Below are 59,829 nucleotides of genomic sequence, written 5' to 3'. Positions count from 1 at the left end.
ATACCCCCTTTACTGCAATGTAGATCTCTTAGTCTAAAGTAATGTAATGTGAGCCCTATGTTGATGGATCAAGTATCCTGTAAATCCTCGGACATTGGTACTAACTGAGACCCTATGGGCAGGAAAGGTGAACCTATACAGGCATATTTCAGAGATATTGTGGGTTCAGTTCCAGATCATTGCAATAAAGCAAGTATTTCAGTAAAGGGAGGAGTAATCTTTTTGCTGGTCTTGCCTTCAATTTGTTAAAAAAAAAGCAATATTGGTGAAGCACAAAAAAGTGAAGTGCAATAACATGAAGTATGCCTATACTCAGAATATGTGTCAATCTCAGTCAAAAGTGATGGAATCTAGTGTCCTCAACTTGCCCCTAAGTGGTCAGTTACTTCCCTCAAGGAATAGCACCATATCCAGGGCTTAGTGTTGTTATTTATTAATGGCAGTTTGGACATGGGCAGCAGCAGTAGCTAATTGAACCCAGGGGAGTCAGAGTTCATGCGTTGGGCCCATGCGTGGCCTCTGTTCCTATCACTAGTTACTCAGCTGAGTGTACCTATTGTTTGAAGATGCAGTGGCTGATGACAAATAGTGGCTGACTCATCCTGCTACCTGGTTGTTCAGTGCCTGATCTGATGAATGCTTTCTGGTGGGCATTAACGTCTGATACAGAGACCTTCACACTTCAAGACTGTTCCCATGGTCTACTGACATCTCATCCTTGGACCTTCTTGTCTTTGATTTTCCGCTCTATGTTTTCAAGCTCCTGACCAACAAACAAATCAGGGCATTTGTCACTGCTCTCATGACTGTGTATATTCTCACCTTTTCTTTCCACACAAAGTAGATGACTACATGTATTGTGAAATCTATCTACTAGGAGAATTTCCCCTTACCACTGTCTTTTAGGGTCACTCCTGACTGTGGTCGTGATATAGCAGTAATGCAGTGTCTGGCTCGTACCTGCATACCATGCCAACTCATCTGTGAACCAAGCTCAGACTTTTTCCTTCTCTGGTCACTCCTCACAAGGGATCCTTGCTGTAGACTGTGTCTCTCTCCCTGAATTCATATGTTGAAACCTAATCCCCAGTGTGATGGTACTTTGAAGTGGGGCCTTTGGGAGGTGATTAGGTCATGAGGACAGAGGCCACTTGGCTCAGATTTGTTCCCTGATGAAAGAGATGGCAGAGAGCTCTCTTGCCCCTTCTGCCATGTGGGAACGCAGTGAGAAGATGGCTGTATGTGAACTAGGAAGTGGGTCCCCACCAGACACTAAATCTGCTTGCACTTTGATCTTGGTCTTCCCAACCTACAGAGCTGTGAGAGATCAATTTCTGTTTTTATAAACTGTTTTTCAGTTCATAGCATTTTGTTATAGCAGTTGGAAGGGATTAAGACAATCCCCAAAAAGGTCATAGGTGTGAGCAAAGAAAGAGATACCAGTGCAAGACATAAATGATATGAGAGTCTGGGCCACTTGCTTTTCAGCTTTTCTTGTGCCCTCTGACCCTTCTTATGCCAGATCCCAAAGATACCACTACCACAACAGAATGTGTTCTTTCTCGGCCCAGCCTTCCCAATGACACGAAGGATCTGACAGTTCAGTGTGTGGTGGGCAGTTCTGGCTACTTGGTCGCTTGATGAACTGTTGTCAGTTGCCCTCTCTCTATTGGAGTCCAGTAGCACTCCAACAGCTGCTTTTCAAATGGTGCGTATTTCTTCACTACAGCCGGCACGGCTTTGCTTCAGAGCTCTAGGGGGTCTACACTGTGATTCTCCTGTTAGAGCTTGCCAAACCACACACAGCATCTTTTCCTTCCACAGATATCCTAGTTTCATAGGGTCTGCCAGGTCACATGGCTGCAGAAGTCTCTTTTACTTTTGGTCTCACTCAAAGTTGTTAGTCTTTAGTGTCAGCTGGTTAAGTTGGTGACAGTTGTATTTTCAAGTGTGAAATATATTGCAATAGAATCCTAAGAAATTGGTATTTTACTTCTTTCTTAGTTGTGGATGGTGTGAGATACAATAATTGGTTCTTTACCTTGAAGAAGTCCAGACCACTGGACCTCTAAAAATTTCACCAGTGTGGCAGTTTCCTGAATCTTTGTAGGGTTATTTTTCATTCTCAGAATACATGTATTTTTCCAGGACCTCCAGTGTACTGCCACTTCTTGCTCTTCTGGTCTGATAAGCATGACGCTATAGACACGGGCATAGCTTGTTTTATTGCACCTTGCTTTATTGCACTTCACAGATGTGTGTGTGTTTCGTTTTGTTTCGTTTTGTTTACAAACTGAAGGCTAGACCCTCCACCAGCAAAAATATTTTGACTCACTTTACTGCAGTGGTCTATAACTGAACCCACAATATCTCCATGGTACACCTGTACGTTAAGTCCTCACTTAATATTGGTGACAGGTTCTGCAACCTCAAGGGAAACAAGGTTTAATGAAACCATTTAGCATAGGCTAATTGATATACTCGTAAATAAGAATTAAGTTCCTATGGCATCTCATCAACGGCATAGCAAAATGATATTGAATAAAATATTTGAGGACCTGCTATATAGTGGACCAATATCATGTTCTTCCAAATGAACCAACAGTCGTGGCTCTTTCCAATGGGCTGCTGACAGGAGTCCTGGGGAAAGACTATAAGTTTATGTTTTGTCTTTCCCATATGGATGCAAACTTCTTCCGATCCGCCTTTCTGATCTAATCCGGATAGAAAACGACCTATTTGCTAGATTGATGGCTACACAACACCAACCACAGGCTATATGAAGCTGCTCTACAAAGTTGCCATATAGGAAACAGCAACTGCAATTGGAGTGACTATTCGCTTAAGTTTATGGTAGATCACTGCCACCTGCTGTGATCTGTTCAGGTTTTGTAGAAGCCAAACTGGTGGTTTACCAGGGGCCACCTCTCCTGTGTTCTTTAAGTCTTTGAGGGTGGCACTAACCTCTTCCATTTTCCCTAGGGTACAGTAGTTTCTTTAGTTTATTATTTTGGTGTGGGGCAGTTGCAGACCTCCGCTTGGCCTTCATTGTTCACTTGTTGGGTCCAGAAACAAAAGTGAGTATTGTGCAATATCGAGGATGTCCATTTCAATTATATGATGTAGGTACACATGGGGAACTGACCACTGGGCGGACCCATGGCCTCGGTCAGTGAATGTAACGTGAACCGGACCTGAGCTGGGACCCCAGTTATTATCCGAACCCCATATGCTCCTACTCTAACAGGGGGCTGTGGTATAACTTTGGGTTGTCAACTATCAATGTTAATTCAGATCTTTTATCCAAAAAATCTTCAAAAAGTCTCAGTATTCTCCCTTTTTTCAATAATGGTCATCAACATAAATGATTTGTGTTGGCATTTTTATCTTTCTTAGTATGGGCCATCATTTACCCCGAGCCTCCTAGGACTATCCCAGAGGTGCATTTGCCCTGTATCCCAGGGGTCCTGTCAGGATTTAAATCCTACATCACAGGAGAGTGCTCCTATATCAATAAATTCTTCCACACCTAACTTTATGTCCCCCTGCCCTTGATCCAGCACTCTGAGTATCCAGTTCCATGTATAATGTTACCAAATCCTGCAGGTACATATATATATTAGCCAGATCTTGAAACTCCTTTAGTGTATATTCCTTTTCTCTCTCTTTTTTTAGAGGGTCAGGCATCCTCTTTGGAACTTTGCTAGAGTTTGATTCTTATTTTTGGTCCTATTGCCAGGAAAGTAGGTGGAAATAAATCCTTTAGAGGGTGAGTATTGTCTTGTAAAGCATCTGCCTCCTTTGAAGCCTTTGTGTGATTTTTATGTAAACCAGAAATGGGCCAATTCTGTAGGCTCAGAGAGTTCAGAGAAATCTAGAGATTCAAGATTCTCAGCTGCATCTGCCCACATGTGCCTATCTCAAGTGTCAGGATTTTACCCCCTTTTTAAAGAACCCTAACCCGGGCATAGGAAATCTACTGGGGCTGAGAATTCAACCTTTTCTAAAGCTCTGCTACTCATGTAATTAACATTAGTCCTCCACTCTGATGCCCACTGGATGCAGAGATTAAGATTTCCTTAAATGCTTTCAAGAGCTCTGGGTGGCTTTTTCAGTCTGTCTTGACTTGGTGATCAATTCCATGGAACTTATAGTTACCATTTCCCTCACACCTCTCAAGTGCCAGAGATACTGCAGGCGTGCCTATCTTCTCAACCAACAACCCCTTCCAGTGGACCTCTGCTGGCGGTTTCAGTCACTGCATCACTTCAGCACGTTAGACTATCCATATCCACCTAACACCATAAGAGTTCCTTTTGTCAGCCAACAGGTGAAAAATTTATCACCCAAATCCCCTTTTAGAGTTTACTTGCTAGAGCCACTCCTGACACAAACTGTCTTAAATTGGATCTCTTGGAAAAAGACCAAGATGAAGAGACCCGTGAACAAGGTTTATTGGGGAGAGCGAGCATGCACTCTCAGGAGATGCAAATGTAAGGTAGTGAGGAAGGCAAGGTTTGGCAGAGGGGGAAACTGACCCACAATGAAAATATAACAGAAGCTTCAGCTGATCCAGTGGGGAATGTAGGAGCTAGAATGGCCCTTCGAAGTTGTCCAAAATTGAGGCAAAGAGGCCAGATCTTTGCACTCCTGCATAAACCAGAAATTGCCTCACCCAAGGTTACATGAGGTTAACCTACCCTGTGGGAGGTCGTGTAACCTTGGGTGAGGCAATTTCCTGCCACACAAAGCACTGCCCTGAGGGAAGCAGCTGTGCTATCAGCATCTGATATTCCCACCAGCTGGAGAATGGACTCAGTGGCCCCAAAGGGGACATGGGTGGAGCACTATAGTATTAAATGCATTTAAAAAAGTATTATTGCACACAGATGTGCCCAGAACTGTGCTAGAGCCCATGGAATCACATGGCCTGGCTATCAAGAACCTCATAAACTACACACAGTATTTTTAAAAATGTGTATGTTGTCTGTTTCCATGTCCTAGGACATAAGTTCTGGGGGGGCAGGAACTGTGTTTTATTACTTTCCCCCAGGTGTCTAGAACTTGATTTGTAGTTGAATTAATCTAATTGGAGGCTTGAGATACGAAGGAGGAGGAAGTGGCTACGTGTTATGCAGAATAGTAGTGGCAAGCATCCAGAGAAAGAGAGGTGAGGCTCAGCGTGGGTGTGAGGACCTCATCTGGAATCATGGCGCCAAGCTAGAGCATTCTCTACTCAAGGGTGGGACTCTGCATGAAGGAAGTTCACGCGTTCATCATGTGCGATTTGTTTATTTATTTATGAGCAAATATTTTAGTTAAACATTAAGAGAGAAAAAAACACTTTGGAAAGCATACAGAAAAGGTAGTTGATGTTGAATCACTTATGAAATGAAACCTTAAGGAGTCCGACAAAAATAAACCTTTGGCCCTGGCTGGTGTAGCTCAGTGGGTTGAGTGAGGACTCCGAACCAAGGGTCGTAGGTTTGATTCCTAATCAGGGCACATGCTTGGGTTGTGGGCCAGGTCCCCCGTAGGGGGCATGCAAAAGGCATGACACATTGATATTTCTCTCCCTTTCTCCTTCTCTTCCCCCTCTCTCTAAAAATAAATAAATAAAACCTTAAAAAAGGAGGCGAGTGGTAGGGAGAAAATGCAGACAACTGTAACTGAACAACAATAAAGTAATTTAAAAAAGAATAAGACAACTGTAATTGAACAACGATAAAGTAATTTTTTAAAAGAATAATACAATATAAATAAAAAGAAAAGGTTAAATAAAAATAAAGGCAAAATTAAAAAGCTAGACAAAAAAAAGAAAAGTTACTTTTTAAAAAATGTACCTTTGGTCAACTTTTGCTTGTTTAAATTCCTTTTGACCTCCTGTCCCAGTGCAGGTGAAAATGACAGCTGCCGCGAGAGGTATGGAGTTGGAGACTCTGGGACAATCGGAGGGCATGGGGGTTACATACTCAGGCAGTGCCTTTCTTTTCTTTCTTTTTTCCTTCCTTCCTTCCTTCCTTCCTTCCTTCCTTCCTTCCTTCCTTCCTTCCTTCCTTCCTTCCTTCCTTCCCTTCTTCCTTCCTTCCTTCCTTCCCTTCTTCCTTCCTTCTTTCCTTCCCTCCCTCCCTTTTCCTCCCTCCCTCCTTCACCTCTGGACATTTTTTCATTGCCTTCGAGAGAGAGGAAGGTAGAAAGAAAAATATCGATGCAAGAGTGAAGCACTGAGTGGCCGTCTCCTGTTTGCACCAGGACCAGGGATCCTACAACAGCTACCAGGCCATGCTCCAACCAACTGGGCCATACTGGTCAGGATTTCTCTGGCAGTGTTTTCATTTCCTTCGCAGCCTCACTTTCACCTCTGTTATCACCAAGTAGTGCAAGCAACCATGGCAACCTGCTCTGTGAAAATGTCTTCGCCTCTTGAGCTGCAGTAGAAGGCCTGGGCTTGTGGTCCACATGGTCCAGTTCCCCGAAAGTCAGTGAAGACCACTCTTGTCTGCAGTCACAGGGATGCTGCTCTTCCCACAAGCCAGGCTGTGGATTCTCCAGAGGTCCTGCATGGCCTTTGGATACATAGTAGATTCACAGGACATGTTGGCGGCCCCCAGAAAAACAGACCACCCACTTCAATGACAGCAAAGGAGCAGGTGTAGCCAGTGTAGATCTGGGATACCTCACACCCAGGGAAGCTGAACAGCTCCACCAGGCAGGGGGCCGTCTCCTCCTTCTGCTCTGCATGGCCCCAGCCAGCTGTAGCCACTGAAGGCCCAGAAGAAGATACTCTTCTGGGAGTCAAGGATCACCATATGGTTAGCACCACAGGCCACATCTCATACGACCACATTGGAGACTGGCAGAATCTGCCCATCTTTTGTCTTTTTTATGAAGATGACCACTTGACAGGATGCCAGCTTGCAGTCGTACTCTATGCGCTGAGCCCCAACTTTGAACTTCCCGTCTGAGTTGTGTCTCAGCTGATCATATTCAAGGCACCCAAAGGAATAGAGGTTCCTTTGCAATCCATTATCATACTGAGCTCAGCCCCACAGACCATTTTGGTAATTGGATGGCCAATGTACATGATCCGTGCAAGGCTTAAGACATGTTGTCCATCTGGTTGCCAAGGCCCAGCTGCCCCATCTTGTTCTCTCCAGATGCAAACACAGAGCTCGTGTTTGCACGAGCCGGGGTGTGGTTCCTCCCACAGGCCACTGACACGATCACTCCGTGGCTGAGACCCTCAATGATTCTGGGGGATTCAACTCTCTTGGTGTTGCCGTATCCTAGCTGCCTCAGCTCCATAGCTTCCCTTTCATGTTGATAAGGAGGACACTGCATGCAGTGTGTGGTCCTGAAACCACTATCCACACCTGGACCCCTGACAGGTACTGATATCTGTGGGCCCCCCACAAATTCTGACCAAGATCGTGGTAGGCAACTTGTTGTTTAGGTACTTCTTTTTTTTAAAAGATTTTGTTTAGCCCTGGCTGGTGTGGCTCAGTGGGTTGAGTGTGGGCCTATGAACCAAAGGGTTGCAAGTTTGATTTCCAGTCAGGGCACATGCCTGGGTTGTGGGCCAGGTCCCAAGTTGGGGGCACTCAAGAGGCAACTACACATTGATATTTCTCTCCCTCTTTCTCTCTCCCTTCCCTTCTCTCTAAAATAAATTAAAAAAAAATTTTTAAAGACCTTATTTATTTTTAGAGAGAGGGGACAAGAGAGAGAGACATTGATTGGTTGCCTCTCTCATATGTGTGTCCCAACTGAGGACCCCACCCACAACCTAGGGATGCACCCTGACTCGGAATTCAACCAGCAACCTTTTACTTGGTGGAATGATGCCCAACCAACTGAGCTACACCAGTCAGGTCTAGGCACTTCTTTTTTGACCAATCAAGTCCCAGTTGGTTGCCCCCCAAATCAAAAGTTGCATTTTGCACTTAGACCCTTCAAGTATGACACTCCTAGTGCGTTCAGTGCTCGGGCTTGGTGATGACCGCTGCTTCACTGGGCGCTTGCCCCTACCAGGTGCCCTGTGGAACTCCAGGCTGCCCTCCTCACCGCTGCTGTCATCCATCACATGGGTTTTATTTCTGCAGTCTGTGGTCTTCAGCACAGTCTCTGGATGCCTACCTGCTGAGTTTTCCAAGCATCCAAATGGTGTGAGGAAAGTCTTCACATTCCACATGAGATGCATTGTGGCATAATAGATGGGGAGTCATAAAATCTGGATTTGAATTCAGACTTACCCATTAACTAGCTGTGTGGACTCGGGGAATTAGAAGGCTTTCTCAATATCCTCATTTAGAGAACGGGAGCAATAGTTCTACTATATACACAGCTGTTTTGAGGACCAAGAGAACTGATGTACATGAAGCAGGGTATTTCCCTTCAATCTTTCAGCAAAGGAGGCTGCTACTGGGAGGAAAGTCAGAGAAGAGGGCACCTGGGCAAATTCCAGGCTTGGTGGTGCCCTGAGCCCTGTCCACATGCACATTCTCTTGATATCTCTAGACACCCTCCACAGGTGCACGTGCACTAGCTACTGAGCTGGCTAATTGGTTTTAAAGTCTTTTCCTTATCTTTTCCCCTGGGAGGCCTCTTTTTGTAGCAGCAGTGTGCCTGTGCAGACAGACCGAGCCGTGACCAGAGACAGAGAATCTTCGCTATGGCCCACATGCAGCTCCCGACAAAAGCCAAGGGCTGGCTCCGGATCCGCAGCCTCCTGGTCCGACAATGCATGGCAGAGTTTCTGGGTGTGTTTGTGCTCATGGTAGGCAGGGTAACTGGGGGAGGGTGACGGGAGGTGGGCAAAAGCTTTTGGCACCTCCTGGTGTTCTTTCTCTGGAGTCCTGCTTCCTTTCAACTACCCACTCTTTCTCTCTCCGCTCCCCTCGTGTCTCTTATATGCCTCTTCTACTTCCTCATTTTTATTCCTGTCCCTTTCTCTCATCCTCCTTCTCTTTCTTTACTTCTTTTCACTTCTCCTATTTCTTTTCCCTTCCCTCTTTCTGCTTTTCTCCCTTCCTTGCTGATTCCTCACATTTGTTCATCAGTTCAACTCTTCCGGCTGGTCCCCTCACCTTCCCAGTCACTTTCCCCCGTAGATTTACCAGGCTCCCTATTCCTGGTTCCTTGCTCCTCATCTTCCCTCTCCTCACCAGGTCTTCACCCAGAGCGCTGTGGCCCAGGCTGTCACCAGTGGAGAAAGGAAAGGCAACTCTCTCACCATGTTTCTGGCTGGCTCTTTTGCTGTTGTGATAGCCGTCTACGTGAGTGGTAATGTCTCAGGTGAGGAGAGGGTGCCTGGTCACTAGACATGCTGGGATATGTGAGTGTGGGTGTATGGTGATGGTGAAAAGGTGACTCATGGACATTATCTCCTTGAGCTTGATCGTGCCCTGGACTGAGATATGCCTTTAGCCCAGTCCAGCTCCTCCCCTTTCCATATCTCTCCATCCCCCTTCCTCACGTTAATCCTCTGCTCACCTAGACAGAGATCTACAGCAAGGTATTAAGGGTAGGTGCTATCCTCTTGTGTCCCCTCACTGAAGCCCTCTGGGGTTCATCTTTGCTCAGGACCTCATCTGCTGTCCCCCAGAAACACACAGCATCAGTATGCCTGGCTGGAACCTTGAGACACAGGCACTGTAGTGGAAAGAGCTGACCTTGGCTTCATTGTGTGACCTTGACAAGTTGCTTAACCTTGAAATTCAACTTCCTAATTTATATGATGGGAATAGTAACATCTGCCTTAAGAATTGTGGGGAGTGACCTCGCTGGTGTGGCTCATTTGATTGAGTGCCAACCTGCAAACCAAAGGGCTGCAGGTTCGATTCCCAGTCAGAGCTCATGCCTGGATTGTGGGCCAGGTCCCCAGTTGGGGATGCCCAAGAGGCAGCCACACATTTATGTTTCTCTCTCTCTCTTTCTCCCTCCCTTCCCTTCTCTAGAAATAAATAAATAAATAATCTTAATTTAAAAAAAAAGAATTATGGGGACGAATAGCAATGGTACCTGGTGGTGCCTGTCAGTGACACTTTAACAGATTTTTTTTTCCCCTCTCGATCCTCAAAGGGGCTCACCTGAATCCAGCCTTTTCCCTGGCCATGTGCCTCCTGGGACGCTTCCCCTGGGCCAAGCTTCCCATTTACTCCTTGGTGCACCTAGTGTCTGCTTTCTGTGCCTCCGGAGCCACCTATGCTCTCTACTATGGTAACAGGGGGAACAACATTGGGGCATCTGTGTGTGGGCAGGGCTGCCTTGGAATGGTTTTGAATGAGAAAGATGAAAATCCTAGGTGTTCGCCTCTCCAACAGATGCCCTGCAGAACTATACAGGAGGGAACCTGACAGTGACTGGCCCTAAGGAGACAGCTTCCATCTTTGCCACCTACCCTGCTTCCTATCTGTCCCTGAATAATGGCTTCCTGGATCAGGTAGATGTGGGGGGAAGACCTGGGAGAACCCTGACCTTTGTCCCTGCCCTCTGCGACCTGGGCCTATTGTTAAGCTTCTGGGTGGGATGGGATGTGGAGTTAGGTCTATCTTGCCCCACTCCCCAACCCAGCTGCCTGTATTGACAAAGTCAGATGACACAGTGGTGGCCTGGACTGTTTGGGTGAGAGAGGGAAGATGGAGCACCTGGCAGCTGTTGGGAACCCCTCTGCCTCTGTCCACTCCAAGGTCCTGGGCACCGGGATCCTGCTTGTGGGGGTCTTGGCCATCCTGGACACACGGAATAAGGGAGTACCAGCAGGTCTGGAGCCTGTAGTGGTGGGGCTGCTGATCCTGACCATCGGGCTGTCCATGGGTGTCAACTGTGGATGCCCACTCAACCCTGCCAGGGACTTGGGCCCACGACTTTTCACCTACATGGCTGGCTGGGGCCCTGAAGTCTTCAGGTATGAGACAACCTCCCCTGGTACTCTCCCTCCACTCACCTTCCTCTGCTAAAGGCTCTGTTCCTGGGTTTCCAGCTTTCTCCCTTAAACAGTTCTCTTGGTCTCTTAGGACAGTGCCCCAGTTCCCCCTTTGCCCTCCCCCTGCCACCCTTTTCACTGAAACGGTAAGATTTAGAGTTTGTATTCTGCGACACATATTACCTCTTTGGGCATTAGTGACCTCATCACCAAAACAGGTATATTCAGATAATTACCTAAGGCAAGATGCTGGACTAAGCTTTCCTGGGGACTCCTCCTAAGTGCTGGGCTTTCATGCCAAGACACCTTCTTCCTGGTGTCCATCACCCCAGAAACTGCTTAGGGAGTTCTCTTGCTACTGCCCCCAGTCCTTTGGGGGAAGGCTAGGTGAGTCACCGCTGATATCTTTATTTTGTCCTCTTGCAGTGCTGGTAATGGCTGGTGGTGGGTGCCTGTGGTGGCCCCTATGGTGGGGGCCACCCTTGGCACAGCCACATACCAGCTGCTGGTGGCTCTGCACCACCCTGAGGATTCAGAGCCAGCTCAGGATCTAGAGTTGGTTCAACACAAAGCCTCAAATTTGGGAAACAACTGACTCTGACTGGATGCCACAGTGTAAGCTATGATTCTGACACAACAGTCCTACCTCCCTCATGGACACTAAAGAGGGCCAGAGACCCAGACCTGGCGACAGCAGGCCCTGGGAAGCTTCTCTGTTTACTCACCTAGGCTTCCTCCTAAACTGGGGAGGATGCCTGGACAGGGAGACCAGTAGATAAGGTCCAGTCTTCATCCTCTCCTCCCCCAAGCCTGTTTTGGTATCCTGCGGGCTTCCAAGAACGCAGTTCCTCAAAGTGGCCGCCAGAGGGTGCGCATCCTAGGAGCCGGATCGGGAAAGCTGCGGGAATCTGCAGGGTGATGGGGGCCGACTGTCCGGTGGAGGGGCATAACCCTGGGGACTTCTTCCCAAGCTTAGTCCCCACTGCCTGACTCCCAGGTCTCATAACCGCAGCGCCTCTGCCCCTAGGTTCAGCCAGCCCCCAGATAACAGGTACAGGTGGGGACACTGTTTCCACCAAGGGGGCGTGGTGAGGTCCGGGCAGGGGGAGGGTGGCGAAGAAGACCCGATGGGCGGTGGAACACAGCCATTCCAGCGCCTAGAGACCTGTAGAGCAAAGCGTAGAAACTGCGGCACACGCAATACGTAGACATTCTGGGCAGGGTGCAGTACAACGAGACGAGCTGGGGGAGGAAAGAAGGCGAAGACACAGAAGGATTCGAGGGGAATGAATAAAGGGTTAAGGGAAGGCTGGTGCTAAGAAAAATTCTCTCTGTCCATTGCTTCTCCAGCTCTCGTGCCCCTCCCCGAAGAAGATTCCTTTTCAGCAAAGAAGACAGTTTTCTCCAGTTGCCTTTTTTTTATTAAAACAAATCTCAGAACTGTCTCGCCTCTTGCTTGGTTCTTGGATGCTTTGGAGGCGGGATGGAGTCGGCAGTGGGTGGGCGGAGGACGCGACCGGGTCTTCTTGGTTTGCTTAAGAATTAAGACCCTCCCCCATGCCCCGCACAAAGATGGCGGCTCCTGCCTCGCCTTCTTCTCCCCAAAACCCCCTCCTGCCCCCCGCCCTCTCCCGCCACCTCCGTCACTTCCGCCCCGCCGTGGCCGAAACTGACACAAAGTAGCGGGCCGAGGCCCTGGGGGGAGCGGGGCTGCAGCTGGGGGGCGGGAGCCCGCGGGGAGCCGAGCCGAGCGCCCCCCGCCCCAGCCCCCGGCATGGGCAGGACGGGGCCGCCGGGGCGGGCGCCGAGCGCTGAGCGCTGAGGTGAGGCCAGGAGAGGCGGGTCAGCCCCGGAGCGCAGGGCGGAGGGCAGAGGCAGATGCGGCTGCGGACGGGGACTCGGGGCCGTAGGCGCCGGCGGGGGGTGTGGGAGGACGGGGTCAGGTAGTCGGGAGCCAGTGAGACGGAGAAGAGGGTGTCAGGGTGCCCGGGGATGGGGAGATGGGAAGGCTTCCTGTAGGACTGGCGGATGGGTGCTGAGGGGTGCGTGGAGGCCAGGCAAGGGGCGCAGGAGTGCCAAGGAGAAGCAGCTCATGGAGCAGCGGAGGGAGGAGAGGGGTAACCGGGGTCCCAGGGTTTGGGTGCCTGGAGAAGGGAGTCGGGGACTGGCAGGCTTTGTCTCTGTGCATGAGGAAAAGCAAGGGTGCAGGAGAGGTGGTCGCTCTGGGAGCTCAAAGCTCTACGGAGTTGAGTCCTGGGTTCTGTCCTTGGGTATGGAAAGTGGCCAGGGGTGATGTTGGAGGCAAGGGAGCTGGGGGTGTTGGATTCCATTTCCTGCTGTTTCCTGACCTGCCCACAAATATCCCTGCCAGCCTTCTCTGAAAGAAGGGGGTCAGTCTTCCTCGGGACAGCAGGGGCCGGGTCTAGAAGCAGAGCCGTTTTCCTCCATGGAGCGTTGCCTTCTTCCCAGAGCTGGCTATTTTTATCCTAAATGTGGCTGCAGATGAGGCTGGGGCTAGGGCTACTGCAGGGCGGGGGTGCAGGGCGTCCTGGCTAATGGCCCCGACAGACTGTGAGAGACTGGGAAGAAGTGAGAAGAGTCCCTGTTCCCAGGTCTCCCCTGCCCTTTCCCTTCCTAGTACAGCCCCCAGAGCGGGTGAGGTCTGGGGCCAAGCCAGCTTTCAGTCCCCCAGGGTCCTGGAGGTCAGCAGCTCCCTCACGAACTCTTTGGTAGGACCGAGACCCAGATCCGTGGGCCGGCGGTGCTTCCTGACAGCCTCCTGGAAAGGGCTGGGCTGGCTGTGGGACTCGAGATGCCCACCCATACATCCTATCCTTGGATTTCTCCCTCCACACCCCACCCTCCCGTGACTCACGCTCTAGACTGGGTGGAGACCCTGGCTGGGGGCCCTGGAGGAGGGCTTGGCATCTCTAAAATGTGGATGAGGTTTTTCTTCCTGAGCCAGGCACCCTTGGCTGCCAGAGTTGGGGAGGGTCACAGAGGAAGAGGTCTTCTGGTGTTCAGTATTGCCTGGTCTGGGGTTTGGAAGGGAGTCTGGGTTTGTGAAGAGGACTGGTGTGGGTGACAGGGCTGTGGCCAGAGTCTGTAATTATGGAGGATGGGCAGACAGGCAATTAGTATCTCTTGGGGCTGACAGGCTGGCGGGGTGTGCCCAGTAGGCTGGATACAGGGGAACTGAGGAGGAGGAAGGCTTTCCACCCAGACAAAGAAAGAGGAGGTGACAAGGGGACCCAGGACCTGGCAGTTTCCTTGTGGGCCAGGCTGGGGCATAGGGTGAGGCTCTGTGACTCTGTCTTGTAAGCCAGAACTTTTACCTTTTTAGGTGAAAGGAAGGACATGGGAAGATGGAAGGAAGCAGAGGTCCATCTGACTGATGCTCCCTGAACCTGTGCCCAGTGTCCTACTGACTGGACTAGGTTTGGGGTGGGAGAGAGAGGGATAACTCCCCAGGGGTTGGGAAGATCCCTTTGCTAGTCCAGAAAGGTGGCTGACCAGACTTAGAGGAAGTGATCTGGTGACTGGGCAGGAAGTGAAGGCCATACTTCTAGTGTGAGTTCCCCTGGAGGAGGTGATAATGGGCAGGAGGGTGGAATGGGAGGGTTATAAACTTTTTGAGAAGAGTGGAGCCTGCCCACCCTGTTTCCTGAAGCTCTGCCAGGTGTTTCCTGGCTGGTGTTCCCTCAGCTGCACCCTTTGGTGGAAATTCTGCTTTCCAGTAAACACGGGCACCACTCATTGCCACTAGGAGGGCCCATGGGTGCCTCTGTTGTTCCTGAGATGGGTACCTGGAGCACTGTGCCCTCCTCTCTGCCCCCTTCCTTTCCCTGCAGGTCTTGGTTTTTGTAAACCGTCAGTCCCCTCCGTGTTGTCCAAGGCAGAGGCATGGGGGGATGTGGTGGGGAAGCCTCCTCTCTCAGGGACCCATCAGAGCAGTAAGCAGAGCGTTGGTGGGGAGTTGCTGAGGACAGAGGGACAAGGTCAGAACTGGGGAAGAGAACCTTCAGGAGGAGTCTGAAGAGGGGAATGAAGGGTCGCCCTCAGGTTCTTGACTTCATGCACGTGTCACCTTCCTTCAGGGTCTCCCATGGGATTGCTGGGACCTTGCTGGGTGAGATGGCATTGTGTGCAAAAAAGCGCCCCCCAGGTAAGACAGGCAGGAGTTGGGTGGGGGGCCTGTTGCCGTGGCTGTCACGAGTGGGTGTTATGGCTCAGGGAGCAAAGGGGAGAGGGACACCTGGCAATGACTCTGAAGGAGGGTAGTTTGGTACTCCTACCCATCCCGGCAGGATCCTAGGAAACCGAATTCTTTCCTTGATCCCTGAGCTAGATTCTCTGGGAGGGTGCTGAGTACCTGCCCCTCACCCCTAGACGCACAGATCATTGTTATCTGTGGGCACCTGGCGCTCCTGTTCCCTGGCCTGTAGAGGCTGGGGAGCTGTTCCCATCTACTCTCCTCCGTCCTCACACCTCCAGGTCTCCCTCCTTTCTCCCCTCCCTTTTCCATCCACTCGGGTCCTTCTCCTTTTCCTGTGGGCGGGGTGGGTGGGACGAAAGCGGTTGCCCCCGACAACGTCTTCCCCTCGCCCGCATTGGCCGGGCGGGGAGGCGGGGCTGGGCGAGAGCTTTCGCCTACGCGGCGCTGGCAGGCCGCGGCCCTGCGGAGGGGAGCGGGTGGGGGCGGAGCCCGGGTGCACGCGAGCCGGCTCGGCTCTGGACGGACGCTAACGGGGTCGCGGGCCCATCCGGACCTGCGGCCGCGGCGCAGTTGACAGCGTGGCGTCCCCGGGTGAGGGAGGCCGAGAGAATGGCCGGGGCGGCAGGTGGGGTGCGCGCCCGACGGCCCGAGCTCCCCTCTGAGTGGCCACAGCTCCTGCGCCTTCCCGGGGGGCCGCCCCATCGGCGCCGCTGAGCCCAAGGACCGACCGACAAACAGGCCGCCCTTCCCTGCTCTAACCGGGATCATGACGGTCCCCAAGGAGATGCCAGAGAAGTGGGCCCGGGCCGGGGCGCCCCCCTCCTGGAGCCGAAAGAAGCCCTCTTGGGGGACAGGTAACGGGAGGCAGCGACTGGCCGTTTACCCGAGTCCATAATTTTTCCTCTCCTAATCTTCACATTTGCTTGTCCTCAACCTTCCCCAACTTTCCCCGTTCCGCTCCTTTCTAGACCTAGAGGTACTGGTTCCGAAGGGTCCGGTCCCTGCCTGTCCTTTTGCATGGTATTTGGTGACTTCAGAGAGGGCTCAGCCAGAGGGTCCCCTCTGGGGAAATTTCTGAGAGTAAAGTGACGATGCAGGGTGGGAGCACGCTGGGTAGGCAGGGGTGCTGTGGTCTAAGGTTTTGCTGCTGCAGCATGCTCTGCAGGGGTCTTGGGAGGGGATGAGGGAAGGGGTCTGGGATGCTGCTTTTGGCTTCTGGACGGGATTGAGGCATTATGTTTACTGTCTAACCAGATGCCCCCCTTTTCAGCCTGTGATAGTCGTGACCCTGGGAGATGGGCTGGAGAACCCTTCATAAGACACCCCATGTTCTGTACCTGAACTCGGTGCCTGCAGTCCCGGGTCTGCGGAGGTTTAGGATAGGTGTAGGTCATTTGTCACTCAGTCAGTGGCAAATGTGTTATTTAGGGGAAATGTGTGCAGATGGCACAAGAAGGGTTACCGTTCCAGAGCATTGTTTCCAGTATCCCCACTCCTGCCTCCTTCATGTCTGTCTCAGTCTGCGTGACCCATATCCCTGACCCCCCTTCTACTTGAAGATGAGCTTTAAAATAAGGTGATGTCATTGTAGGCCAGTCAGAAGCTGCTGCTGGTGACATGTGACAAGCAGAGGCTCCTTTAGGGGGGACTGCACGTGGGGCTGGGATACTGCCGCAAAGCAGTTCCAGGGCACCGTGACCCTCTGTCTCGTCACCCGCCCCACCCCCAGGTCAGAGGGGGACAGGACCACGGCCAGATCCACCGGGGTTCCCAGGGGAAGGAAGCTGTATGTCTCCAGTTTGCTGTTCCTCTGGGAATTCCCAAGACATTCATACCTAAGATGTTAATTAAAGGGATGGGGAGAGGACCTGAGTGCCCCCAGTGGAAGACCTTGACGGTTCCTGGGAAGAGGAGAAGGCATCCTGTCTTGTGAATGTAATGCCCACAGAGCCCAGCAGTCAGGCTAGCGAAACGTGGACTAGAGGAAAGAATTTAGTGACACCTCAGGAGTGGCGCTAACTCTTTAAGACTCCATACTGTGGAATCAACCAAGCACCCTCGGTGGAAGCCCCACAAAGTGGGGTGGGCCTGACGAGTTGTTGGGCCTGGCCTCATTCCGCTCCTCCTGACTGCAGCATCATTCTGTTGCAGAAGAAGAAAGGAGGGCGCGGGCCAACGACCGAGAGTACAATGAGAAATTCCAGTATGCGGTGAGTGGCTCCAGACCACCTATTCAGACCCGGCTAGGTTGAGGCTGACTGGGAGAGTGCGTAGGGGCGGGGAAGGCAGCCTCCTCACCGCTCTCCATCTGCTGCTGTGCTGCATTTTTCATGCCTTCACCTGTCATTGAAGTGGTTACATTGACCCCTTGAGACTTTCTTCTCATCTTTTTTTTGCCCTTCCTACACCTGTGGTTGCTGGCTTTTGGGGGCTGAGGTTTGGGGCAGTGGAGGAGGCAGCCTCAGTCTGGTTCTGGACTGGGGCTGGAGGCCCTCTCATTGTCCTCTCTCCCACTGCCACAGAGTAACTGCATCAAGACCTCCAAGTACAATATTCTCACCTTCCTGCCTGTCAACCTCTTTGAGCAGTTCCAGGAAGTTGCCAATACCTACTTCCTGTTCCTTCTCATTCTGCAGGTAAGTGACCTGCCGCAGACCCTTTGCAACTCACAAAGCCACATGCAGTCAAGGAAAAGAAAGGTCGAGGGGCAAAGAGAGCATGGAATGGGGCCTCAGAGGCATGCCTTCTCTTTCCTCTTTTCAGTTGATCCCCCAGATCTCGTCCCTGTCCTGGTTCACCACCATCGTGCCTTTGGTTCTTGTCCTCACCATCACAGCTGTTAAAGATGCCACCGATGACTATGTGAGTTGTTTTCATTGCCATCCCTTACCTGGTCCAGCTGGATTCATGATATCTTAGCCCAGAGTAGGGAGGGGGAGGCAGAGAGAGAGTAGATCTGTGAACAGGTGTGAACCGGTGGTACCCAGCATGCTCTGCATTCCACTAATCATCTAAACCCTTGGAGCAGGAGAAGGTGTCTTACCTTTCTTAGTTTCCTCTTTTCAGTTCCGCCACAAGAGTGATAACCAGGTGAATAACCGTCAGTCTCAGGTGCTGATCAATGGAATGTGAGTGCCTGTTGGAGACTGAGGGCCTTGGGAGGAAAGGGGTTCCTGGGAACGTCTGTAGCCACTGACAGCCTCCTCCTGGCCTTTTCATTGCCTCAGCCTCCAGCAGGAGCAGTGGATGAACGTCTGCGTTGGTGACATCATCAAGCTAGAAAATAATCAGTTCGTGGCGGTAAGGGAACAGGCGCTCCTCTAGGCCTGCAGCACACTTTCCTATCTGTGGCAGAAAGGATGAGTCTCTCTTGGCTTACTGCTGCCTCTTAACCACCTTCGGAAGGAAACTTTTTTGAATGGGAAGCTTCTGTGTCATTTTGGGAGTGACTCCTTTCTGGCCATCCACATACTTGGGGCTGAGCAAGCCGAGAATGCTTGGTGGAAGGAGGGGTCATCAGAGAGTCCACTGGGGGGTGGAGGATTGGGTCTTCGGGTTTCTCATTAGCTTTTCTCTGTAGGCGGATCTCCTCCTCCTTTCCAGCAGTGAGCCTCATGGGCTGTGTTACATAGAGACAGCAGAGCTCGATGGGTGAGTAGCATGCTCAGTGTCACACTTCTCCTTCTGCCTCCGTAGGGGTAAAAAGCATTTTTGAAAGAGTTTCCGCCCTGGCTGGTGTAGTTCAGTGGATTGAGTGCGGGCTGCGAACCAAAGTGTTGCAGGTTCGATTCCCAGCCAGGGTACATGCTTGGGTTGCAGGCCATAACCCCCAACAACTGCACATTGATGTTTCTCTCTCCCTCTCTCCCTCTCTCCCTCTCTCTCTCTTTCTCTTTCTCTCTCTCTCTCTCTCTCGTGAATAAATAAAAAAAAAAGAAAAAAAAGAAAGGGTTTCCCAGGGTTGGGATGTGTTCCTTTTGGAAAACTTTGGGGAAGCAAGACTTCGGATGGATAGAAGTATTGCCCACCCCGTAATGCGTGGGGCGGGATGCCCTGTGGTCAGGTGCCCCTGGGTGGGACCTAGGGGAAGGGAAGGAGCCAGGACTCAGGTGCACTGTCCTTCCAGAGAGACCAACATGAAAGTGCGTCAGGCGATTCCAGTCACCTCGGAGCTGGGAGACATCAGTAAACTTGCCAAGTTTGACGGTGAGTAATTTTGGAGAAGTAGCTTTCAGGAAGAGGAGGTGGTTGGGTTTTGGGGTGTAAATTGCATTTTCTTCTTTTGACTTTTGCTGTGATTACACACCTCCCTTTTTGTGTGTGGGGGGTGGGGGCAGTGGTGGTGTCAGGAATGCCAGGTGGCTACCACTTATTTTTGAATCGATGGTCATTTCAAGAGAACTTAACAGGTGATAACTCCTCCTTGCTGTGCATATTGAGAGAATTTCAGCTTATTCTTATTCAGCTTAGAATAGTGATATATGCTCCTTTTAATAAGGTAATTGTGCAGTGTATATAGGAAAAAGCTCTTCTGCCCTCCAGTTCTACCTTTCTTAGGGTAGCCAGGTTAGCTGGCAGTTGAGTGTGTTTTTATCCATACTTTTTTCTATGTTTATACAAACATTTGAACAGAAATCAATGGGGTTATACTGTACCAAGTTCTCTGCCACCTGCTTTTCTTTACCAATTAAATTCACCCTCATAATCTTATATTACCATAAAAGGAAATTTACCTGTTTTTTTTTAAAGATTTTATTTATTTTTAGAGAGGGCAAGAAAGGGAGAGAGAGGGGAACATCCATGTGTGGTTGCCTCCTACATGCCCCTTACTGGGGACCTGGCCTGAAACCCAGGCATGTGCCCTGACTAGGAATTGAACCCGTGACCCTTTGGTTTGCAGGCTGGCACTCAATCCACTGAGGCACATCAGACAGGGCCTACCCACTACTTACTTTTTAAAAATATATTTATTGAGGGAGGGCTGGAGTGGTAGGGAGGGGAGGGGGGAAAAGGCAGAAAACTGTACTTAAACAACAATAAAATTCAAAAGTATTTAATTAAAAATATATATTTATTGATTATGCTGTTACAGTTGTCCCATTTTTTTCCTCCCCTTTATTCCCCTCTGCCCTGCACCCACAATCCCATCAGCATTCCCCCACCTTAGTTTGTGTCCATGGATTGTGTGTATAAGTTCTTTGGTTCTCTATTTCCTATGTTATTCTTAACTTCCCCTTATTTTGTACCAACCAATTATACTTCTAATTCCCTATACCTTTTCTATCATTCTCCTCCCTCGCCATAACCCTCCATGTGATCTCCTTTCTGTGATTCTGTTCCTGTTCTAGTTGTTTGCTTAGTTTGTTTTTGTATTTTGAGGTTCAGTTGTTGATAGTTATGAGTTTATTGTCATTTTACTGTTCATATTTTTAATCTTTTTCTTAGTTAGATAAGTCCCTTTAACCTCTCGTATAGTAAAGACTTAGTGATGATGAACTCCTTTAATTTGACCTTATCTGGGAAGCACTTTGTCTGCCCTTCCATTGTAAAGGGTAGCTTTGCTGGATAGAGTAATCTTGGATGTAGGTCCTTGCCTTTCATGACTTGGAATACTTCTTTCCAGCCCCTTCTTGCTTGCAAGGTCTCTTTTGAGAAATCAGCTGACAGTCTGATGGGAACTCCTTTGTAGGTAACTGTCTCCTTTTCTTTTGCTGCTTCTAAGATTCTCTCCTTATCTTTAATCTTGGGTAATGTAGGTATGATGTGCCTTGGTGTGTGCTTCCTTGGGTCCAAATTCTTAGGGACTCTCTAAGCTTACTGGACTTCCTGGAAGTCTATTTCCTTTGCCAGATTAGAGAAACTTTCCTTCATTATGTTTCCAAATAAATTTTCAATTTCTTGCTCTTCCTCTTCTCCTTCTGGTATCCCTATGATTTGGATGTTGGAATGTTTAAAGATGTCCTGGAGGTTCCTAAGCCTCTCCTCATTTTTTTGAATTCTTGTTTCTTTATTCTGTTCTGGTTGATTGTCTATTTCTTCCCTCTGCTCCAAACTGTTGATTTGAGTCCCAGTTTCCTTCCCGTCACTGTTGGTTCCCTGTATATTTTCCTTTATTTCACTTTTCCATAGCCTTCATTTTTTCTTCTAATTTGCGACCATGTTCAACAATTCTGTGAGCATCCTGATTACCAGTGTTTTGAACTGTGCATCTGATAGGTTGGCTATCTGTTTGCCGCTTAGTTGTATTTTTTCTAGAACTTTGATTGTTCTTTCATTTGTGCCATACTTTTTGTCTCACTGTGCCTGTTACGTGCAAGGGGCAGGGCCTTAGGTGTTCACCAGGGCGGGGCAACCCACCTCCCTGCGTTGTGACGCAGAATGTGGAGGAGGGGTCTGAGAGGGAACAGTGCCGCTTGCTGTGCTGTCTGCTGGTTTTCAGTCACTTTCCCCAATACCCACAAGCAAATTGAGCCCTTCTGGTGCTGATTCCTGGGTGGGTGGGTTTGTGAACATTCTAGGACCCTGTGGGTCTCTCCAGTGGACTCTCCTGTGAGGCTGGGAGTTTCTCCCACTGCCGCCTCAACCCCCACAGGTGTTTTCAGTCAGAGGCTTTGAGGCTTTATTTCCCCACACTGGAGCCCTGGGTGTTGAGGTCTGGCTCGCTCCAAGTTGTTCCTCCCAGTTTATCTGTATGTGAATGTGGGACCACCCAGTCCACGGCCAACAGCTTGCTGCAAGTCCTCTCCGCCCGGCTGCCCACCTCCACACCTCCTATGAGTCTGGATGGATGTTTCTTCTTTAACTCCTTGGTTGTTGGACTTCCATACAGTTTGATTTTCTGCAAGTTCTGGCTATTTTTTGTTTTTAAATTTGTTGTTGTCCTTCTTTTGGTTGTGTGAGGAAGCAAAGTATATCTGCCTATGCCTCCATCTTGGCTGGAAGTCTCTACCCATTCTTTTTAATAGCTGTATATTGTTTCACAGAAGTGACGTATCATAATTTATTCCACTATTCCCTGACTCTGCAGTTGTTTCCAGTCTTTTCCTATTCAAATAATACTTGGATAAAAATTTTTTGACCTCAGCTATTGTTTCTGTAGAATAGAGTACTCAAAATAGAATTCCTGGGCCCAAGGGTACGTGTACTCTTAACATTAGTTCATATTGCCTCATTCCTCCCCATCAGCTCACAGTCCCAGCAGCAGTGTTTGGATGGGTCCGTGTGCTAACACCCTCTCCCTCAGCCCCCTTTTCTGTTTTGTTGTCTGATGGTCAAGCCTGCACCTTGAGCAGTGGCACTCTTGTCTTCCATGCAGGTGAAGTGATCTGCGAACCTCCCAACAACAAGCTGGACAAGTTCAGTGGAACTCTCTACTGGAAGGAGAACAAGTTCCCCCTGAGCAACCAGAACATGCTGCTGCGGGGCTGTGTGCTGCGAAACACCGAGTGGTGCTTCGGGCTGGTCATCTTCGCAGGTGAGCCTCCTAGGATCCAAAGAGAGAAGGGGAAGAGTTGGTTCCTCACCCCTTCCTCAGGGACATGGGAGGAGGCTGAGTGGACCGGTGCCATGCTAAAGCTAAAACACCTCCAGCCCCGAATCCAAGCCTCCTATGCAGCCTGATGTCCTGTCGTCTGGGGACTGGGGTAGAAGCCCAGAGGCAGTTTCCTTATTTGGCTTTCCTGGCCCTCCCCTTTCCTTCGTAGGTCCCGACACTAAGCTGATGCAGAACAGCGGCCGAACAAAATTCAAGAGAACAAGTATTGATCGCCTAATGAATACCCTGGTGCTCTGGGTAGGGCTTCCCACACGTGGTTCCCTGCCCTGCCCTTCTGGTTCTCTCTGGGTCGTTCCCCTGCTCGCGTCTCCTCCCTGATCAGTAGCCAAGCTTCAGGTTTTGGCTGTAAAAGCCACTGGCAGGTTAGCCACTCAAAGGCAGTGTTTATTTCAGGCTCCTTTTAGACTTGAAAGATATTTAAAAAAACCTTTGGAACATGTGTGAATCAACAACTTAAAGCTAAAACAAGTCTTCCCTTCTCTGGATTCTAGTTATGATGATGACTTTCTGTGTGCTGTAACATGTGACCTTCTGTTTGCTTTTGCCTGAGACAAGGCGGCCTTCATGGGGATGGAGGAGGAATCAAAGGAAAAATTTCCGTTTGGAGGATGGAGAATGGGGTCTAATGGGGTCTTTTCCCCCAACTTCTAAGAGTGAAGGGATCCCAAAGGAAAAGTTTCTGTTTTCGTTTTTGGCGATTCCTGAATCCCTCTCTTGTTTGGCTAGAAATCTGAGCTCCTTGTTGGGTTCTTCTTCCCTTCTCCCCTCCTCTTCTTGCGTCCCCACTGCTTGCTGCCTGCCCTCCACAGGCCAGCTTGCGGAAGGCTGGGGCCAGCCTCTGGTGAGACAGTTTCCACCCTGGCCTTAAAGTTCTTGTGGAAACCCCGCCTGCGGGAGAGTGGTCAAGTCAATCATGAAGTGGCTCACATCATCCCCTGGTGGTGCTTGGGTACCAGGACGGTTCCTGTTTTGTTCCAAAGCATCAAGAGCCGAGCTGGCGCCCTGGCCAGGTAGCTCGATTGGTTAGAGTGTCATTCAGATACACCAAGGTTGCGGGTTCCATCCCTAGTCAGGGCACATAAAAGAAGCAACCAAGGAATGCGTAAATAAGCATAACAACAAATTGATGTTTCTCTACCCCCTCCCACCTCTCTCTCTCTCAAATGAAAAAAAATAAAATAAAAAAGTAGAGGCAACTTGGCAAATAGATATCTGGAATCAGACAGTGGTCTCAATTTTTTTCTTTTAACCTCCAAAATTTTCTTAGGATTTTTCTTCAAGTACTCTAAGCTTTATAAAATTTTTGGCTATCAAGAAACCCACATTTATGAAAATACATTCCCCCCCTCCCTGTTTCAAGAAGGTAGGGGGCAGTCTATATGAGGTAATAAACACGTCAGAAATGTCGTGGTGGTGGTGTGTTGTTGACTCATGGAGGCTTAGCTCAGGTGAACGGGGGACTCCCAGCGAGCGTTTTTGGTGTGTTGAAAGCAGCTTGCCGCCACTTCTACCACTGTGGGGGCCTCGTCAGGGTTCCAGGATGTCAGATGGGAGCTGCACAACTATTTCAGCTTCCCCATCACACAGATGGGGAAACGTTCAGAGAGAAGGCCACAACGGTCAGCGGCAGACGAGAACCTGTCACCAGTCTGGGCTCTTCCCACTAGAGCATGCCACCATTTTTAAAGCTGCCTGAACTTTTTTTTCCCCCCCAAATATTCACCCAAGGACAAGCTTATTGATTTTAAAGAGAGGGGAAGAGAGGGAGAAAGGGAGAGGAACATTAATACAAGAGAGAAACATTGACCTATTGCCTCTTGTACTCGTCCCAACCAGGGACCAAACTCACAATCCAGTCATGTGCCCTGACCAGGAATCGAACCCATGACCCTTTGGTTTGCGGAATGGCGCCCAACCAGTTGAGCCACACAGGCTAGGGTGATGTGTGAGCTTTTGAGGGTTCAGGTATGAGTGATGACCTTCAGGGATACACTGGGTTCTGAGGGCTTCCTACGTGGCAACCTTACCTTTGCCTCTCATTCCTCCCCAGATTTTTGGATTTCTGGTCTGCATGGGGGTGATCCTGGCCATCGGCAATGCCATTTGGGAACACGAGGTGGGGATGCGCTTCCAGGTCTACCTGCCCTGGGATGAGGCGGTGGACAGTGCCTTTTTCTCTGGCTTCCTCTCCTTCTGGTCCTACATCATCATCCTCAACACCGTTGTGCCCATATCACTGTATGTCAGGTATGTGCTTTCCATGCCTGGAGTCTCTCCAGGGAGCTCAGGTGGTCCCTTGCAAACTTCTCTTGTCTGTGAAGGTGAAACCCTCGAGAGGGAACGTGCATCCTCTTCTTCCTGTGCTGTGAACATTTCATGTTACCTGTTTATCTTTGCGTGCAGAGCTAACTTCACCACAGTTTCCTGGCACTTTGGACTGTGCAGAATGAAAACCATGTCCCTGTATTGGGCACATGTTTGCTGCATGCCGGCTTTGTGCACAGAAGCATGTTAGGTGTGTGGCGCTGACAAAGACGTATTAGCAATGGAACTCCTTCCCCCCAGGCACTTCAGTCTAGTAGAGGGACATTATAAAATAAAATGGGGGCGAGTACAGAAGCGATGCTACCTGCAGTCGGATGTGCACAGCAAGGGGCACAGAGAAGTGGGACACGGCCTCGGCCTTCGAGAGTGGCAGACTGGTGGAGGAAGGAGGTGCAGACAGCGTCAGGCACTGAGACACCGTGTGGGCAGTGCAAAGTGCCATGAGAGGTGGAAGAGCATCGCTCCCCATGCAGTTAATCCCAGAGGACTCTCTGAAGAGGTGGCCATTGAACTAAGCTTTGAGTGGTTGCTGGGCTGGGTGAAAGTACAGCCTGGGGAAGAGCCTAGAAACACAGGCTCAGCAATGGGGACTGAGGAATGGTCACAGGACAGTTCGGCTGTGGGCCAGAGGGCTGGGAATGTAAGTTTGATCCCAGCTGTGGGGGGCTTGAATCTTCACCTCTGGCCTTCGTACTTAGTAAACCATTAAACAATTCTTTAAGAAGAAACTCTAAAGAGTCCTTTAGGAAGTATTGGCAGGCAGTGGTGCGTGTGGATCAGGGGCATCTGGGACGCTTGAGGTGAGAGGTGCGAACGACCTGGAGAATGAACAGGATTGAACAGGAGGAGGGGGTGCAAGAGGAGGAAGGAAGAGTGGCCGAAGAAATTGTCTTTTGTATGGAGTTCCTTGCACTTGAGATAAGTGAACCTGCAGCATTTTTAAGGAGATGCTTCATGAAGTCTGAGAACTCTTCCCTTACGCCACTGTTTGTTCACGGTTACCCCAGTGAGTCCCCAAACCTGCCCACCAGCCCCCTAGCCCCAGGGCTGATGACACTGACAGGAGACAGGTTCCTGTGCCGAGGGCTTTTCTAGAACATTAAGAGGAGACTCAGAGGTGCGTGGTCAGGCCCTGCCTTCTCGTTAGTCATGTGACCTCAGGTAAACCCAGTCACTGGAGACCTCAGTTTTCTTGTGTCAGATGGAAGTAATAGTAAAGGTCCACCTTTTTCATAGGGATGTCTTGATGTAAGATACTAGATTGGGAAATCGTTTAAAAATTAAATTACCCGCCCTGGCTGGTGTAGCTCAGTGGATTGAGCGCGGGCTGGGAACCAAAGTGTCCCAGGTTTGATTCCCATCTAGGGTACATTACTGGGTTGCAGGCCATAACCCCCAGCAACCGCACATTGATGTTTCTCTCTCTCTCTCTCTCTCTCTCCCCCACACACACACTCCCTTCCCTCCCTAAAAATAAATAAATAAAAATCTTAAAATATTAAAAAAAAAATTAAATTACCCTACAAATGTTGGGTGGTAACATGTCCATCATCATCGTAACTCCGATTCTTCAGCACTGTTGAAATGTTTTCTTGTTTCTAATCTAATTTTTTTTTAAAAGATTTTATTTATGTTTGGAGAGGGAAGGGAGGGAGATAGAGAGAGAGAGAGAAATATCAATGTGCGGTTGCTGGGGGTTATGGCCTGCAACCCAGGCATGTACCCTGGCTGGGAATCGAACCTGAGACACTTTGGTTCACAAGCCTGTCCTCAATTCACTGAGCTACGCCAGCCAGGGCGCTTCTAACCTAATTTTTTCCCTGCCTTTGGGCTTTGCTGTCCGTGTTTTATATCCAAGCCTAGAGAAGTTTTCCTTCTAAGTCTCATCAAACTGTGTGTGTGTGTGTTTGGGGGAGGTGGGGGTGGGTAGGGAAGTGGTGCTTGGTCAGCTGAGTGGGGAGAAGGCCATGAAGATATTTCCAGCCAGCTCATTTTTTGCCCAGTGACTGGGTCCTGACAGCAGCCCCAGATCAGATGCAGGGTTCCACATGTGGCCCCACTGTTCGGCTATATTGGGCCTAAACAAAGGGCTGTCTCTGAAGCACACTGACAGTCCCTGTTCCAGAGGAAACACCTAGCAAAGAGGAGGGTGTGAGCACACCCGGGCTTGTTGAAAGCATCGTGCCATTGTGAACTGGTATTATTTCCCAGCTTTTTGAGGCCCCACTCCCTTCCTGAGTTGGCCTTTCAGGTGGTCTCGTGTTCTCTCGGAAAGCCACAGGCCGGAGCGTCGGGGCTGCAGAGCCCTGAGCCAGGTGGAAGGCGAGCGTCAGCTGTGTTCGCGCAGTGAGGAGGGGCCGAGCCTTCTTGGCTTCCTCTCCCCACTGTGGCCCCTTTTTTGAGGTGGCACCTGTGTTGCTGTGGCATGCGCAGCGCCCTCATTATTTTTCTCTTTTTTTCTCTCCCTTCCTTCTCGCACTTTCTCTTGTTTTCTCTGCATGGTTTCTGTATTATTAGCCCTGAGGTAAGCACTGGTTGAGCGCCTTGTCTCCGGCCCCTCTTCCTCCTCTGCCTGTGCTGTCCGCCCCGCCTGCCCAGACCCTTTGCACCTTTTCGTCTGGAGAGCGTCAGAGGGTCGGGTCGGGGGTTTCTGTGCTGGCTGTATGTGGCTGGCTCCACCTTCAGGCTCTCCTTGCCCTTCCCCACCCAGGTTCCCATGTCCGGGTGTCACCGTGTCACCGTTTCTCCCCAGCCGGAGCACCTGCAGCAGAGGCCTGCATGGGTGGGGCACCCCCTTTCCTTCCCACCAAGCCTTACCCCCTGTCCCTTGTGCAGTGTGGAGGTCATTCGCCTGGGCCACAGCTACTTCATCAACTGGGACAAGAAGATGTTCTGCATGAAGAAGCGGACACCTGCGGAGGCCCGCACCACCACCCTGAACGAGGAGCTGGGCCAGGTGGAGTACATCTTCTCCGACAAGACGGGCACCCTGACCCAGAACATCATGGTCTTCAGCAAGTGCTCCATCAACGGCCGTAGCTATGGTAGGTGGCGCCACCGGGCACGGGGGCTCGCGTCTTTCCTGGAAGGAGAGTGAGTGGTCCTGGGGCTCCCACAGTTGTCTTGACGTTTGGGTTTTGCTTCTTTTCTGTTGGGGTCTCTGGGGCCTCGAAAGGGCCTGCTCTGTGCCCCATGTCAGGAAGCAGACAGCGGCGGCGCTTCCCGCCCTGTGTTGACGCTCTCACCCATTCCCAGCTCCAGGCAGTCGGGGAGCTCCTTGGCTGTTTGAAGTGAAGCCCGAGACACTGGCCTCTGGGTGTCCTGGCCAGGTTGGATCTTGGCTGCCTCGGTGGAGTGCTAGATTCACCTTGTGTTGCTGTTCAGGGGCCTTGTGAGTCTCTGGAATGTGATGATGGTCTTTCTAGTGTGGCCCCGAGACAGGGGCCTTGTGGCTGAGCTGCTGGGATGGCTTGGGGCAGGGCGTGTGGTGTCTGACTTCTGTGAAGTAGGAGCCCTTTCTATTACTGCTTTCTATACTAACCCAGGTCTTCCAGCTGGTGTTTGAGGCCTTGTCTGTGTGCCAGCCTGAAGGGGGAAAGGCACCTAGGAGGCCTGGGAACCCTCGGGTGGGCTGTACACTGGGAGCTGTCCCGGGAGGCGAGCACGTTGGTGGGGGCCACAGGGACGGGGGTGGGGAGCAGGTCCTGAGGATCCAGGTGCCTCTCGCTGCCTGTCCCTTTAGTTAACAGTGTGAATCTGTGTGACATTTGCTCAATGATGAGGGCTGTGGGTTTCAGGTACCTGCAGGGGGGTCTGTGCCAGCGGTTTCACCCCTTGCTCTGAGGGAACTCCCGCTCTGATGTTGCTTCTCCTCTGTCCTGGCTGTGTGTAGGTGACGTGTTCGATGTGCTGGAACACAGAGCTGAGTTGGGAGAGGTAAGGTCCAGCCTCCACAGTTATGCCGTATTCCAGTTGAGCTTATGGTACCTGCCCTGTCCAGGTGGCTCAGCTGATTGAGTGTCGTCCCATACACCAAAAAGTTGGGGGTTTGATTCCTGATCAGGTCGCATACCTGGGTTGCAAGTTCAGTCCCTGGTCAGGGAGCATATAGGAGGCAACCAGTTGATGTTTTTCTCTCACATCAATGTTTCTTTCTTTCTCTCTCTCCTCCTTCCTCTCTCTTCATATCAGTAAACATATTAAAAACAAAACATCCCTGGCTGGTGTGCCTCAGCCTGTGAACTGAAGGGTCACTATTGGGGGAATTGAACCCAGGCACGTGCCTGGGTTGCGGGCAGGACCCTGGTTGGGGCATACGAGAGAGAACCGCTCAATGTATCTCTCACACATCGATGCTTCTCTCCCTCTCTTTCTGCTCCCCTTCCCCTTGTTCTAAAAAATAAATAAATAAAATCTTAATATCTTATTAAGTTTACATCTTATTAATATCTTAATAATTTAATTATTTATATTTAGAGCGAGGGGAAGGGAGGGTGAAAGGGAGAGAAACATCAGTGTGCGAGAGATACATGGGTTGTCTCTTGCACACCCCCAGCCAGAACCTGGCCCACAACCCAGGCTTGTGCCCTGACCAGGAATCAAACTGGTGACCTTTCAGTTTGCAGAATGATGTCCGACTCACTGAGCAACCCTGGTCAGGGCAGGAAATGAGTATTTTAAGGAATAATGGCCAGCAGTAGTGGGAATTCTGAGGTCCACAGTGGACAGGATCTTAGGCTTTCTGCCTGAGAGTTGGAAGAGCAGGGAACGGTAGAGTCGGGACGGCCCCTTTCCTGTGATACGCCTGGTGACCACTCTTCCCTAATTGTCCCCCTAGCTGCCGCAGAGGCCTGAACCCGTCGACTTCTCCTTCAATCCTTTGGCCGACAAGAAGTTTTTATTTTGGGACCCCACCCTCTTGGAGGCTGTCAAGATGGGGGACCCCTACATACACGAATTCTTCCGCCTCCTCTCCCTGTGTCACACTGTCATGTCAGAGGAGAAGAATGAAGGTGAGCTGCAGAGCGGGCCTGCGCTCTCCCTGCCGTGGCCGGCCTGGGCCTCCTGGGCAGGGTGCGTGGCTGAGAGGGCAGCCACTCATACCACGCATGCTCTTCCTCCCCTCCCAGGGGAGCTGTACTACAAGGCCCAGTCCCCAGACGAGGGAGCCCTGGTCACTGCAGCCAGAAACTTTGGTTTTGTGTTCCGCTCTCGTACCCCGAAGACTATCACTGTCCACGAGATGGGCACAGCCATCACCTATCAGCTGCTGGCCATCCTGGACTTCAATAATATCCGAAAGCGGATGTCAGTTATAGGTGAGGCCGGGACCAGGTGCTGGAGAATTCGGGGCATCATATAGTCCTGGAAGGGGGGAGGTGTGGTGGGTGACCCCAGTTGGCATATTCACCTGCCTGAATTTTCCTGGGACTTTCCCCCTGCTTCACTCAGTGCGGAACCCAGAGGGCAAGATCCGACTCTACTGCAAAGGGGCTGACACGATCCTGCTGGACCGACTGCACCACTCCACCCACGAGCTGCTCAACGCCACCATCGACCACCTGAATGTGGGTGTGAGCAGAGGGGGCATGGGACAGTTCGGTGTTGTGCAAGAGGGTAAGGGGTGACTTTCTTGGTTCGGTCTCCAGGAATATTCAGGGGAAGGGCTGAGGACCCTGGTCCTCGCCTACAAGGACCTGGATGAGGAGTACTATGAGGAGTGGGCCGATAGACGACTCCAAGCCAGCCTGGCCCGGGACAGCTGGGAGGACAGGCTGGCCAGCGTGTACGAGGAAATTGAAAGCGACATGATGGTACGGGCTACAGAATGGGTCAAGGGTGAGCGAGGGAGGCTCCTGCCTGGGACTCTTGTGGCAGGAACTCTTGTGCTAGGGACCCTTGTGGTATTTCAGCTGCTGGGAGCAACGGCCATTGAGGACAAGCTTCAGCAAGGGGTGCCAGAGACCATCGCTCTCCTGACGCTGGCCAACATCAAGATCTGGGTGCTAACCGGAGACAAACAAGGTGAGAGTCCAGCAGGGCAGAGGCACTTGCATCTGTACAGCAGCCCGCTGGGCCCTTGCATGAGCCTGGGACGTCAGGCAGGAGAGAGTGCTGACTTTGTTGGGGGCCTGCCTGTAGCTCCTGCCTTCTCTCTTGGTAGAAACGGCTGTGAACATTGGCTATTCCTGCAAGATGCTGACAGATGACATGTCAGAGGTGTTTGTTGTCACCGGTCACACCGTGCTAGAAGTGCGGGAGGAGCTCAGGTAAACAGGCCTGAGGCTGGCAGGTGCTCTGCTCTATGAACACAGGCCGGGAAGGGCTTCCTGGGCTCCTATGGGCTTGAATCCCTCCTTCTGTCCTGGGGACCACAGTTCCGCTTCCCCTTCATAGGAAAGCCCGGGAGAAGATGATGGACCCATCCCGCTCCGTGGGCAATGGCTTCGCTTACCATGAGAAAACGTCTGTGCTGGAAGCTGTCGCAGGGGAGTACGCCCTCGTCATCAATGGGCACAGCCTGGTAAGTGTTGCCACCCTTACCTCGGGCAGGGTCTTTCCAGAGAGTGCTTCTCTCTGTATGGCTTTTGTATCCTACCTTGGTCTCATTTCCCTCGACTTCAGAGGAGCTGTGGTCTTTAAGGCGACTGGGTGGGGCTGACTCCCGGTCTGTCCGGGGAAGACTGGGGCTCTCTCAGGGCTCTCTGTGTCGCAGGCCCACGCGTTAGAGGCAGACATGGAGTTGGAGTTTCTGGAGACGGCCTGTGCCTGCAAAGCTGTCATCTGCTGCCGGGTGACCCCGTTGCAGAAGGCACAAGTGGTGGAACTGGTTAAGAAGTACAAGAAGGCTGTGACCCTTGCCATTGGGGACGGAGCCAATGACGTCAGCATGATCAAAAGTGAGTGTGGACTGTGCAGGTGTGCGGGCTGGGTGGGAGGGACTCACAGAGAGGGGCTGTAAGCTGGTGGAATTCTGGAGTGTGGCGCCACCTTCACCCTCTCGTTCCCTCTTGTCTCTGCAGCGGCTCACATTGGTGTGGGCATCAGCGGGCAAGAAGGGATCCAGGCTGTCCTGGCCTCAGATTATTCCTTCTCCCAGTTCAAGTTCCTGCAGCGCCTCCTGCTGGTGCATGGGCGCTGGTCCTACCTGCGCATGTGCAAGTTCCTCTGCTATTTCTTCTACAAGAACTTTGCGTTCACCATGGTCCACTTCTGGTTTGGCTTCTTCTGCGGCTTCTCGGCCCAGGTAGCCCATAGTCCACCACTTGCCTGTCTGTAAGTTTCTTAAAGGAAGAGATTGTATCTGCTCTGTTTGTTGCTTAGGGCGCAGCATTTGTCCAGTTGTTCATGCATTTAAAAAATGCTTGTTGAAAAAGTAGAGGGGGAATTCCAAAAATTCCCTGGGGCTCCACGTCTGCCACATCGCTGCCTCGTCTGCCCGATTTGTCGTGCAGAAGGACAGCATGCTCACGCCTCTCCCGCTCCCCGTTTTCTTTCCAGACCGTCTATGACCAGTATTTCATCACTCTTTACAACATCGTATATACCTCCCTCCCGGTCCTGGCTATGGGGGTCTTTGATCAGGTATGGGGGAGTGTGATGGCCAGGCGGGCTGGGGAGAAGGACTCTGCTGTGGAGGAGTCACACTGGTCTGGTGCTGGTGGGCATGTGACACTTGTGCCGCTGCTTGTTGTCCCTGGGAAGGTGGCTTTTCCAGCTGGGCGCGGCGACTGTCCTCCTCTCAGGCACAGCCGACTGTAACTCCTCTGGGTGCCGAGCCAAGACTGCCTGCGGGCAGTTGGGGGGAGGCTGGATCTAGCTATCAAAGAATTTAGAAAGGGGGAGGCAGGGACAGGGTCTGCCCAAGTCCAAGCAGCAGCCCCTGAGCCTCGGGTGCGGCCTGGTCCTCCCACACAGGACGTCCCCGAGCAGCGGAGCATGGAGTACCCTAAGCTGTATGAGCCAGGCCAGCTGAACCTCCTCTTCAACAAGCGGGAATTCTTCATCTGCATCGCCCAGGGCATCTACACCTCTGTTCTCATGTTCTTTATCCCCTACGGGGTGTTTGCCGAGGCCACCCGGGATGACGGAACCCAGCTGGCCGACTACCAGTCCTTTGCAGTCACTGTGGCCACTTCGCTGGTCATTGTGGTCAGCGTGCAGGTATGAGGCAGTCTAAGCACTGCCCTCACCTCTGGAAGCAGTGAGCCTCCTGTCCCTGGGGCTGCCCTAGGCACTACTATTGTGTTTCTGGGGAAGGGACAAGGTTTGGGGGTGATGGATGCTTCTGCCCGAGACACTCCTGCTTTTTGCAGATTGGGCTGGACACAGGCTACTGGACAGCCATCAACCACTTCTTCATCTGGGGCAGCCTGGCTGTTTACTTCGCCATTCTCTTTGCCATGCACAGCAATGGGCTTTTCGACATGTTTCCCAACCAGTTCCGGTTTGTGGGTGAGTCTCTATGACTTCCTCTCGAGTCCCTGAGGAATCATGCCGTCCCTGGGACTGACGGGCGAGGCAGCCCGTCTGCACTCCACGGGCATTTATTCAGTGCTCCCTGTGCGCCAGGTGTTCTGTGGGTGCCGTGGGGGTGGCTGGGTGTATCTGACCCAGGCGCTGCCCTTAGGGAGCTTCCGTGTCCTCGAAAGTGAAGAATAGCCCTGCTGGTCTGTACAGTGTCGGGACCCAAGGGAGGTCAAGGGGTGGCAGGTATTATGGCCAGCAAAGTGACTGCATGTGGGTGACCAGGGATAGTCCCACACAGGAGGCTGCTGTGAATGGAGCCAGGATGGGGGAGTTGGGTTCTAAGTTGGAGAGCTGAAAGTATGGGAGGGCCACTTGTTTCTAGGGCAGGAATACCTGCTGAGAAGCAGTGGAAGAGAGGCCGGCAGGTAGGACGTCGGGGGTGTCAGCATGCCAGGCTGCTAGGTCGGCGTCTGACTTGCCAGGAGTCCTTAGGAGTGCACGGGGAGTGTCATCAGGGGGTTGCTTTAATGAATGTGGCAGCGATGGCCGGTGAGGAGCTACCGTAGTGACTGAGCGTAAGGCTCTTCAAAACTGGGGACAGGGTGGCCGCAGGGGGTGGCAAAGAGGGGCTGGTTGGGCTACATGGGATGAAAGATGCACTTCGGTTTCAGCACTTTCTTTAGATCTTTTCATTTATTCATCCAGTGGGCATTCAGTCACCAAACATTGTGGGTGCTGGGGACGCAGCCCTGGGTTTCATATTTCCATGGGAGAGACAAATAATTTACAAGTTCATAGATACAATGTCTGGAAGTAATAAATCCTATAAAAAATACCAAGTATGGTCAAGAGGAATAAGAGTAGTTAGCGAAAGCCTCTTGAGCAAGGGCCTCTGGCACAGAGAAACCTGAATAAAGGGAAGGAGTGATCCAGGAAGAAGAAACGGTGATGCAGAAGCCTTAGGTGGGGGCTTGTGAGGCGTCGTGTGTGGGGAAGGGTGGGTGGGGGGAGGGGAGTGGAAGTTGGAGGGGAGGGCTGAGGCATTGCGGGGGGATGAGTGTTGGCCCAGATCATTTAAGTCCATATAGATCAAGAGTAGTAACTTTGAATTTTAACCTAAATGTGGTAGGAAGCCATTGGAGGGTTTTGGGCAGGGAAATGTCATAAACTGACTTGTGTTCTGAAAGGATCACTCTTAACATTTTGTGGAGGATAAAGTATAGAGGGAGAGGGGGCTGTAGCAGTAACCCAGGCGAGAACGACGTGGCTTGCAATGCGGCGAACAGCGGTGGAATTCCAGTGGAATTCCGTAGGTACTGGAAACGGAGCCAACAGATTGGATGAGCACTTTGAGAGGTCAAGGTTGATTTCAGGGCTTTCAGTGGTAGCAGCCGAGGGGTTGGGAGGCCGCACTGGCGGGGCTGGGGAAGACGGAGCAGATTAGGGTGGAGGAAACAGGAGTTCTCTTTGGGTCTTTTGAAGTTGAGATGCCTGTTAGGTGCTCAGCAGAGATGTCAAGTCAGACAGTTAAAGAAACAGGTCTGGAGTTTTGGGGAGAGTTTGGAGTCGGGTCAGATGTGGAGATAACTGTTGGGGGAGCAGGAAGCCGGAGGACTTAGGTTGTGGGACTGGCAAAGTGGGGCCGCCAGGAGCAGCAACAGCTCTGTTGCTCTGCGGCTCCCAGGGCCTCTGACCCCCCTCTCCCTCAGGTAACGCGCAGAACACGCTGGCCCAGCCCGCCGTATGGCTGACCATCGCGCTCACCACAGTCATCTGCATCATGCCGGTGGTCGCTTTCCGATTCCTCAAGCTGAACCTGAAGCCCGACCTCTCCGACACGGTGAGAAGCGGGTGTGTCAGAAAGCCCTCTGGCTCCAACACGCAGTGGCTGCAGTTTGGGGCTTCGTGAGTCCTGTGTGTTGGTGGTGGTCCTCAGGACAGACGCCCCGTGCTGTCCTGTCCTGGGTGCCTGGGCCCCTCCTTGGGGGTGGTGGGCAACACTGCCACACTGATGCAGGCTCCTTCCCTGTGCTCCCCACCCCCATCCGCCAGGTCCGCTACACCCAGCTGGTGAGGAAGAAGCAGAAGGCCCAGCACCGCTGCATGCGGCGGGTGGGTCGCACGGGATCCCGGCGCTCCGGCTACGCCTTCTCCCACCAGGAAGGCTTCGGGGAGCTCATCATGTCTGGCAAAAACATGCGGCTCAGCTCCCTGGCGCTCTCCAGCTTCACCACCCGCTCCAGCTCCAGCTGGATCGAGAGCCTGCGCAGAAAGAAGAGTGACAGCGCCAGCAGCCCCAGTGGAGGCGCCGACAAGCCCCTCAAGAGCTGAAGGCCAGGAGCGGGCCGTGCCGGGGATCAGGCACACAGGGCAGGCCAGCTGCCGGCGGGTGGGGGGGGGACCGTGTCCAAGAGCCGCCGGTCCTCCTTCCTTGCCTCTCCCTGGTAGGCTCTGTCCTGCTGGTCCCACCAGAAATGTCTGGGGCCCCCCCAGTATGGGGGCTTCCCACTAGCTAGGGGGGGGGTAGACCTCAAGGGCAGAGTAGGGACTGGGCCATCTGGAACCAGCCCCAGTGTGGGACCAGATGTGGAGCCAGAAACAAAAAAAACTGTGAGAGGTTGTTCTGCCCCCACCTTGCCTGTGAACCCACAGGGAGACGAGAGTCTCTGTATTTTTTTATTCCCACCCCCAGAGGGGCGCAGAGCCCCCGCTCCTGAATCACACAAGAATGTACCACGCCGGGAAGCCAGAGACCTGGCGGGGCCTCGGGCCCCTCACGTCGTGTGTGTCTCTCCTTGATTTGTGTCAGTGTCTAGCTCAGTTTTGTCTTTTTTGTTTGGCAAGTGGCGGAGGCCTCCAGTGACTTTCGTGTTTTGGTTGGCGTCTTCACTCTCCGGGGGAGGAGGAGTGCCGCACTGACGGGCGCCCCGGCCTGGCCTGGGTCTTATGGAGGGGGGCGAGCGGAGCCGCGGTTCTCAGCTGTCCCTCCGTAGCTGGAACCCCCAGGGCCTGAGCTGATGGGGCGGGTGCCCATCAGTCAGCCGGAGGGTGTTGGCAGAGCAGAGGAGGGTTTGGTCCTGTCTTCTTCCTCACCCTGAGAGCGAAGAGCTTCTCCCTCCTGCAACACACGCATCGTCTCCTGGGCTCCGTGGGTCCCGCTGGTTTGGGGCCGGAGCCCGGGAAGGGGGTCCTGTCACCCTCGGAGCCAAAAGCTGGGTATGAAGTTTAGTCCTAAAGAAAAGATTTTGTTTCATTTTAAATTTTGACCCACGCCCATTAACAGAGTCCCTTTTGACTTCCCTTCTGCCTCCTCGTCTGGCATTTCCCTGCACCTATACCCGAGGACCTGAAGTGGGCCTGAAAGGGGAAGCTGGGCACCCTGAGGTGGCCCTGAAAGGGGAAGCTGGCCTCTGCTGCTTCCTTCTGGTGAATGAGAGGTCCCACCCCCCAGGCCCAGCCTCTGGCGGGAGCTGGTGGAGTCCCTGTGCCGGCTGGTGGAGGTTCTGCTCGGGGCCGGCCTGGTCCGGACAGGACTGGTCGGAGCCTCGGGCCCCTCTTCCTCCTCTCCATTGTCCTCACCTAGGGAGCTCTTCCCCAAATTAGGTGTTTCCCAAGTTCATTGCTACCAAATCAGTCTTGGGAAGAATCCTTTCCTCGTCTTTGGTAGTGGAGGGGGTCCTCAGGAATGGTGGGGAGCTCGGAGACCTTGAACATTCTATTATGTGGGAGCACCAGGAACTGCAGGTGTGCCCCAGCGAGGCAGGGGGGGGCCTCAGGTGGGGGGGGCCTGGCAGGGAAACCCCGTGTGGCCACAGTTTACAAACCCAACATCATGTCTGTTTGTGTGTCTCAAGGTGAGAGTCTGATTTTTATACCAAAGAGGAAATGATTTTTTTCATATTTGGTTTGTCTATTATATAAATATAAATCTATATATATATACAGTTATATATATTATTTTTTTGGTTCTCTCTCGTTTTTCAGGGAGGGAGGAAAGTACCAAGTTGCATTGAGCTGTAATTAAGGAACATTCTGTATAATTTATGACACATTTCTATACTTGCAAAAATTATATCATTTTATGGATATAAGAGAAAAATGCCTTTTTATAAAATTTCAGTTTCTGAGAAATGTGTAATTTGTTTCTTTTTGATGTTTAACCAAGACTGGTGGTCAAAGGAAAGAGGAAAAGAAACTGAAACGGAATGGAATGGAATGGAACGGGCAGATCTGGGCTGGGGGGAGAAAGCGGAGGCTGGCTGGGGGGTGTCAGTGACCCCCTCTGCACACCTCCCAGAGGGTTCAGCTGGACGATGGGTCAGTGGGTGGGGCCGAGAGGCACCTCACAGAGACTTTGTGTTCAGCTGTCAGCTCTTAGGGCCTTGAACCACAAGGTTCCCTTTTCCGAACACAAGCCAACCTCTCCTTTGTAACACATGCCAGATGGGAGGGCATGTGCAGGGAGCACCAGGCAAATACTTGGCTTTGTGTATGTTTTTGCGTTTCACCCCACACCTTTTCCATTGGCACCAGCCTCACAGACTAACATCCTCTTGGCTTTCCATGGAAGTAAATATCAGAGGGCCTGAGGATTACAGATAAGACTGCAGGAGTTCAAGGTTAGCAAATAAGGTGAGTTCTCCTTTAGGGAAGAGAGAGTGGGGTGAGGACCTTCGTCCCAGGAGAGCTCAGGGCTAGGATCCCCTACTGATGTCCATCCACACCCCCAGCCCCCAGCCTGGTTTCCCCCTCTGACCTAACCAGCCTTTTCTGTCCCGGGGACAAATAACCCTTCTTTCTCAAGAATACAGAGCTCCAACTAGAGAGCTCAGGACAAGACCAGGTTTTCTCACGGAGAAAGCGTCAGGGGAGGGACAACAGACTCCTGGGACACAAACCAGCCTTTTGCCTGGGTTTTCCTGGTTCTCTTGGGCAGCAGGTGATACCTGGCTGCCGAGGGTGCCAGTGCCCTCACCCCCAGGACGTGGAAACAGGCCTTGATCCCATGAGGCGGATGAGGCTCCCAGCATTTTTTTCTTTGCCATCTTTCACCCCCACCAACAGGCTGACACCCTCCTCACCCCATGACAGGCCTTCAGGGCTGTCATTCAGCACTGCCTGTGCTTTTCTCCTCACTGTCCCCGTGCTGACCTGCAAGAGAGGTTTCAGAGAACAGACAAAATCCTCCTCAACCGTGGAGAGAATGTTCTTCCTCGCCCTTCCTCAGATGAGCCAAGGCTCTCTGCTCACCCAAGACCCCATTAGACAGGTCTGGGGGAGGGGTCAGCATTACTTATGCTCATCACCACGTCCAGGCATTTTTTTTTCCACTTCCAAATAAATGTGCTCCCTCTGAGTTTCTTGCCACTCAGGTACCCCCTTTTCTTCCTCTGATCTCCTACTTCCTTCACTGAGGACTTGGGCACCTGTCTGACTGTCTTCAGTCCCCACCTGCCATTACCCTGGTGCCTTCTCCCACCATGTGGGTGAGGAGCGTCTGATGCCCTGGCTTTGTTCTTCCTCATTCTGAGGGCAATCCCCGCCCGCACACTAAAACGGCACACTCCCATGGACACCCACTGTCCCTGGGAGCGCCTCTGCCGCTGAAATGTCACAGTCCAGTGTTTGACCCTCCTCATCCTTTAGTTCTTCCACCTTTCATGTGTATTCCCAACACGTACTACAACCTCCTGCCTTTTCCTCCAGTCACCCAGCTCCTTGGAGTGGGCTCTTCCTTGCTTCCCAACCCAGCCCGGAGCAGACATATGGTCTGCTGTTAACCACTCCGCCCAGGAACACTCCAGTCCCCTCCAGCCTCCATCCATCCCCTCACCAACTCTTCCTGACCTGTCCTCAGCTCCTTCCCAATACCTCCTACCGCATCCCCAGCTGGTGGCCTGCCTCCCACATCACAGAGGAAAATAGCTTCTTCAGCTTCCTGTCCCAAGTTCCACTGGGCCAAAGCGGGGGGGGGGGGGGTGCTGGGGGGTTGGCCCCCCACTGCTCGTGCTCTGGCTCCTCTGCTTCCCCCACCTCAGTGCTTTCCCCTGGCCTCCACCTGCTTCCCTCTGTTTACTTCCCTTCACCTTTCTTTCACCAAGTAAGAGTGCTCAGGTGCTGTCACACCTAGCCCCTTCCTCACCCCTAGAACTGCTTTGTGGTCCGTGTCACGTCCTCCTCCTCCTCCTCACTCCGCCCCGGGCGCTGCAGCTTCTCCTTCACCTACCCCCAACACCGGCCTTTCCCCCTCATGCGCCCGCCCAGTGGGTGTGAGCTGATCTGATCTCGCAATGCCTTACTCATTGGCTTTACTGACCACTTTCTTTTAGAAGGTCTGTCCTCTGGCTGTTTTTTTAATTAAAAAATTTCAGTTACAGCCAACACCCAATACTATATTAGTTTCAGGTGAACCGCACAATGTTAGAAATTTATGTAACTTGTGAAGTGACCATTGCCCCATAAGTCTTGCACCCACCCGGCATGACACAGTCACCACAATATTCCTGACTGTAGTCCCTGTGCTGCCCGTTACACCCCCGGGACTTTCCATGACTGCCAGTCTATGCTCCGTAATCCCTTCACTTTTCTCACCCAGGCCCTCAACTCTACCCACCCCTGCAAAATCGGGCCAACATCAGTTTGTTCTTTGTATCTATAAGTTACTCTCTAGTTTGTTCATTTGTTTTTTATTTTAGATTCTACATATAAGTGAAATAATATAGTATGTCTTTTGTCTGACTCGCTGTTGCAGATGGTAAGATTTCATTCCTTTTTTTATCACTGAGTAACATTCCATTGTATTTTTTAAAATATATTTTATTGATTATGCTATTACAGTTGTCCCATTTTCCCCCCTTCACTCCCCTCTACCCTGCACACCCTCTCCCACCCACATTCCCCCCTTTAGGTCATGTCCATGGGTTGTACATATAAGTTCTTTAGCTTCTACATTTCCCATACTATTCTTACCCTCCCCCTGTCTATTTTCTACCTACCATCTATGCATCCTTATTCTCTGTACCTTTTCTCTCTCTCCCCTTCCCACTCCCCTGTTGCTAACCCTCCAAGTGATCTCCATTTCTGTGGTTCTGTTCCTGTTCTAGTTGTTTGCTTAGTTTGTTTTTGTTTTTGTTTTAGGTGTGGTTAATAATTATGAGTTTGCTGTCATTTTACTATACATGTTTTTTTATCTTCTTCTTCTTAGATAAGTCCCTTTAACATTTCATATAATAAAAGCTTGGTGATAATGAATTCCTTGAACTTGACCTTATCTGGGAAGCACTTTATCTGCCCTTCCATTCTAAAGGATAGCTTTGCTGGATAGAGAAATCTTGGATGTAGGCCTTTGCCTTTCATGACTTGGAATACTTCTTTCCAGCCTCTTCTTGCCTGCAAGGTCTCTTTTGAGAAATCAGCTGACAGTCTGATGGGAACTCCTTTATAGGTAACTGTCTCCTTTTGTCTGGCTGCTTCTAGGATTCTCTCCTTATCTTTAATCTTGGGTAATGTAATTATGATATGCCTTGGTGTGTTCCTCCTTGGGTCCAACTTCTTTGGGACTCTCTGAGCTCCCTGGACTTCCTGGAAGTCTATTTCCTTTGCCAGATTGGGGAAGTTCTCCTTTATTATTTGTTCAAATAAGTTTTCCACTTGTTGCTCTTCCTCTTCTCCTTCTGGTATCCCTATAATTTGGATGTTGGAATGTTTAAAGATGTCCTGGAGGTTCCTAAGCCTCCTCTCATTTTTTTGAATTCTCGTTTCTTCATTCTTTTCTGATTGGATATTTCTTCCTTCTGGTTCACTCCACTGATTCGAGTCCCAGTTTCCTTCCCATCACTGTTGGTTCGCTGTACATTTTCCTTTATTTCACTTAGCATAGCCTTCATTTGTGACCAAATTCAACCAGTCCTGTGAGTATCCTGATCACCAGTGCTTTGAACTGTGCATCTGATAGGTTGGCTATTTCTTCGACCTTGCTTGTATTTTTTCTGGAACTTTGACTGTTCTTTCATTTGAGCCATTTTTTTGGTCTGGTCACACCTGTTACATATGAGGGGCGGAGCCTTCACTAGGGCGGAGCCTTCACCAGGGCGGGGGCAACCCATGTCGCTGGGTTGTGACGCAGTATGTGGGGGCGGGGTCTGAGGGGGCAATGGGGCTTGTTCTGCTCTTGGTTAGAATTCAGTCCCTTCTACCGCCTCCCCCAAGCAAACTGGGCCTTTCTGGTGCTGATTCCTGGGTGGGTGGGCTTGTGCACGTTCTAGGACCCTGTGGGTCTCTCCAGCGGACTCTCCTGTGAGGCTGGAAGTTTCTCCTGGCACCTCAACCCCCATAGGTGTTTTCAATCGGTGTTTTGAGGCTTTATTTCCCCACCCTGGGGCCCTGGGTTGCGTGGTCTGTCTCTCTTCCCTGTTTAGCCTGGTTTGCACGTGAATGTGGGACTGGATGCACCTCACCCCTCCACAATCTGCTGCTGTGCTGAGTCCGCCCACTGCCACCTTGTGTGCCTGGGGTCCACTAGCTGCCCTGCTGTGAGCCCTCTCAGTCCCAGCTCCCCGACTCCACCCCTCCTACCAGTATAGATGAATATGTCTGCTTTAACTACTTGGTTGTCGGACTTCTATACAGTTCAATTTTCTGTCAGTACTGGTTGTTTTTTTTTTTGTTGTTGTTTTTAAACTGTTGTCCTTATTTTGGTTGTGCAAGGAGGCACAGTGTGTCTACATACACCTCCGTCTTGGCTGGAAGTCTCCATTGTATTTTTATGTACACTTTCTCTTTGTGCATTTGTGTCTCGGTTGGAACATTCACTACATTTCATAGGTATGTAGTTATTGCCATTTTCTTTCTTTTTTTTAAAGATTTTATTTATTTTTAGAGAGGGAAGGGAGGGAGAAAGAGAGAGAGAGAAACATCAATGTGCGGTTGCTGGGGGCTGTGGCCTGCAACCCAGGCTTGTGCCCTGACTGGGAATCGAACCTGCGACACTTTGGTTCGCAGCCTGCACTCAATCCACTGAGCTACGCCAGCCAGGGCTGCCATTTTCTTGAATGTTTTCTTTGTTTTAGATTATTTAGTTATTTTGAGAGAGAGAGGAAGGAAGGGAAAGAAACATCAATGAGTGGCTGCCTCTTGCCTGCCCCGCACTGGGGACCTGGCCTGCAACCCAGGCACGTGCCCTGACTGGGGATCGAACCAGCGACCCTTTAGTTTGCAGGCCGGCACTCAAACCAGTGCGCCACATCAGCCAGGGCTTGAATGTTTTCAGATTGCAGTTCTCTTCGGTTTCTTTCTATTCCCTTGCTCTCTTCTCTTGCTTGTTAATGAGTTTCTGTAGTGTTGTGTTTGAAATTCCTTTCCCTTTATTTCTTATATATCTCTTGCAGATTTTTGGTTTGTGGTTACCATGTGTTTTGGACATACCAAGCTATATTTATAACAGTCTGTTTTAAGTTGATGGTTGCTTAAGTTCGAACACACTCTAAAATCACTACCATTTTCACTCACCCGCTTCACATTTATGTTTTTGTCATTATTTTTTACTTTGTGTGTGTTTGCGTATCCCTTAACTGTTGTAATTACACATAATCTTTCTACTTTTGCCTTTCAGTCTTTGCCCTAGCTTTACTGTTAATCTACTGCTTTTATCATGTGTTTGTCAGTGAGAATTTTTTTTACATTATTTTCTTATTTAACATTTTTTTTCCTTATTCTCAAAGAAGTCCCTTTAACATTTCCTATAATACTGGTTTGGTGATGATGAACTCTTTTAGCTTTTTCTTGTCTGGGAAGCTCTTTATCTGTCCTTCCATTCTAAATTATAGCTATGCTGAGTATAGTAATCTCGGTTGTAGGTCTTTGATTTTCATTATTTTGAATATTTCTTGCCAGTACTTTCAGGTCAGCAAAGTTTCTGTTGAGAAATTAGCTGACAATTTTATGGGAACTCCCTTGTACTTAGCTAACTGCTTTTCTCTTGCTGCTTTTAAGATTCTCTCTGTCTTTAAACTTTGCCATTTTAATTATGATGTGCCTTGGTGTGGGCCTCTTTGGGTTTACCTTGTCTGGGACTCTGTGCTTCCTGGACTTGTATGTCTATTTCCTTTGCCAGGTTAGGGAAATTTTTTCATCACTGTTTCTTTAAAGAGGTTTTTAATTTCTTGCTGTCTCACTTCTCCTCCTGGTCCCCCCTACAATGTGAATGTTGTTACACTTGATGTTATCCCAGAGGCCCCTTAAACTATCCTAATTTAAAAAAAAATCTTTACCCAATGATATGTTTATTGATTTTAGGGAGAGGGGAAGGGAGAGAAAGAGAGGGAAACATCGATGTGAGAGAGGAACATTGATTGGTTGCCTCCCATACATGCCCCGATCAGGGATTGAACCCACAACCTAGTGTGTGCCCTGACTGAGAGTTGAATCCACACCCTTTCAGTGTATGAGATGATGTTCCAGCCAAGTGAGCCACCCAGCCAGGGCCTAATTAATTTTAAATTATTTTTTCTTTTTGCTGTTCTGATTGGGTGTTTCCTGTCACTTTGTCTTCTAAATCATTGACTCAGTTCTCTGCTTTATCTAATATGTTGTTGATTCCATCTAATGTGTTCTTCATTTCATTTATTGTATACTTTGTCTCTGGTTCTTTTTTATGTTTTCTATCTCTTCTTTAAAAATTAATTTTAATAATGTATTTTATTTTTTATGGATTTTATTTATTTTTAGAGAGAGGGGAAGGGACAAAGAAAGAAAGGGAAAGAGACATCAATGTGTGGTTGCCTCTCATGCGCCCCACACTGGAGACCTCGCCCACAATCTAGGCATGTTCCCTGACTGGGAATTGAACCAGAAACTCTTTGGTTCATAGGCTGGTGCTCAACCACTGAGCCACACTAGCCAGGAATATCTCTATTTTAATGTCTCCTATCTCTATGTTGAAGTTCTCACTGAGATCATCTATTTTTTCTCTAAGTTCACTGAGCATTTTTAGCACCAGAGTTTTGAATTCTGCATCTGGTAGATTGTTTGTCTCCATTTTATTTAGTTCTCTTTCTGGAGTTTTGTTCTGTGCTTTCATTTGGGACGTGTTTGTTTGTCTCATCATATTGGCTGCCTCCCTGTGTTTGTTTCTGAGTGTCAGGTAGATCTTCTATGTTTCCTGGTTTGACAGAATGGCCTTACCTAGTAGGTGCCCTGTGGGGCCCAGTGGGGCAGCCTCCCTGTTCACCTGAGCTGGGTGTTCTAGGGGTGCCCCTTGTGTGGGTTGTGTGTGCTCTCTTGGTGTAGTTGAGCTTTGACTGCTGTTGGCAGGTCAGTGGGTGGGGTTAACCCTCAGGCTGACTGGCTGTGAGGACTGGCTCTGACTATAGCAGATGAGCTGGCTGGGGGCTGACCCTGTGGAGCTGGATGCACTTTAGCGATGCTCTGGCGCCTCCTGAGTCCACTCTTTGGGTGCGTCATTGTGGAGCTACTTGGGTAGGGCTCTGGTGTGCTCTGAATCCGAAGCCACCATATGTTTGGGTCTGGGCCTCTTGGGAGGAGCTCTGGTGCTGGCCTGTGCTTGGCCCAGGGCCACCTGGTGGGACCTACAAAGTGATCTGCAGCTGATAGCTTCCTGCGCTGGGCTTGGAGGTGCCTGGGGGTGGTTGTGCTGAGATGAGGCCGGCTGCTGTTAGTACCAGGTTTGGGGCCACTTAGCAAGAAGTACAGGGCACTCTGAGGACAGCCACTGCTTGTTTGGTTTTGTGGCGCTTTGACAGATTTTAGGCAAGTGTATGGCACAGGCCTAGGCTAGCCACGTGTGCAGATTAGTCTCTGAAAGAGGTTCCATGAATTGGGTGGGGCAGGGGTCCCAGAGAACCAGTCATAAGGGCGTCACAAGAGCCCTGTTAGTGAATGTTGGGGACTCAGATTTGGTGCCTGCACCTGCTGGCTGTGTGTGGCGGGGAGAGCATCACAAAGGGACAAACACATCTGCTGGCACTTCAGTCCCAGAGAGAGCTGTCCCTCTAGCCCTCACTTTGAAGCTAGACCATTCCGTTCCTCTCGTATGTCCCTGGCACTTTTCAAGCTGCTAGAGCTTTCAGTGAGTGTTTGTGAGCGAACGAGTCTGTGCTCGGGCCCTTTAAGAGGACGCCTGGGTCTACAGCAGCCCTCTGTCTCACCTGGACTGAGTTCCTGCTGATTTTCACAGCCAGCTGTTGTAGAGACTCCTCCTCCCAGCACTGGTGCTTTCGGCTGGGGAGCCTGGTGTGGGGCGAAGACCCCTCGCTCCTCAGGAGATCCTGCAGAGCCAAGAGAACCCTCCCAACTCTGACCAGCCTGTTTTGTGTGTCTGTCCCACCTACCAGTCTCAATGTGGCATCTTCTTTATGTTGTTTGTTATAAAACTTCTGTTCAGCTACACTTCAGGAGGTTCTCAGGGTGGTTGTTCCATAATTTACTTTTAATTTTGATGTGGTCAAGGGAGGAGGTGAGCACTGTGTTCATGCCATCTTGGCCACATGGCCACATGCCTCCTCTGCTGGCTTTTCTATAAAGATTTTATTTATTGAGAGAGGAAGGGAAGGAGAAAGAGGGAGGGGGAACATCAATGTGCGGTTGCCTCTCAGGCGCCCCTCACTGAGGACCTGGCCCACAACCCAGGCATGTGCCCTCACTGGGTATTGAACCAGCGACCCTTTGGTTCGCAGGCCGGTGCTCAAACCACTGAGCTACCAGCCAGGACTCTGCTGGCTTTTTAAAAAACTCTTCTCTTGGTGTCACCATGGCCTGTCTGGATGCTCTTCTCAGCCTTCTTTCCTGGACGCCTTCCTCTGCTCATCTCCGCTAGTCTCCTCTGGTCTGTGAGGGTCCCGGAGTGGCCCCATCCAAGCCCAGGGTTTAAAGGAGGTTTGCGAGCGGCACCGTTGTTAGCCTCCAGGCCAGACTCCTGCCCCTCCCCGCACACGCCAGGCCCTCATATTCAACTACCCTCCGGGGCTCTCCACTTGGATGATCATCCCAGCACCTCTCGCTCAGTGTGCCCTAGGTGGGGCACTGTGTTCCCTGATACCTGCTCCTCCTCCCGCTTCCTCTCTTTCAGCGAGAGTCACAGTGTCCTCCCGGGCTCCTGAGCCAGGCACTGCTCTGGTGCCACCACGCTCCACACCATATACTCCATCCTCCTTGATGTCAGGCACGAAATGCATTGAAAGGCCGTGACCCTAAGCACTCTTTCTGGTGACTGCGAACCAGGCAGTGTGATGGCAGACATATTTCTGCCCCAACGAGGAGCCATTCAGGTTGGGACTCAAGACACAAAGACTTTCTTCTGCCAGAAAGAATCGATGCCACCACATTCCTTAGTCCTGCAGGAGAAAAAGGGCAGAGACCAGGGCACTCGGGTCAGACAGGTGGGTGGTGCAGCCTCATCGTGCCGTCACCTGCTGCAGCACCAGGGAGGCAGTCACTGATAAAGACCCAGGACTATGGACTGTTGTCTCCACCTAGGAGGGGTCAGCTAGTGAGAGGTTCCCGCATGCACACACACAGTTGAAGGGCAGAGCTGAGTTCTCCCTTATCTTTGTCTTCAGAACAAAGTCGGGAGGGCGGCACCGTGTTTTCCCCATTGTGTGGGGGAGTATGAGTTTGGAGAGCTCCACCCTGAGGTCAGGGGTGGGGTTGGGGGAGTGGGCGGCTCTGACTAGGTCCAGTGAAAGAAAAGGTGGTCCGTTGAAGGCTTCAGGCAGATTCTCCTCTGGGGCCTCTGTGTCCTGTCTTGGGGGACTGTGTCTGACCCCAGTGGGGGGTACTGACCTCCTGCCTGACCCTCCGAATGCTCCAGGGGACGACTCTGTTCCCAGTGCTCAGCAAGCTGCTGGGAGCCGCCCGGCAGAGCGGCTGGTGGACAGCTGGGGCGGGTGTGGTGTTGCCTTCATCTCCTTGGGGCGAGGAAGGGAAGTCTCTCCAAATCATTTCCCTGGGCCTAGAATCTATTAGAAAACAAAACAAATAAAACCCCATGATGGGGTGTTTCCCCTTACAAAGTGAGTGTTTCTGGATAGTGAACATGGGAGGTGCCCAGGCTGGGGCAGCCTGGGGTCTGCAGAAACTGTCCGCCTGCTTTGACTGCAGGGCTGAGGTCCGAGCCCCCTGGAAAGGAACCTCTCTGTCTCCTGGGGCCCTGGCAGGAGGCGGAGAAGACACCCAGGTTCAGTCAAGGGCCTGAAGGGCAGGTGGAAGGAAAGGACCATGGCCCCCGCCCACTCCCTGTGTACCCCACTCTCTTCCTCATGCTTGGCTGCTGCTCGGTGTCCCCCATCCTGTGCTGGGCTTCCCGGTGACAACCCGCCGTGGCTGCCGCACTTCTGCAGGACCCCCTGGGTGCGGGGCTGTTGTGCCAGGGTCTCCAGGTTAGGGGGCAGTGTGGGGAGAGGCTCCCAAGGCGCCCACCTACTGGGACTGCAGGCCTGGCCTGCTGGAGTGCCCCCCAGAGGGCGGCCAACACGCATGGCTGGGCTGGGAGGAAGGCGGTGGCTGCCCATCTTGGGAAGCAGCTCCTATGGCACCTAAGAGCCGGCAGGGGAGGTTTGACGGAAGGTGAGGGGAAACAAGGGGGGCATCACTGGAGGGGAAGAGGGTGCCCCTAGAAACACAGAAAGTCCGTTCTGTGGAGTTACACAGGGTATGGGAAGAATGTGGGAGACACTGACCACTGACCACGGCCTTCTCCAGGTCTGACCCCATGCCAAGCAGAGGAAGGCACAGCCCTTGCCCCGTCTTTGGAACTAGCACGGTGGAATGGGACAATTCATCTCACCAGATTTTCCGCAAAGTCTTAGCTAGCAGTTCTCAGTCGTATTGGCCCAGGGCCCACTTGGAAGTATGTGGCAAAATGATCACGTGCACTGGCCAAGGGCACGCAGGCCAAAGGGCTCTTCAGCTATGCACCCAGGGACGCCTTGGGATGGGTCCCGGGGCAAGGAAAAGGCGGAGGCCCGCACACTGCTGGTCTGGTGCAAAGGTGCTCTGCTGCAGGTTCGCAGACCGTGGAAGTGTGTTCTGTCCCCCTGCCTGACAGATATGTCTTCACAACAACTTGCGAGGCCAAGTCTGGATTTAGAACTTGCCACCCATAGCTCCCGAACCCTCGCCTGCCCCCTTCTTCCCATTTTCTTCCCTTCCCCCACTCTGCGCTGTGAGGGGCCTGGTATGCACACAAGTTGCCCCCCAGCCCACAAGTCCAAACTCCACCTGCACCCCTGTGAACAGTAGCTCCTGGGGCCACCATGGGGGCCCAGCATGCACGATTGCAGAGGGGTCCGCCTAGCCGAGGACCCCTGAGGCAGAGGCTGCAGAGACCCTGGAAGTACGCTCGGGGCTATCCAGGCAGAAAAGGCCAGGGTCCAAAACAGTACCTCTGGTAAATGGCCAGCTTTTTAAGTTTCCAACTGCAATGGATTGATACTTTTGTAAAATACAATGTATGTTAGTAACATTAATACTAACAATACAATGTATTATGTTAGCATTGCTGGGAAAATAGAATATGATGAAGAGCTTTGATGTTGCAGCACAGTCAAATTGTGATAAAATGTTCTCAGTTTCTCATGCTTGCATTGGATTTGTTCAATTTCCCCTTTGTGTGCTGTGGGCCGGGAACAGGCAGTGTGCTGACTGCCGGCAGCGAGAGGACCACACTCTGAGTGGCACTGGCCCGGAAGGAGTCAGTGGGGGCTCCAGGAGGCACATCCCTGGGCTCCTCTGATTTGTTGCTTATGAGGAGGGAGGCCAGAGGAGGGCTCGTGGTGGTGGTGGTAAGGGGCCGCTCTAGGTCAGCCTAGAACAAGCAGTACCTTTCTTGCCTGAGCCTAAGAGTGGCAGAAGGCTTTTGGGATAGACCCTTGAATTGTGTGGAATTCTAGCATAATTTATCAAAAAGTCCGAAGTTGCTTATGCAACATCATAGCACTAGGCCTCCCCTGGGCCAGCAGACAAGGACAGACAGAGAATGAAAGACAGAACACATGTCCGTAAACAAGAAGGTCTGTGCACGACAGAAGAGCTGACAATGGAGTGCGGGCTGTCTGGAATGTGAGACACCCAGGCACTACGAAGGGGTTGCTGGCATTGGTTGTCTTGCCCCAGCTGGAGTTGCTGTGGGGTCACATGCCCGCTGCTGCTGATGACTCATTCCATACCCATCATCTCTCTTTCTAAAAATGTTTTAGATTAATTAATTTATTTTTAGAGAGAGGGGAAGAGAGGGAGAGAAACAGCAATGTGTGGCTGTCTCTTGAGCGCCCCAACTGGGAACCTGGCCCGCAACCCAGGCATGTGCCCTGACTGGGATTTGAACCAGTGACCCTTTGGTTCGCAGGCTGGCACACATTGATGTTTCTCGCTCAAGCTACTGAGCCACACTAGCCCAGGATATCACTTAAGTCTTATACAAGAAAGAATATTCACAATTGTCTTAAAAAACTATTAAAATACTCTTCTATTTTCCAATTACAATGTAAATGCTAAACTTTCTTCGTATACTTCAACTAAAACACCATATATTAACAGATTAAATACAGCAGCGGTACAAGACTCAAGCTGTCCTTTATAAGCCAGACATTAAAGTAAAAGCAAAAATGTGAAACAACACTTCTCGTTTGTTTTTTTCTTAAGAAACAACTTTTCTTCCAATATGTTATTTTTGGTGGTCTAATTATTATTTTAGAGTGAGTTAAATATACATATGTATTTTTTACTCATCACCCCAGGATGTGTTTATCGGCTTTAACCTCTGAGCCACCTGGCCAGGGTTAATGTGTACATATTTTTAAATTCTCATTTTTAATTTCTAATATGACAAATATTGTTAAATACAATCCACACAAAGAAAAGCTTTCTGAGGTCCTCTATAACTTTTAAAATTATAGTAAAATAGAAAAACACACAACTTACCATTGTAACCGTTTAAAAGTGTACAATTCACTGGCACTAAGTCCATTCTCAATGTCGTTCAGCCAGCAGCCCCGTCCTTCCGGGGCCCGCCCCCCGTCCTGAGTGGCAGCCTCGCGCGGCCATTCAGTGGTCGTTCCCACCTCCCCCACTGGCCAGCCCTTGGCAGCAAGTGGTCTGCTCTGTTTTTAAGGATTTGCCTACTTCGGACATTTTATATAAATAAAAACACAATATTTTCAAGCTTCGCCCGTGTCGCAGCATGTTTATTGCTTGATTCTTTTTTATTGGCCAAATAATATTCTATCATGTGGCTACCATATTTTGCTTATCCATTCATTGCTGATGAACATTCGGCTATTGGGAATAGGGCTGCTATGAACATTGGTGTGCAACTTAAAAAAACAGATTTTATTTATTTATTTTTAGAGAGATGGGAAAGGAGGGAGAAAGAGAGGGAGAGATACATTGATGTGTGACAGATACATCAACTGGTTGCCTCTCACACATCCCCAACCAGGGACCTGGCCTGCAACCCAGGCCTGTGCCCTGACTGGGTACCTAACCGTGACCTCACAGTTCACTGGCCGGCACTGAGTCCACTGAGCAGCACCAGCCAAGGCAAGGTGTGCAACTTTTTTTCAGTCTTCACCTGAAAATGTATACTGATTTGAGGGAGAGAAAAACATCAATTGGTTGCCCCCCACCCCAGGTGCCCTGACTGGGGATCGAACTTGAAACCTAGGTATGTGCCCTGATTAAGAATCGAACCTGCAACCTTGACGTATCTGATGACACTCCAACCAACTGAGCCACCCAGCCAGGGATGTTGTACAATTTTTTGTTTGAATGCCTGCTTTCAATTTTTTTGAGTATATACTAGGAGTGGAATTGCTGTGTCATATTGGCAATCCTATGTTTAACTTACCAAGGAACTGCCAAACTGCTTTCCACAGGGGCTGCACCGTTTAATCTTCCAATCAGCAACGTACAGGTGCTCCAGTTCCTCCACATTCTCTCACCACTTGCCATTTTCCTTCAAACTTTTTTTTTCATTATGGCCATCCCTTACGGATGTGAAGTGGGATCTCACTGTGGTTTTGATTTGAATTTTCCTGATGACTAATGATGTTGAGTATCTTTTCAAGAGTTTTTTGGCCACTTGTATAACTTTTTTGGAAAGACTTAGTATGAAAAAATGTTAAAATAGCTCATTGATAATGTTTTAATATTATCTGCAAGTTTAAATAATCCATTTGTATATCTTTTTTAAAAAGTATTTAGTCAAACCTGCCACTTTTTTTATCTTTTTGTTTCTAGTTGTGAGAGTTTTTATGTATTCTGGACACTGGACCTTTATCAGACACATGGCTCACAAATTTTCTCCTGTGGATTGTTGTTTCACTCTTGACAGTGCCCTTTGATACAGAAAAGTTTTCAGTTTCGATGAGGTCCAACTTATTGATTTTTTTCTTTTGTTGCTTGAACTCTTGGTGACATAATTAAGAAACCATTGCCCAAGCCCTGGCTGGGTAGCTCGGTGGGTTGAAGCATCGTCCTGATACGTCAAGGTTTTGGGTTTGGTCTTCCGTCAGGGCACATACAACAGGCAACGGATCAATGCGTAAGTAAGCGGAACAACAAATCAATGTTTCTCTCTCTCTAAAAATCAATAAATAATTTTTGAAAAAGAAAAGAGAAAGAGCCCTGGTCAGTGTGGCTTAGTTGGTTGGAGTGTTGTCCCAGAAACCGTAAGGTTGTGGGTTGGATTCTCAATCAGGGCACATACCTAGGTTGTGGGTTTGGTCCCTAGTTGGGGCGTGTGTGAGAGGCAACTGTTTCTCTCTCACATGGATGTTTCTCTCCCTCCTTCCCCATTTCTTTAAAATCAATAGGCATGTCCTGAGGTGAGGGAAGGAAGGAAGAAAGGAAGGAAGGAAGGAAGGAAGGAGAAACAAAGCATTATCCAGTCCAAAGTCATGAAGGTTTACCCCTGTGTTTTCTCCTAAAATTTTTTTTAGTTTTAGTTCTGAAATTTAGGTCTTTGATCTATTTTTGAGTTAACTTTTGTATGCATCACGTGATAAGCATCTAACTTCATTATTTTATATGTAGGTATCCAGTTGCATTCTTCATATTTTTTGAGAGCATAAAAGGGTCTTTCAATAAAAAAAAATTGCCCTGGCTGGTGTGGCTCAGCGGACTGAGCGCTGGCCTGCAAAATGAAAAATTGATGGTTTGGTTCTCAGTCAGGGCACAAGCCTGGGTTGCGGGGCTGGGTCCCTCGCTAGGGGCATGCAAGAGGCAACAGATCAATGTTTCTCTCACATATTGATGTTTCTCTTCCTCTCTTCCCCTATCTCTAAAAATAGATAAATAAAATCTTCTGAAAAAGTAAAAAATTGAAGAATCCCTGTTCTAGGTTAACCAATAAAAAAGTAGAAGAATGTGTAACTAAGAATTAGAGGGGGAAAGGAAATAATAGAATAAATGAATAAATCCAAAGAAGTCAGAGTGACAGGAAAAGAACAGAGAAGAAGAGATAAATATAAAACAAGTTATAAAATGGTAAGAATTAAAGTATATCAGTAAATCAATTAAATATGAAGAAAAAAGCATCCTAATTAAGAGAAAAAGACTGCTGCCCTGGCCGGAGGGCTCAGCTGGTTGGAGCAGCATCCTGCGCACCCAAGGGGTGGAGGCTCACTCCCCGGGTCTAGTCATGTCCTTGGGTTGGGGCTTGAACCCTCCTCGGGGCGTGTACAGAAGGCAACTGACCGATGTTGCTCTCTCTCTTCCTCTGTCTCTAAAGTCAATACGTGTATCCTCAGGTGAGAATAAAAAATAATATAATAATAAAGATAAAAATATTAAAAAAGGCAAAGTGCTAAAATGCATGAAAAATAAAACTCCGTAGTATGCTGTTTACTGGAGACACAGGTTACTGTAAGGACACAAAACGTAAAAGGAAGAGGAATACAATGTAGACAGATAGTCACCACAAGAAAGCTGGCCAGCTACACTTCTCTCAACATTTAAATATTACTAGAAATAAAAAGTCCTGAAAGATACAGTAATTCTAAATTATATGTACTTAATAGCATAGCCTGAAAATATACAGAGCAAAAATGAACAGAACTAAAAGGAGAAAAAAGACAAATCTGCAATTGTAACAGACTTTAACACATTTCTCTCAGTAATTAGTAGAGCAAGGACATAAAAACATAAAGATATCAAAATCCAAAAAATAGAATTAAGAAACCTGATTGAATGTGTCATATAGACTATTTCCACCTATAACTGCAAAACTCACATTCTTTTCAAGAGCACATGGAACACTGAACCCAACTGACCATATATTGGAGCACAAAGTGGGTCTCGGAACACTGTGCATCTCAGGACTCACGTAGTACAGGTAAGTTCTCTGACCACAGCGAACTTGAGGTAGGTAATAATAATAAAAACATAAGTAGAAAATCTACAAGTGCTTGGAAATTAGGCAAGAAACTCCTAAATAACCTGTGAATAAAGGAAGAAATAACAATAAAATGGGAAAGCAGTTTAAACAGAGTGACAGTGGGACACTGGAATTATTAGGGGCATCACTCTGAAAATTATATAATTGTCTATGCTGTACACCTGAAACTAATATAAAATATTATCAACTAATATACTACAAAATAATATTGAGTGTCAACTGCAACTGAAACGTGCAATAAATGCCATTGAAATTACAACATACCAAGACTTACGGGATGCCACTGAAGCCATGCTTGGAGAGAAATTTATAGCTTTCCACGCAGATACTAGAAAAGAATAAAGGCTGCAAATCAATAATATAACAATCAATTTTCAATATTAGAAAAAGTTGCCCTGGCTGGTGTGGCTCAGTAGGTTGATCTCTGGCCTGTGAACCACAAGGTCACTGGTTTGAATCCCAGTCAGGGCACGTGCCTGGGTTGCAGTCCAGGTCCCCAGCGGGGGGTGTGCGAGAGGCAGCTGATTGATGCTTCTCTTGTACATTGATGTTTCCCTCTCTTTCCCTCTCTACCCCTCTCTCTCAAAAACATCTTTTTAAAAATATTAGAAAAAAACAGCCAATTCAATCTAAAGAAAGTAGGAGGAAGGAAATAATAAATCTAAGCACATATAACAGTATGAGTCAACAGAGCAAAAGTTGGTGTTTTGAAAGGACTGATAAAATTGACCCCCTGGCAAGGCTGGTAAGCATTTTTGAACACAGGCCCAAATTACTAATATTAAGAATGAAAAGGGAGATGTCACAAACAGGCAATAAAAAGATAATAAGAGGTTATCATAGACAATTCTACAATAATAAATGTGAAGTTTTTAATGGAATAGTCAAATTTCTTGAAAAACACTTTTAAAAACAAACAAGTAGAAATCTGAATCTAAAGAATCTTATATCTGTTAGGGAAATTATATCTAAAAATTAAAAGTCTTTCAACAAAGAAAACTCCAGGCCCCTATGGCTTCCCCCAAACATCTGAGGGAAGAGCAGCACCAGACTGGGCAGGTGGCTCGGTTGGCTGGGGTGTCTGAGCACCGAGTGTCCATTGTTCAAACACCAAGTGTCCATCGTCTGAACACTGAGTGACCATCATCCGAACACTGAGTGTCCATCGTCCAAGCACCGAGTGTCCATCATCCAAGCACCGAGAGGCTGCAGGGAAGCAGCTGAACAATGTTTGTTCTTCACAACAGTGTTTCTCTCTCTCTCTGAAATCAATAAGCATGTCCTTGGGTGAGGATTTTTGAAAAAGAGCAAAATAACCTTAAAAAAAGTAACACCATTAACACCACTTTTAGTCAAAGTCTTAATTCATTTTGTGAGACCAGCATAACTTTGATAACAAAAACTGACAAGAACATTAATAAGAAAAAGAAGTTCAGGCTAATCCCTCTTTCAAACATAAGTACAAAAAATCCTACATAAAACATGAGTGAATCAGTTCCAACTATACTGTATCACAATACATTTGAATCTATTCCAGGAAGACGATGCTGTTGTATGAAACGGGAAAGTCGTTATTCGTGCTGCCTGTCACTACTGGAACCAGTAAGCAGAGACAAGGGTTGAATCTTGAAGGGCAGTTTATTCAGATGTCAGCAATCTGAGAAGACAGCAGGTTATGTACCGTAAAAACTTTCTTAACACCTCACCTCAAGCTGACCTTTTCATAAAGAAAGAAAAGGGTACCTAAAGAGTTCGGAAAAAGGTTACTCAGGTAAGAGTTTCAGTCCAGCAGTGATTTTTCTAGTATTTCTTTACCTACTGATCAACAATTCATACCTGCACCGTGGCTTTCCCTTCTGGGAGCACAATGACTCAGGTACCAGCTCCATCAGCCTGAACACCCCCTGGAGCACAAAGGCTGAACTGCTTCCTGACCTCCTGGAGTCACACAGGTCATGCATGACTTACCGGAATAACAGCTTTGCACGTGCATTAGTCATGTAAGTCTATCATCTATAACTAAAGGTAAAATCTTTAGCTCTTGAGTTCCTCTATTAGTAAGAGTTGAAAATTTATCAATGTAACTTATCACGTTAATGGAATAAATGAAAACAAAAAACACATGGCTATCTCAGTAGGTAAATGTGTTTTAAAAAGTTCTATACTATTTATAATAAAATCTCTTAAAAAACTAGGAATATAAGGACAATTTCTTACTCTGATAGAAAGTATAACTTAAAAAACCCTACATCTTACACCATTACTTAATAGGGAAGTACTGAAAACTTTCTGAGATAAGAATGAGACAAGGTTAGCCACTCTCGTAACTTCCAGTCAATATTATTGTTTTGGAGGCCAATGCAATTAAGGCAAGAAAAAGAAATAAAAGTTGCAAGTATTGGAAAAAGAGAAATAAAGTGATCTTTTTGCAGACAACATAATTATGTACATAGAAAACTCAGAAGAATATATGGATAAGCTATTAATATTCTTAAATGAGGTAGCAAGGTTATGAATGCAAGGTCAAATAAGAAAAAGATTGTATTTCTCTATACAGTCAATAATTAGACGATCTTTTAAATAAATAGTGCTGGAGCAATGAGGTATATGTGGAAAAAATAAGTGCTCAGCCTTACAATATACACACACAAAATTAATTCAAAATGAATCATAGACCAATATATAAAAGATAAGAAAATAAAGCTTCTCTAAGAAAACAAAGAAGACTCTTTTTTTATGACGTTGAGGTAGAGATTTCTTAATCAGGACACAAAAGATATTAACCATAAAATTAAAATATTAATAAACTACATTTTATTAAGATGAAAAAAACTCCTATTTACCAAAAGATAGCACTACAAGAGTGAAAATGCATTTCAGACTGGCAAAATATATTTGTATTACACATATTCAACAAACACTTATATCACAATATATAAAGAATTACAAATAAATAAGAAAACAGGCAGCCCTGACCGGTGTGGCTCAGTGGGTCCGGCATCATCCTGCAAGGCGAAGGGCCCTGGTGTAGATCCCCTGTCGGGGCACATCAGGCACATCAGGGCTCGGGTTGTGGGTTCCCTCCCCAGCTGGGGTGCACACTAGAGGCCACCGCTCGATCAACGTTTCTCTCTTACACCAAGCATGCTCTCCGTCTCTTTCTCCCTCCCCTTCCCTCTCCCTAAAAATAAGCAAATAAATAAAATATAAAAGAAAAGAAAACAAACAATTCAACTTAGAAGAGCGTAAGACTTGAGCGGGCATTTCAAAAAGGACCAATTACCATATGAAAGATGTTTAACCACAGGGAATTGTTAATTAAAACTACAACTCGAAACTACTGCATACTCACAAGAAGAGCTAAAGTAAAATAGATGGGCAATTCCCAGTGTTGGCAAGGAAGCGAAGCAACTGTAACTCTTATCTTGGTGGGATGTAAGTTGGTTCATGTACTTTGGAAAACTGATTGGCAGTATCTACCACTAGCTACTAAAGTTAAATACACACCTATCCTCTGATCGGAAAAGTCACTTCTTGGTGAGATAAATGTGTGTCTGTGTCCATCAGAAGACACGTACAGGAACGTCAGAGCAACTTCATTCACAACAGCCAAGAAGTCAGAACAGCCCAGGTGCCTTCCAACGAAGCAAACTGTGCGCGGGGTCCGTGGGTGCGCCCAGTGCTGTGGGCTAACCTCACAGACATTACGTTGAACAAGGTAAGCAAGACACAGGAGACAATAGTCTGCATGACTTAATTTACGCCCAGAGTAAGAAGAAGCAGAACTAACAACAGTCATCCTCGGAGTAGTGGTTACTCTCTTGTGGGATGGTGCTGGGGAGGAGCCTTCTGTGACGTTAGAAATATTCTATATCTTGGTCTGGGTGGAGTTTTCATGGACGTATATCTATGCCAAAAAATCACTGAACTATATACACTTAAGGTTAGTACAGTTCATGGCTATAAATAATGTATTTCAATTAAAAAGTATTTAAAAAGAAAAATGCCACTTTAAATAGCTTTGAAAACAAATATCTAGAAATAACTCCATTAAGTGGACTACCCATGCAACCACCATGGGGACCTCGCTGGTGCTGGGCTCCAGGCACGACCCTCGTGTCCCCAAAGGTTCCCTCTGTCCTGACCCCCACACTCCTGGTCGGTTTGGCCAGCTTTTGTGCTTTATGTAAAATGAATCGTGTGATCTGCCTGATTTTGCGTCTGATTTCTTTTACATGGACGAGACTCATCCGCACTGTGCTGTGTAAGACGCCAGTGGGCCCTGTCAGACAGGAAGGCCTGGGTTTGCTGCCCCCAAGCTGGAGGGTCAGGAAAGTCCGAACGGCGACGAGTGGGCTTCAGCTCAGCCTTCTCTGGCTGTCTGCTGGGCGATGGGTGCGGGGCAGTGATCCAAGGCCGGCTCCTCCCACAGCAGTAAAATAGCTGTATCGGTTTCCAGGCCCCAAGCCCCTACTCAGCACGATCCAGAACAAGGGAAAGGTGTCTCCTGTGTCACCCATCAAGGCTGTCCTCAAACCGAACCACATGCCCTCTCCATCTCCAAGCACTTTGACCAGGGACTTGTGGTGCCCTCTGTGTGTGTGTGTGTGTGTGTGTGTGTGTGTGTGTGTGTTGTGGGGAGGCCTCTTGACTGGCTTATTAGATGAATCTGGGCCCATGCCTAGGTTTGGGGGTGGGGGCTGGTCCCATCAACCCCTGCGGCTGCTCCAGTACAGCGAGGGGCAGTGGGTGTCAAGAAGCAGCCGCAGTGACCACCACTGCTGTGAGTAGAGATTTAAGGTCTGGAGTCACTGTGTGCTAGCAGCAAGCGACACAGGAGCCCCTGTGTGAAATAAATGTGTGTGTGTGTGCATGTGTGCGTGTGTGTGCGTGATGTGGGGCTTTCCGAGTGTGGGGCCCAGGGCAAGAGCCCAACACACTCATGTGAAGCCAGTGTTCTTGAAGCGAGAACATTGTTTATTGTGGCCTGAACCCAATGGAGAAGAGATAGCGGCTGGAGATGCAGTAGGAGACAGAGCAGAGGTGATTTCCGGAGAGCCCTTTTCCCTGGGCTGTGTTGGGTGGAGAGCCTGGCCGCCCCAGTTCAATGGCGTTTCGGGTCCTTCTTATACTGCCACTTCCTATTTCTCAGAGATAGCAGCAGGGCCAATTTCCAATTCACAGCCAGTGTGGCTTAACAATGGGGCTGTGTTCTGAGAAATGCATCATTAGGTGATTTCCTCACTGAGCGAGCATCCCAGAATGCTCGTACGGAACCCAAACGGTCTGGCAAGCCCTACCGCACAGCCTATTGCCCCTAGGCTACAGGCCCCTACAGCACGCCACTGCACTGAACACTGGAGGCAACTGTAACACAACAGTATCCATGTATCTAAACACTTGGAAACATAGAAAAGGGACAGTCGACACGTTACAAAAGATAGTATGTGCGTGCACATACACCTCGGGGGCAGAGGGAAGGCTGTGGAGGGAGGCCCCACAAGGGGGAGAGTGGACATCAGGAGGAGGAAGGAAGGCAGAGAGGGAAGGTAAAGAAGAGAAGAGATTGATAACACCCAGAGACACAAAGCTTGAGAAGAGAAATAATAGAAGAGAGCGAGGGGGAGGTGAGAGAGAAACGGGACTGGGAGGAAAATGGAAAGAGCAGGGGAGGAAAGGGAAGTGGGCCGTGGGCACAGCGTGTGCCTGCTTGCGTGTTTGCGGGGGTGGGGGCGGGGGCGGCTCCCAGGCTCCTCTGCTCCCTGACCCACTGCTCTAGCTCCCAGACAGACGGCTCTGGGCTCCAGCTGCAGGAAGGTGCAAGGGATCATTTATGGGAACACGGCATGCCAGCAGTAAATTCAGCATCTAGTTGGGTCTAGCCTTTTCTTTCAACGTTGCAAACGAACTTTTTACTTATAATCCATTGT

At 49.7% G+C, this 59,829-nt stretch overlaps 2 protein-coding genes and 1 pseudogene across 4 annotated transcripts; 2 read left to right on the top strand and 1 right to left on the bottom strand.

Annotated features, from left to right (window-relative positions):
• Positions 1-6,367: 6,367 nt before the first annotated feature.
• On the bottom strand, positions 6,368-8,200 carry LOC123804581 (annotated as a pseudogene).
• Positions 8,201-8,644: 444 nt separating this feature from the next.
• On the top strand, positions 8,645-12,367 carry AQP10 (aquaporin 10). 2 transcript variants are annotated; one of them, XR_006783192.1, is made up of 7 exons: positions 8,645-8,776; positions 9,168-9,294; positions 10,081-10,218; positions 10,323-10,441; positions 10,689-10,906; positions 11,351-11,975; positions 12,275-12,360. XR_006783192.1 is itself a non-coding variant. In XM_045817092.1 (7 exons), exons 1-6 carry the CDS (start codon positions 8,672-8,674, stop codon positions 11,517-11,519), a joined length of 876 nt encoding a protein of 291 aa, XP_045673048.1. In that variant the 5' UTR covers positions 8,645-8,671; the 3' UTR covers positions 11,520-11,539; positions 12,275-12,367. The 2 variants fall into 2 exon arrangements, 1 of the variants encoding a protein (XP_045673048.1); XM_045817092.1 differs by having other exon boundaries at positions 11,351-11,539; positions 12,275-12,367.
• A 219-nt stretch (positions 12,368-12,586) lies between these two features.
• On the top strand, positions 12,587-37,620 carry ATP8B2 (ATPase phospholipid transporting 8B2). 2 transcript variants are annotated; one of them, XM_045816831.1, is made up of 28 exons: positions 12,587-12,747; positions 15,022-15,089; positions 17,292-17,350; positions 17,663-17,776; positions 17,904-18,002; positions 18,207-18,268; positions 18,368-18,440; positions 18,721-18,791; positions 19,267-19,346; positions 22,456-22,614; positions 22,844-22,932; positions 24,746-24,942; positions 27,856-28,064; positions 28,913-28,956; positions 29,858-30,032; positions 30,150-30,338; positions 30,472-30,587; positions 30,669-30,833; positions 30,933-31,044; positions 31,184-31,289; positions 31,417-31,543; positions 31,736-31,919; positions 32,043-32,266; positions 32,521-32,604; positions 32,938-33,183; positions 33,336-33,474; positions 35,199-35,329; positions 35,542-37,620. In XM_045816831.1, the coding sequence occupies exons 2-28, from the start codon at positions 15,059-15,061 to the stop codon at positions 35,818-35,820; spliced, it is 3,564 nt and encodes a 1,187-aa protein (XP_045672787.1). In that variant the 5' UTR covers positions 12,587-12,747; positions 15,022-15,058; the 3' UTR covers positions 35,821-37,620. The 2 variants fall into 2 exon arrangements, with proteins under 2 accessions (XP_045672787.1, XP_045672786.1); XM_045816830.1 differs by lacking the exons at positions 12,587-12,747; positions 15,022-15,089 and adding an exon at positions 15,702-15,994.
• Positions 37,621-59,829: the final 22,209 nt, after the last annotated feature.

Source organism: Phyllostomus hastatus, unplaced genomic scaffold, assembly GCF_019186645.2.
Source record: "Phyllostomus hastatus isolate PE091 unplaced genomic scaffold, TTU_PhHast_1.1 phas_scaffold_216, whole genome shotgun sequence".
Lineage (NCBI taxonomy): Eukaryota > Metazoa > Chordata > Mammalia > Chiroptera > Phyllostomidae > Phyllostomus > Phyllostomus hastatus.
This window is presented reverse-complemented; position numbering and strand designations above follow the sequence as displayed.

What these genes read in the sequence shown, in the direction of transcription:
- AQP10 (XM_045817092.1), top strand. Translation starts at nt 8,672, where the DNA reads ATGGCCCACATGCAGCTCCCGACAAAAGCCAAGGGCTGGCTCCGGATC. An exon ending in CACCTATGCTCTCTACTATG is followed by an intron (nt 10,219 to 10,322) that starts GTAACAGGGGGA and finishes CCTCTCCAACAG; the next exon opens with ATGCCCTGCAGAACTATACA. An exon ending in ATAATGGCTTCCTGGATCAG is followed by an intron (nt 10,442 to 10,688) that starts GTAGATGTGGGG and finishes GTCCACTCCAAG; the next exon opens with GTCCTGGGCACCGGGATCCT.
- ATP8B2 (XM_045816830.1), top strand. Translation starts at nt 15,907, where the DNA reads ATGACGGTCCCCAAGGAGATGCCAGAGAAGTGGGCCCGGGCCGGGGCG. An exon ending in CGGGCTGGTCATCTTCGCAG is followed by an intron (nt 22,615 to 22,843) that starts GTGAGCCTCCTA and finishes TTTCCTTCGTAG; the next exon opens with GTCCCGACACTAAGCTGATG. An exon ending in TGACGTCAGCATGATCAAAA is followed by an intron (nt 31,920 to 32,042) that starts GTGAGTGTGGAC and finishes TTGTCTCTGCAG; the next exon opens with CGGCTCACATTGGTGTGGGC.